Below are 71,389 nucleotides of genomic sequence, written 5' to 3'. Positions count from 1 at the left end.
ATTAGGGGAAAAAGAAAAGAATGGGGGAGGTAATTAAACTAGTGTGGAGGGGCCTCAGTGTTACTGGGGATTATTTTAGTTAATTTATTGTGCTTTTTAATATAAATAATTTTATGGCTAAATTATAGATAATTTTTTTTATAAATATTTGCTTTTCACTTTCCTTCTCTAATTGTAAAAAATTCACATTTTACTTTCGAAAGATTTCAAGTTGTTGCATTTAGCTTCTTCCGTCAGGGTTTCATCACTGTTCTGTTTATTTTTTATAATTTATATCGAAATACCCTTCAAAATAATAAAAATATATTAAAATTTTTTATAAAAAAATAAGGGCAATTTGGTAACTTTGTCTTCTCCATTAATGTCATATTCTTCTGAAAATATTTTTGAAATTTTAGGATGGCAAAATATAGATTTTTGAAAGCCAGAAAGTAAAAATAAAAAAAATATATATTTACAAGAAAATTTTTGATAATTTAGTCTAATTTTATTTCTAAAGCAATTTTGGCCTTCTTGTCTCAATGCAGCTCCCACACTATATTTGTTTTGCTATAGCAATGCATGCAATAGTAATTTTATAATTTTTTAATATTATTTGTCTAATATTCAAGTGATTTTCAAATTGATAATTTTCAACGGCTAATAAATAGTAAATTTGAGTGCACTTGGTGACTGGATAAATAATATTATAAAATTTAATTTTCATGAAGTTCACATAGCATAAGTCATATTTAATCTAATTATTGATTTGAATGTTTCACCGCAGGGGTGATACTTGAGTACACAACCGGGTTTTTAGTTCAATAGTTCTCTTCTAAAATTTTATTTTAAAAATAAACCTGTTAAAATTTTATTTGTAGATATAATTTTATAAAAGTGGTGAACCATTCACTGCTTTTTTTCTTTTTCTTCCTTTTTATTATAATTCTACGATGGTAAAAGCGGTGAATAGTTCACCGCTTTTATTATTTTTCTGCTGCTAAATAGAAGTTATGAATGCGGTGAATCATTCACCGCATTTAAAGGTCTATTTTTATAATTTTTTTTTAAGACAATTATTTTTATAATTATAAAAATTGATAGGATTAGTTATAAAAAATATTCGTACACAACTCTATTTAGTAATAGAAGTATTTTAACTTATTTTTGCAGGAAAAAAAAAACAAAAGTAATTGAAAGGAAAACCATGCCTAACATTAATAGATCACCATTAAAATTTTAAAATCTAAAATTTATTACGAATTTTTTGTAATTACTTTAGTTACCACTTAATTTTGAATTTTACAACTAATATAAATAATAGTGCTAATATAAACAATAGTGTCATTAAATTTTAGGGCTTGGTTTATTAACTCAACGGAAAAAAGGAGGTTAAAGAGGGGATCTCAAGTTAAAAAAGAAAAAAGTTGAGTGGTCTATTTCAAAATGCTCAATAGTTGATGGGTTTTGATACATTTTTATCTTAAAAAAAAAGAAAAAATAAAAATGTACTGAGACTTGAACTATAGATAATTTTGAGTTAATTATTTAATATTTTAAAATTTTAATCTTACTATCTATTTTTTTTTTTATTTTGTTAATCTGAATGTGTCAGCGACATTTTGACTTTAAAATTTAAATGTATTGTTTATCCTTACAAATTTAATTAGCATATTTTATGTAATTTTTAAAATTATAGATTTGCTAAAATAAATAATTATTTTAAATTTTATAGTCAAAGTATCGTTGACTCAGTAAAAAATTTGAATGATTCGTAGCTGATTCAAATAATTCAAAGTTGAGATAAATTCTAGAAAAAACTTCAAATACCCCCATGTGGTTTCGCACTTTCTCACTTTAGTACCATGTGGTTTAAAGTGTATCAAGTTAGTACCCTGTGGTTTCGCACTTTCTTACTTTAGTACCCTGTGGTTTAAAGTGTATCAAGTTAGTATCATGTGGTTTCGCACTTTCTTACTTTAGTATCCTGTGGTTTAATATTTCGTTAAATTATATATAAAAAATTCAGATGCCCTATTTAGGTTTATTGAATATTCATTTTAGTACCCTTTAGTTTTAACTTTGTCACCGATTTAACGAAAAAAAATATCCCGAAATAGATAATTAAAAAATAAAAAATAAAAACACATGGTACTAACTTGATACACTTTAAACCACAGGGTACTAAAGTGAGAAACTACGAAACCATAGGAAGATATTTGAAGTTTATGAGCGGAATACATAATTAACTAAACAATTACGCTTAGAATGAAAGGTTGTTTGTTTGTTTTCTAATTTTACAGTGGCATTACATATATAGCATGCAAAAATGAGCTAGCAAGGGGTTGAGGAACTCGTAAACCTTATATTGCTGATATAGTTTGGAAATTGAAACGACGTTACTTTGAGGGATTGGTGAGAAAANCCTCTCTCTCTCTCTCTCTCTCTCTCTCTCTCTCTCTCTCTCTCTCCCTGCGCCATTGGCATCTTCTCCGTCGCCTCCACCTCTCCAAGGTTCCCTCTCTCTCTCTCTCCTCTGTGTATGTGTGCGTGTGTGGTCGAATTTAGGGTTTGTTGTGTGTGGATTGGGAGTGAGTTGACCCAAAACGCATATATAGGTAAACCCAGTTAGAGAGAGGGAAAGGGGTGGTAGGGGGGAGATAAGGAAGATGAACAAGGACAAGATCTTTAAGTTGGCGAAGGGATTCAGAGGTAGGGCGAAGAACTGCATACGAATCGCGAGGGAGAGGGTGGAGAAGGCGCTGCAGTACGCGTACAGGGACCGGCGGAACAAGAAGCGCGACATGCGGTCGCTCTGGATCGAGCGCATCAACGCCGGCGCGCGGCTTCACGGGGTAATCAAAGTTGCAATTTTTGTCATTTCAATTCTTGAATTGGTAAGACTTAGTTTGGGAATGCATTGGTGGAAAAAAAAAAAAAACGAAAACGGAAAAAAAAAAGTATATTAACGGGAATTTTGCGCACAAGGTATGTATCTTCACGCAGGGTAACTCGTATTGTCATTGTAGTTCTTGAATTACTATTGTTTGGCTTGGGAATGCATTGAGCAGCACTGGTTTAACGGCACGTTGGAAAAAGCAAGAAAAGAAATAATTGCCTTAGGGTGATAAATATGTGAATGAGAGTTTAGGGCGCAAGGTGTGTGCCTTCCCTTTAGTTCATAAAAGAAATCGTATTGTGTCAAGAAAAAGCAATTTCTCATCATATAACTTTTGTAGGGCTAGTTTAGGAATGCGTTGTCCAGACGCACCTACTTTGATGCTTTAGAAGGTCCAAAAGATTTAAAAGTGCTTTAGAGCTTCCCTTGTCTGATGCTTTATAATGGTGGTAGAAGAAACTGCCATTGGAGAGTCCTACCACTATTTTTCAGCATTAGAGGATAAAAGTGTTAGAGTGCTTTCAATCTTTTCGGGCTTTGTAAAGTATCAAAGCAAGTGCGTTTGGACAACACATTTCCAAATTAGGCCTAGAAATAGATATAAAATGATAGATTGCATTTGCTCCCTACAACGTATTTTTTTGGGGGTAAAGAGTGTGTACATACCTTGCGAGAGAAACTTCCTTTCATGTATCTATCCATAGTGTAGCCGAGCATTGTTTGATTAAGAGCTTTTTTGCTGGAAAGGTAGTCATAGCCTTGGTTTAATGCTGTTCTATTTTTGCAATATGTAGATCAGGTCGAAAAAGACACTTGTTAAAATTAGCTTAATTAGTGAACAACTGTAATCTTAGAATTTAGTTGGCAGCACATCTTTGCACAAGGCAGCACATCTTTGTTCTTTGTGCATGGCATACATACTGTCGATGTCGAATAATTCAGAGAAAATTTGGCATTTATGAGCTATTTTATGGTGTGGTTGTCCCTATCGTGTATATCAAATGTGAACTTAATGGTTTCCCCCCCCTTCAAGATCAAATAGATACAGGCCCTGAAGTTTTAGATTTTAGAGCTGAAAAGACAATCAGCCCCTAAATTAGGGGTTAGGCACTTGAAACTAGTTATTCCATAAGATACAGTCATTTGAGCATCCTGGTCAAGACAAATGTACATCTATGTCATTTTGTTTCCATGTTTGGGGGGTCAATAATTCTATGGTCTTGTAGCATAAATGAAGGAAAACTTGATCTGTTGTTAAAGAGTTTGTCCGTAAAGGAACCCTCTCTTGGTTATGAATAAAAAGGATTGAAGGGTCTAATTTGGATTCTGAACTACAGATGTCAATATAGCATTCTACGTATTGGCGAAAATCGGACATATCATGGCTTGATACTTTCCTAATGAAATATTATGTATATCGTTTTTTAAACTAAAGAAACTATTGTAATCTCTAAGGCTTTGTTCAGGATTGCTGGGAAGTTGTGTTATATATGGCGAGGATGTCCAATGAAAATTACCCTATTTGTTTCCGTACGTAGTTTCACGTTGTGTATATTGTAATGAGTCAGTTACGTTATATTTTCTGTGGTCCTGCTGGTAAGTGGAGAAGCATATTCCTATATGTTTCCACCCCAACTCCGGATTCCCTATATATTTCAATTACCAAAAGGGTCCTAAATAGAACAAAGATTAGTGTTCTTGGATTGCCTAAACAACTTAAGTATTCAAATAGGAAAGACACAACCGCACAAAATCAGGAAAAGTCACACGCAATATTACCTAAAGAGAAGACATGGTGTCCTTTCGCCAAGGTGTGGAAAGGTTCCCCAGCACTCCAATTACCAGTGGGATATCCAAAGGTCAACCCATCATTACAGATAACACTTGCGCTAAAGAATTCAAGAAACATCTAATGTAAGAAGATGGATTGTTTTCTTCCTACAGTGAGTTGTTTTTGCTGCATGAAAGGTGTATATTTTGTGAGGGAAACTCGTTTCATGTACTTATGTGTAGTATGATCAAGCATTGGTTGATAAATGCTTGATTTGACCATTGGGAAGACATTTGTTGTCTTGGATTAATGTTTTGCTCTTACGTAAGATTGAGCTCCAGTAGGAAAAGGCACATGTTTAGATTAGCCTACTTAGTGGAATAACTATATCAAGTTCAGAATTCAGTTAGCAATGCATGATTATGCCAAATAAACGCGATATAAGCAAAACAACAGATGGTTTATAGATCAAACCATGTGAATGGTTCAGAAAGTCTAGCCATTTTTGGAACAGTTAAGTTCATCTACCTCTCTCCTATTTACTGATACATCAATCGTCTCCAGCCTTTTCTTAATAATAGTTTTTCTCTAGTGTGCAAAGTCCTTTGTTTAGGGCTTATGACTAGCCGGACGCTAGATTGAAGGTATTAGATGGTGGACTGGCTTTCATCTAACCTGTACCTTTACCCGGACTTAAGAAGGGGTTTTCTCTAGTGTGCAACTCAAAGTTGGCAAAGCTCTATATGAGTATTGAACTTGGTGGACATGTAGTTAGCCAGTGTAATTTGTTCCACAATTTGTGGTCGGATTAACCTGCAGCAAGAGGGCTATGTCTTGACACCTAAAGGCTGCTAGAGGAATCACTGCAGAGGATGCTGTTTGTAATTTAGGTTCATGTGTATTGTAATCTTTTCAAATAATTCTTTCTTCTCATGCTAGTTTATTGAGGCTTTTTTTTTTTGTTCATAAAAAATAAATGTTTCAGAGATAATTTGAGATGGCCGGAAAATTTCATTTTGTATTAGGGTTTTAGATGCCTAATTGACTGTTTGCAAGCAGCTTTTTGTTTTGCTCTTCTTTTCTTTTTGGTTTATATTATTATGAGTAGAATATGCATCATTTTGCTTCTTCAAGTCTTTGTTCCAGAACACTCTTAGAATTGTGGCTGGAGCTTTGATTAAACTACGGGGAGTTATATGTTTGAATTTAGGGTACTACCGCTTCAAAAGGTGTTTGATTAATGAAATTTGAATATTACTTCACAACTGTAACTCGCTTGAGAAGCTCAAAGATTTCTTCGCCTATTCTTTGTTCCTCATTTGCTGTAGCAATTGCGCGCTATATTGATAGCTCCAGTTGGCATAACTTGCCTTTTTTCTTTGTATATTTATATTTATATATATATGATTATTCGTTCTTCGTTTTTTCTTTCCAGGTGAATTACAGCAACTTTATGCATGGTTTGATGAAGGAAAACATTCAGCTGAACCGGAAGGTGCTGTCGGAGCTATCAATGCATGAGCCATATAGTTTCAAGGCACTTGTGGATGTTTCTCGTAATGCGTTTCCCGGGAATAGGGCCCCCAAGAAGGAGGGTTTATCAATCGCCGCCCCCAAGAAGGAGGGTTTATCGATCGTCGCGTGAATCATTTGTTTTCCGTGTACTGTTGTGTGATGATTTCATTATGTACGATCACGACGCTCTTCTCCTAAGCATCAGATATATTACTAGACTCGGAGAGTTTGGTTTTCTGTTAAGAACTTCTAGTTGCCTACATATATATATCTTTTTGTTGCATCTGGAGGTAACCCTAGTAGTCATTTCCTGTTGACAAAGATGTACCAAGAACAATTCTTGGGTAAACTTCAATTTAGCCTCCGTGTGGTTTAGCGTGGTGGCTTAAATGAGTCAGCATCCTGTCTTGTGACGGGAGTTCAGGTTAGGCCGAGCCACGTTTGAAATGACGTGAGGTTGGGTTAGGTTGAGTCAATATTTGAAGTGGCGTGAGGTTGGTTGGATCGAGTCACAATCGAGTCACAATCGAGATCCTGGGCCCTGCGTCTGTATATTTTAAGTCAATTGATTGCGTATTTTAGAGTGTATATTTTAAGTGAATTAATTGCGTATTTTTAAAGTTCGAACTTTTAGGATTAATGGTTAGCATTAACTATCCGACATACCGCATTTTCACTTTGTCACTTTGTGATTGGAAACAAATTTTATTTTACCGGCAAATGAGTGTCTTTGTTTCACCCTACTGATCTGTTGTTAAGTAGAATAGTAAAGTGATTTATTTAGCAAATCATAGTATAGCCAATTACAAGATTGTGATTTGTGAGCTAGTAAAATGTTACATTGGGTTTAAATTTAAATTATTATTTTGTGTTTCATGAGTTGGAGCATTTTGGTGTTAAGCTTAAGTGTCTTCATTTTACAAATTTTTTATACGAAAATTGAAACTTTGCAAAATAATATTTTCATGAATTTTTTTCTTTGAAAAATAGTTTTCCAGGGTTGCTTAAATAACCAAACACCCCTAAACTTAAGGGTGAAAATGGTCGAATATTTGACAAATCATATTCACTCGTTTTTTTGGATGCGAATTTGGATGTGAAAATGTGTCATTGTCGTATCCGCTAAAAACGGATTTGGATTCAGATATGAATCGGATTTGTATTCAATATTGAATAAAATTTAATGTTTTCATGTTTAAACTTTGTATAATTATATTTTATTTGATAAAATTTAGTATTTAACAAATATAAATGCCACTGTAACATGAAACTCATAATAAAGTAAATGAAGAAGAGATAGAAAATTATTTTATCCATCAGGTAAAAAACTGTTGGTTTTTTTTTGAGAAACTATATTCACATCCATATCTTTTTTTAGATTTTTTTTTCAGATGCGAATATGTGTCGAATACTAAATTTTGACATTCATATTCGCATTTTGTCGAATTTGGTCTCGGATTTAATCGGAGTTTATCGTAACCACTTTCACCCCTACCTAAACCACATCATGTAGTAAATTGAAGTTTCTCCTTATCTGATCATTCAAATAAAAATATATTTATGAAATACATATTTGACCTGTATACCACTTATCCATTTAGTATTATTCATTTATGCAGTAAATATTCATTTATTAACAAAATTTTGATTTGCTTATTATGATTATATGAAAATTTTAAAGCTCAGATCAAACATTTGAACTTCTATTTTTGATAGATGCAATTCATTTGATGAAATCTGATATAAGCTAAATTGCACTCCCAATTCACTTGACTAAAATGAAAAACAAAATTTTTGGTGTCCATTACAAAAATGGCTTATACTTGAGGGGTAAAAGAGGAACAAGTGAATTATGTTACTTATGAAGGGGGTCAGGGACCAAATTGCAATTATGAGACACTGCAAGGACTGCCTAATCATTTTTGCCCTAAAATTTAGTTAAGATGGCTCATGACTCTTTTCTTTTTTTCTTTTTTTCTTTTTTTTTTGAGAAAGAGAGAGATAGTATGCTAAACAGCTTTGTTTGTAGTTTTAGATATAAACTTAATTAGAATTATAAAACAACTAAATTTCAAACTTAAAACTTCATATACTAATAAATTATTGGAAACTGAATAGACCGTTCGTCATGTTCCTAATAAGTAGTATCAGAGTATAAGATTTACGTTACAGCAGCGATGTCAAAGATTTCATCTTCAAAGTTAGAGGTTGTAACCAAATTAATTAGCATAAAGGGTGGCACTAATTAATTTGCAAACATCGTCGAGTGGCTGAACGACGGCAGGAGAGAGGCGGCCTCGCATGTTACATCGAGATCAGAGCCGGCAACAGAGTGGAGGTTCTCGACCAGTTGCCTGAGTAGTTCGGATTCTTCGAAGCAGGCGACATAAATGATTTGGTCAGAGGGTTTTTTGTACTTCTTTAATTTACTCATCTCAATTACTCTTTTCGGTTATCAGCGTTTGGTTAGGGAATAGGAATAGGGATAGGCCCTTATCCCCCCTTTTATACCCAAACGCTAATTTTTTACCCGTAAATAGTTGTTCTCGGTTATCCCCACCAACACCTCCATTTTCTATATAAAACTACCTAATATTTTTCTTATCCCCGGGAACAACCCAATTTTCATCCAAACGCTATTTTTCTTATCCCTATACTTGTACCTATCCCTGTAATAGTTAGTTCTTGCTTATACCCGAACCAAACGGTATAAATTAAAGTCTTTGTTAACATAAAAGAAATATAAGGTTCACCGTAAAGCTCTTGATTTTTTATCTGGAGAAGCTATAAGGCTTAACTGCTTAAGCTTATACTTTTATTTCTTCATATAGTGGAATACATGTAATTGTCGAACTACGTAAATCTGGATCTCTTCTTTCTACTTTTTTTTTTTTAATTTTTACCGATTGGTTTCTCTGGTTTTGTGCATATGTTTTTGCAGCGCATGACGGACGGTCTAGTCAATTCCAAACACAATCAAGCTCTTAGCCGACTACGCTAGGTACGGCCGATGACATAAAATTGTTGATCACCTAATTATTATGATGTTAGGATGAGATCTATTGAGAGGATCCAACTTTTATACAATTCTTGGGGATGCTTTGATTGGAATCCAGGAGAATATAATGGAAGTGCCTCAACCTAAAAAGCTTTACACCAAAGAAAAGCTTCTCCCTGCAGCAGTCCAAGTTATTGTAATGCCCACATTTGAAAAAAGAGTTGGTGGGGGAAAGCCCTCATCATTTGGATGTTGACCCTTCAGCATCCTGCTTGCAAGTTGTGTCTGGGCTAGGGATAAGGATGTCAATGGGAACGAATACCTAAAATTTTATCCGAATTCAAATTCGAACGGAGCGAATTTATTCGATGCTAAACGAATATGGTTTCAGATATGGATATCAAAAACAAAAACCCGACGGATATGGATTCGGATATAGATTTTGACCGTACTCGACCTGAATCTGAACCCAACCCGAACTTGAATTTATTTTACATTATATGTAATGTGTATATAAAAAATGGATGTTATATTTGAATTTGAATTTTAAAAATCTAGATTTAATATAAAACATTTTGAAATATTGAAAAATTAAATAATTGTTTTGGGTTTGGGTTTTGGATTTTTGGTCGGGTTCGGATTTGGATATGGATTTTTAAAATCCGTCGGGTTCGGAATCGGGTTCAGGTTTTGGGTTTGGAATCGGGATTGGGTTTGGATTTTTTAAAATCCGGCTAGAATCCGACCCGTTGACATCTCAACTAGGGATGTCACTGGGTATGAAAATTTTATCTGAATCCAAACCCGGATTCAAATTCGTTGGGTTCGGATTCGGGTTGGGATACAATCAAAATCCATACCCGGATTCAAATTCGTCGGGTTTTCGTTTTTAATATCCATATTCAAAACAATTTTTGTTTAGCATCAGATAAATTTACTTCATTCGGGTTTTGATGTACTTATGGCACCATTTAAATTCTTAAATTAATTTTTATAACTTATTTTCAAAATTAAATTTTAAAATAACTACTCGCAGCATCGTCCAGGTCTCTTAACTAGTTTTTATTTTTATGTCTTATATAGTCATATTATTTTTATATCATGTCCACTATGTAGTCAAATCAAATTTTCTATTAAATATAGCCAATTTTATATCATATATGATATATAGTTATATCACTTTTATTTTTATATAATATATAATCATATTTTATTTAGAATGTGTAGTTCTAACGGATGTTTAATAACTTCAATTACGTAGTCAAATTAAGTACTAGTAATAATAGGAGTAATAATAATCGTGATAATAAAAATTTATAATTAATAATAATACTATTTATTATTATAATAAATATTAATTGTTATTAAATATTGAAGAGAGAGAGAGTCGGGGGGTGGGGAGGGAGGAGAGAGAAAGAGTGAGAGAGAGGTTTTGAGAGATCGGAGAGGAGAGAGAAAAAAATAATCTCTCTCAATTAGACCCCCCGTTTGGATACCTCTAAAAACATAGCATAATTAAACTATGCTACGCCGGTAGGAAAATAATTCTATAAAGTGTTTGGAAGAAAAAAAAATGACGTAATTTGTTTAGTATAGTTATACTATACTCCAAAAAATGGAGTAAACTTACAATCCACTTTAACCAAAGAACAAATTGCCAGCCATTTTGGGCTCCCAAGATGTATCAATTTCTAATTTTTAAATTTCAATATAAAATTTAAATTTTAAATTTTAAAATTTCAAATTCATTTTTAATTTTGATTTTAAATTTTAAATTTCAAATTTAAAATTTCAAATTCAAAAAGTTCAAATATCAAATTTCAAATTTCAAATTTCAAATTTCAAATTTCAATTTCAAAAGTTCAAATATCAAAATTTCAAACTTCAAATTTCAAATTTCAAAATTCAAAGTTCACACTTTCAATTTCAAATTTCAAATTTCAACTTTCAAATTTCAAATTCAAAAAAGTTCAAATTCAACTTTCAAATTTCAAACTTTCAAATTTCAAATTTCAAAAAGTTCAAATTTCAAATTTCAAATTTCAAATTTTCAAAAATTTATTTATTTTAATTTAATTTTTAATTTAAATTTTCAATTTAAATTTAAACTTAAATTTGTAACATTTTAAATTTATAAATATGTAAATTTATAAATTATTAAATTTAAAATTTAAAATTTTAATTATAGATTTTTTAAATTTCAAATTTTAAAGTTTAAATGGTATACTTTAAATTTTAAAATTTAAAGTTTCAAATTTCAAATTTTAAATTTCAAATTCCAAATTTCAAATTTCAAATTTAAAACATAAAATCTAATTTAATTTCTTAATTTTTAATTTTAAATTTAAAATTTATATTTTGAATTTTGAATTTTAATTTTTAAATTTTTATTTTTAAAGTTTGAATTTTGAATTTTGAATTTTGAATTTTGAATTTTGAATTTTAATTGTTATAAATATTTTGGAATTGTATGATCTGTATCCAAACAACTTAAAAATGAAGCTGTGGAATTTTTTTGTAGTTACATGATTCCATATTTCATTTAGACCAAAACCATAGAATAAAAATTTCATGGAGTTTTTTAACTATGCATCCAAATAGGGCCTTAATATATAAACTTATATAAAAGTTATTAACTTCTCTATTTTTTTCTATTCCATAAAAATAAGGCTAAATTAAAAATATTTTTGAAAATAAGGCTAGATTGAAAATTATTTTTTCCAATGAGGTATTACCTCAAGTTGAGAGGTCTCAATCAAAAAATAAAATTTGCGCGGGCTGTTTCAAAATTCCCTATAGGTTAGGGGGTCTCCTTGCACTCCTCCAATGCTAAAAAAAAAAACTTATAATGCATTGGGCTGAGTAATTGATGATAACTTATTTAAAATATTTTGGAAGCAAAAAAAAAATTGCTTTCAAATTTTTATTTTTTTAAATAGTTGCAATCAATTCACTATTCACTCCTACACTTTTTAATATACGAAATTTTATTTAAAAAATAAAAAATAAATATGATACTTAAAAGTTCTATTTTTGTCGTCTAATCTTTTAATTTATTTAATATGAGCCATTTAATAACTTTTCAATTCAAAATTTGAATATACTATTTATCTTAAATACTTACATATTTCATATGATTAATGTGACTATAAATCTATTGGAGTAATCAATAAAACTAAGTTGTACCCAAATGATTATAAAGTAGTTTAAATCAAACAAATTGAAAGAGTAAGCACCAGAATTAAAACTTTTAAGACCTATTTGCAAAGAATTAAATTTTTCGCAATTATTATTGTCAAATTAAATTCTAATATTGTAGGAGTATTTTTGTTTGATTCATACTTTCAATAACTTTGCTATAATTTATTTTTATTTATTTTACATTGAATAAACATAAACAATAAATATTAAATTTGAAAGAGGTAGTATAAACAGCCCATGAAAATCAAATCCTTATGAGAAAAAAGAAAAATTAAGAGGGGAGGTGGGGTTTGAATTTTCACATTTTGTGTGATTAGGAGATGCCACAAAAATTATAAATTTCAACCACGTAAAATTTTTGCGACAATTCAAATATAAAAATTCTAAATTTCTAATCTATATTTTGGAGAATTCTAAATATTTTTCCAAGTATTTCAGAAAATAGTATTTTTGGCTAGAAGATACTTTTTCATCTATTTAGTTTTGAGAAAAAAGTACTTTTTCTAAATTTTTTTCCAAGTTTTATGAAAAACTAATATTTTTATTTTTTAAATATTTTATTCGAAAAATAAAAACTCTGACAAATAATATTTTCATAAAAGATTTTCTAAAAAAATAATTCTTTGTTTTCGAGAAATAAAATACGTCATTTTAAAGGTTGGATAGTTAGGTCGAAAGCTACAATGGTTCTCGTCTCTCCTCCCCCAAAAGAAATAAAAAATAAAGTTGTACAAAATTTATGTAACTATGAATTATTTTCATCTGACTATCTAATATTTTAAAATTTTAATCTTCCAATATGAAATTTCATTTTATTTGATTTGAATCAGTCAACAATTGTACTTTGACTTTAAAATTTAAGTTAATTATTACTTTAATAAATTTATGGGTAAATTACACGCTTGATCCTCAACTATGACATTTTGGTCCTCAAACTTAATTTATTACAATTAATTCTGCAATGCAATTTAGTTGATTAATTATTGACGCATCGTTGATGTAAAAGAAATATAATATCTTAATTATTGACCCATCATCTACATCATTTCTATATTTGTGATACATCAATATTTAGTCAACTAAATTGAATTATAGGACTTAATTGTAATAATTCTAAAAATTTGATCGAAAAATTATAATAAATTAAAGTTTGAGAACCAAAATATCACTTGACTCATAGTTTGGGGACCAAACATGCGATTTACCCTAAATTTATAGTTGGGAGAACAGTATAAATGTGAAAGTCAAAATATCATCAACTGAATTAAATCAAACAAATTGATATATTGGATGGTAAAATTATAATTTTGAAAAAATTAGGTAGTAAATTCAAAATGATCCATATTACAAAATAAGTTTGGTACATTTTTAAAAGTGAAAACAAAAGGACTAAATTAGGGAAAACCTTTAAATACCTCGCTTTTCTTACTTTCCTCCCTAACTTTCAAAAATCTATATTTTGCCCTCTTAAAATTTTAGGAGTATTTTTAGATGGTACGACGTTAATAAAGAGAACAAAATGACCAAAAAATAAAATTTTAATATATTTTCATCATTTTGACTAGTATTTTTAGTATAAATTATGAAAAAATAGACGGAATAGTGATAGAAGCCTAACGGAGGGAGTCTAAGGCTCCGTTTGGGATTGCGGGGATATTGTGTTAAGTGCGGTGAGAAAGTACGATGGGATAATACCTTGTTTGTTTTCGTACGTAATATTGCGTTTTACATATCCCTATATACTTTTTCGTTAACTCCATTTTATCTAATAGAGTCAGATAGATCTCAATACCAAACTAAGACTAAATACAATAACTTGAAATATTAAGAGGATAAAATATAGATTTTAAAAAGTTAAGATAAAAAAAATAAAAAAATTGAATTTTATAAGGTTGTTTTTGTATAATTTAGCCCAAAGAAAGAAAAAAAGAAAAAAAGGGAAAACTTCAAATACTACCCAATGGTTTTGCATTTTTTTTTTTATTTTAGTACCCTATAGTTTTAAGTGTATCAATTTAGTACCCTGTGGTTTGATTTTTCTGTTTTTATTATCCTCTTTTTTTTCGTTAAATCAGTAACAAAGTTCAAACTAAAATGTACTAAAGTAAATATTTGATAAATCTAGGTGAGATATCTGAAATTCTTTCTATATAATTTAACGAAACATTAACGGAAGAACCGACGAAAAGAAAAAAAATCACAGAATATTAAATTAATACACTTTAAATTATTCCTTCACTATTTTTTTTTCGTTAAATCATTGACAAAGTTAAAACTAAAAGGTACTAAAATAAATATTCGATAAATCTAGGTGGGATATCTGAAGTTTTTTGTATATAATTTAACGAAACATTAACGGAGGAACCGACGAAAAGAAAAGAAAAGAAACCACAGGATATTAAATTAATACACTTTAAATTATCCCTTCACTATTTTTTTTTCGTTAAATCATTTACAAAGTTAAAACTAAAAGGTACTAAAATAAATATTCGATAAATCTAGGTGGAATATCTGAATTTTTTTTTGTATATAATTTAACGAAACATTAATGAAAGAACCGACGAAAAGAAAAAAAAAACCACGGAATATTAAATTAATACACTTTAAATTATTATTATAGAGTATTAAAGTGAGAAAGTGGAAAACTACGTACTAGTATTTGAAGTTTACCGAAAAAAAAGGAAAAACTTCAAATACCCTCATGTGATTTTACACTTTCTTACTTTAGTACCCTGTGGTTTAAACTGTATCAAATTCTTGGTGATCATTTTGCCCTCACCGGCCATGCCCGACCAAGTCGAGTCGTCAGTTTTTCGCTTGTAGTCCAACTTTTTGTTATCAATAAAATACTCGTTGTTTGTGCCAATTTGCAGGATTCCTTTACGTGCTTGCTCTCAATTCTCGGTCGTTGCCAATTTGCGAAGTTGTGTCTCGAGACGGTTTGGCTGGCTCGTTTGTGCAGGTGACAGACGAGCGTCGCGTGGGCTTTTTGACAAAAAGTCATTAGACCCGTGACAAAGGAAAAACTTCAAATACCCCTCATGTGATTTTACACTTTCTTACTTTAGTACCCTGTGGTTTAAACTGTATCAAATTAGTACCCTATGGTTTCGCACTTTCTCACTTTAGTACCCTGTGGTTTAAAGTGTATCAAGTTAGTACTTTGTGGTTTCATTTTTGTATCAAGTTAGTACCCTGTGGTTTTATTTTTCTCTTTTTATTATCCATTTTCGGGTATTTTTTTCGTTAAATCAATGACAAAGTTAAAATTAAAGGGTACTAAAATGAATATTTAATAAACCTAGGTAGGGTATCTGAAGTTTTTTTGTATATAATTTAACAAAATATTAAAACCACAGGGTACTAAAGTGAGAAAGTGCAAAACCGCATGGTTCTAATTTGATATATTTTAAATCACAGAATACTAAAGTGAGAAAGTGCAAAACCACATGGTGCTAACTTGATACACTTTAAATCACAGGGTACTAAAATAAGAAAGTGCGAAACCACGAGATACTAACTTGATACACTTTAAATTACAGAGTACTAAAGTGAGGAACTGCGAAACTACAATAGAGTATTTGAAGGGTTCCCAAAAAAAAAAAAAAAAAAAAAAAAAAAACTCTTCTCCCGCTGCAAACGAAAAGAGGTCCTCATCATTCATACATCTCTCTATCTATTCCTCTCTCTCTCTCTCTCTCTCTCTCTCACTCCGTTTCGTACCGTCGCATTTTTCATTTTTGGGGCTGACCCTTTCCTCCTCCTCTTCCTCTTCCTCTTCCTCACCGTCGCAGGGGCGCGCGATGCGACCTCCACCACCACCTCTTCCCCCAAATTAGGGTTTCCGATCGCCAAACCAATCGCTCGATCTACCACGAACCCCCTCCTCCCCCAATCGCCCATCGGATCGAGAGCCGGAATCCGGCCTCGTCTCAGATCTCGATCCCGTGCCCTCGGAACGCCCGCGATCGCACCGATCCCCGAATGCGTCGGTAGATCCGGGAACTTGTCCGAGGTCGCAGCGCGCGCGTAGATCTCGGATTCGGTTTAGCTCCGCCGGCGGCGGCGGCGGCGGCGGCGGCGGAGGAGGAGGAGGGTTTTTTAGGGTTGGGAAAGTTGGCGCCCCAACGCCGGTCGCAGCGCCACATGGGTGGGCAGGTGCAGCAGAGCAATGCCGCGGCGGCCGCGGCGGCTCTGTACGACCACCACCACCCGGCGCCGGCGGCGGGGGCGGGGGGCCCGGGAACGGCGGGGGACGTCGGGGACGCCGTCATGGCCCGGTGGCTCCAGTCCGCGGGGCTGCAGCACCTCGCCTCCCCGCTCACCTCGTCCGCAGACAACCGCGCCCTCCCCAACCTCCTCATGCAGGTTATAATCCATTAGTAGATTGCAGCAGGAACGAGCGATCTAATCCTTTTAGATTGTTATTGTGATGGGTGTTCCGGTGCGTTAGTCTGTTTCCGGAATTGTTGGTATTGGTTTCTGTGCAGGTGATCCTTTTCTGGAATTGGAGTAGTTAGAGCTCTTTCTATAATGCTGGAAAGAATTGCTTTCTAAGTCTTCTGTATTATATGTTAATATGCTATTTGAGTAGAGTTGTTCAAGATAATGTAGCAACTTTTGTGTTCAAAGTCTCCGAACAGCTTTCTTCTGGCAAAAACTTCAAATTAGAGCTTCTACTTTGGGAACCGGAAGCAAAATCGCCAGTTTTTTGTTTCCTAATTGACTAACTTATGCTTTTTACAGTAGAGAAGCTATTCTAATAGCCAGGGCAAACAAGAACGATGACGAGCTGCCAGCTTGTTATTAAATTCTGCACCTCGGGGGTTAACCTCGCTCATATTTTGATTTTCGACAATTCTTTGCGACTTGAAGTGCCATTGTTGTATAATAGATGTGCCATTGCATTGTGCTGCCAATGGCAGCGAATTTAGTGGAGAATGTAAGGTTTTTGATGCATTAAGTTGTTGGTTTGTTATTTCGTAGGGGTATGGTCCTCAGACAGTTGAGGAGAAGCAGAAGCTGTATAAGCTCTTGAGGAGCCTGAATTTCAATGGCGAGTCGGTCTCTGAACCATATACACCAACAGCCCAAAGTTTTGGAGCAGCTGGTGCATTGGATGGCTTCTATTCGCCCGAGTTGAGAGGTGAATTTGGAGCTGGGCTTCTGGACCTTCATGCAATGGATGATACAGAGCTTCTTTCTGAGGTATAATGTTACATTATATTGACAAGGCTGTACTATAGACCACTTTTGGCATAACGGGGATTGTTCGTATATTATGGATGCTGCCAGTTAAAGTTGTTCTAGACATGTTGAAACACCTTAATTGACATTTGTATGTTTTCCCTTGCAATGATGTAAAAGGTTACGAAAATTGGGAGGCTCGAAATATTTCCTTATTGGTTCTTTTGTTATATGCCTTCATGAAAGCAATTATTTCCAAATAACAGTTCTTTGAGGTGATTTGCATTTGACCTTTGTTGTGTACCGAATACACACCGGAGTTTTCACTTTCTCCATTTTTGTGTTGTCTGTTTTCATTTACGTCATACAAATTTTTGAGTTTCCTTCTAGTAGTGCAGGAATCCTTCTTGTATTACAACATGTCCATGTGTCACATTGTTAGTTTGCTTCCCGCCAGATAACTATCTTGCATTGGCGTTCTTTCTATTTTGCCATGGTTGGTTATGTGCATTGCTTTGATGTCTTGCCAATGTGTGGTCACAAACTCTGTGCCAGGTTTTGATCAACATTGTCTGGGATGGAATGCGGTGTGGTATGCTAAATGGTAAAGTAATGTGATACGACAATTTCTCAGGAACATGGGAAGGGGGTTTGGTGGGGGTGGGAGTGGGATTTGTGGCCGGGGGTTAGGATTAGTCTGATTGGTAATCTGGATCATGGATCATGTTGGTACGTCAATGTGAATCGATTTATCTATTAAATCATTAATTTCCTTTTTGTTACTGTAGATATATTTTTCCTTTTTGTTAAGGTCTGATTTGGTATACTTTCTCTCAGGCTATTTCTCTTTGTAGGCTATGGTTCTTTTTTGTTATTTTATCTTGTAAATCAAATTTCATTTTAGATAACCTAAGAAATCAGATCTAAGAAATCTATATTCAATTTTGTTTCAATTACTTTCTGTTTGTCACTGTTTGTGATTTGGATGGTGAACAAATCGTAAATCTTAACTCACAATCTGGATCTAGATTCGGAAATGGGGGAGGGGTTTTTTTGTGATCCAGGTGCACAATCTGATGTTCATCATTTGATTGAAAATATTGCATGTTAAGTAGTACTTACCAATATGACACCATGAAAGGTGATATATTGCTATATTGACAAGCATATTTACTATATTAAAAATGTTTGCCCATATTTTTTTGCCCTGGTAAGTTGAGAGAGTAATTAGTATATAGAATTTATTACCTCACTGTTACTATTTGTTTAGATCTTATTTTGTTAATGGTTATTATGATGATAACAATCAAATTCAACTTTTCTTTGTCTAGCAGCATGTAACATCAGAACCATTTGAGCCATCACCATTCATGCCCAAGGAGATTGATGATGACTACGACATCGTACCCGGTGGGCAGCAAGGGCCAGCAGATATCAATATCAGATCATCAACCAGTGAAAAAGAGATCAGCACAAAGGAAAATAATGTAGCAAAAATTAAAGTTGTGGTATGTAGATAGAAATCCTGCTAGTAGATTTACTATGTGAAGGTTACTTTCCTACTTGATACCACTTATTCACCTTAGGCTTTATAAGTGATGCTAAGTTGAGCATCAATCAGTGTTTTTTTTTTTTTTTTTTCCAATGAACCATATGTTTGTATTTTTGTCATGCATACTCAACTCTTTATGCTAGAGTACCCATACATATATACTTGGCAACTTCATTTTTGAATTGACTAATTTGTATTGCAAAATGCAACCTCAGAATCTTGATTTTAGAACCTGAAATCCAGTGTTATCTAGATGCATAATGTTTAAAATTATTTTTTGTACCCTCATGCCACTCCTTGTGCTCAATTCTTCTGTTTTTATTTGATTTTTTTGAACTTTTGAGATCCTTCTTCAAAAATAACAATCTGCTAACTTCTGAAACAACTGGAACTAAGCCCCACGCCAATAATTTTCATTTTGCTATATAACTTTTGGTTGGAGAAGCTGGAATATTTCTATAGAATATATCACATTACCTTGGTATGTATAACGTTCTAAATGGTATACAGTTTTGATCTCAGAAACTCCACGTCCAGAAACTCCACGTCATCTTACTTCAATTCACTTTCTTAATCAAGATTTTCCTGGAATTACTCATTCATTGCAGTAGCATATCCATGAGTATCCTTTGCACTCTCTCCCTCCCTAGATGACTAGAAGCCATTTTCAAATGTAAGCAATACGTATGTTTTTCTTAAGAATCAAAAGCACTGTAGAACATCCTGCTAAGTTTTTCAAGATACATTATCTTATAGTCAAATGATATTATCATCTGAAAATAGATGCCTTTACTCATTGAAAATAATGTTTCTTATTTCAAACATTTCATTCAATTCCGTGCTTTAAAGTCTAGATATGACCTTTTGATATAGGAGCTTTCGTTGTTTCATATCATTTATCAACTAGCTCATCTAGTCTTTTTTCTTTATTGCACAAGCAATGCAAATTCTTTAATTTCTTTTTTTTTTTTTGCTTTTTTAATTTTCTCATCATGACGATTAGGTCCGTAAAAGACCCCTGAACAAGAAGGAGATATCTCGAAAAGAGGATGATATTGTGACAGTGCATAATAGTTCCTATTTGACTGTCCATGAGCCAAAGTTAAAGGTTTGTCTTCTCTCATGAATGGATATTTCTGATCATATTTTAGTGCTTCGTTTAACCTGTCTCTAGCATTTGGTTCTTTTTCAATTTTGTTCCTGGTTGTACATATTTCAAATGGGTAAAAGTATAGGCATGTATGACTTGCAATCAGAGGAGCCTTCTTTGCTGCTCTATTGTCTCATTTGACAACTGCTTTAGTTGCATACTTGCATGCTATTTTAGTCTTGTACTATTACATATTTTGCAACTCTAAGTTAGTTGCTGTGATAAATTATCAAATTTTATCTACAAACAATCTAGTTTTCATCATTAAAATGATATCTCATACTTGATGAAAACTCTGAAAGGAAAACTTATTTGTATTGGAACATAACATACCTATCTGAAATTATATGCTTGTAAAACTCAGTATAAAAACTTTCCTAATTCTTCTTTTCTCGATGCCTGTAAGTCTCAGGTTTTCTATCTCTTTGTTAGTAAGATGAAAATCCCTAGGATTACCTTTTGTTTTCTCTTGGGTCTGCCCGACATAAGAACAATTATTGCGGCTCATAAAATCTCCAAGCAGATATCAGAAGCTGCTTTGAACAGACATTGGAAGCTGCACTGTCTTATTTATTTTCTTCTCCTTTTGATAGAACCATCTGTCACCAAGCTTGAAAACAGTGCTTCTATTACACTTATTTAGGCTTTTGGCAAGGACCATTATCAAGATTTTCTGTGACTAGAGTAAATTGGTTGCCCTGATTCATTTCTTTGCTCTCGGAAACAATTTTACTTGTGGTATCCTTAATACTGCTGGTCGGAGAGCTTTCAAGCTCAGGGGCCTTGGAGTTTAGGCGTCATTAAATATCTGGTTGTGCTCTCGTTTGTCTGGACCTGGAGAGATTCATATTTGTTTCTTCCATGTTTTTTTATAGATTTGCATCCGAAAGTGCATGCTCAATTATGTCATATATTTAAGAGATTCTTTGGTATTAAAGATCCTTTGAATGCTTCCTTTGGTTCATAATATGATGTTGCATTTATGTCTTAATATGCAATCAGTTGATAAGATAAAAATCGAGCAAAGATGCTTTTACTTCTTTGCTTGACATGCGTTGTGGCATAACTAACTTGAAGCCTTAACGTAAAGGTTGACTTGACTGCCTATGTGGAGAAGCACGAGTTTTGGTTTGATGCTGTTCTTGATGAGCATGTCAGTAATGATGAGGTAATTCAGCTTTTTACTATCGTTTCTCGAAGTCTTTTTTGCCAGCCAGCCTTATCTTTTACCATTGCTACTTCTTTACTTTTGTAAATTGTCTATCCTACAATTCTTGTCAATATCAATTCTTCCTTTATCTAACAATAAATAAATTGTATGAACAGGTGTATCGTGTGACTGTCGAGCCCATTATTCCTACCATTTTTGAGCGAACAAAAGCCACATGTTTTGCTTACGGTCAAACAGGTTTGTTCAAACATGAAAATCGGGTTGTTGTTTGTTCAGCAATCAAAGCAGGCCATTAGTATGTATGGTTTAGTAGACTCTATTCACCTTTATGCACAAAAGTGTTTTTGGTTATAGAGGCTTGCTGGTTGTCAAGTTTCATGGGGCTTCACATTTATTTGCAGGGAGTGGCAAGACTTTTACGATGCAACCTTTACCTCTTAGAGCTGCAGAAGATATCGTTCGGTATTTACATCAACCGGCATATCGAAATCAGAAATTTAAATTGTGGCTTAGCTACTTTGAGATATATGGTGGGAAACTCTTTGATCTTCTTTGCGACAGGAGGTTGGTTTCTTCATAATATCATTCTTAAAATTCTTTGATTTTCTTTGGCTTCCAAGACATAGCTAATTATTATCTTTGTTCTCCCTAATTTTTATATACTCATTATCTGTTTTATTACTTTAAAAATCTCTCTATATGCGATGAATTTAAGTCTCTCATAACATGCTAGATTTGGATTTAAATCTTAGAGATTACATCTCACAAATATCTGTTCTTTTAGATGTTAAATGTACTTCTTGCTACTCGTGCATATAGAAGAGGGGGGGTGGGGGGTGGGGTGGGGTTGTGGGGAAGAAGAAACCATCGAAATACTTCATATGTTAATTGACTTATGGCTGCAACAATCTGAGCCAAGCCAACTTGATTATTGTAGATCTTGTGCTTACCTGGGTATGTACAATAGCTTAACAAACTTGGCTGAGGTCGGCTTTGACTTGTTTGCTCATTTTAACTGAGCAGCTTCTTGAACAACAGATCATCACAGATGCTCAAAGTTTGATTTCATTGTGATCTGACCCTAAAATAAGCTTTGTGCTTGCTTAGTTCAGTACCATATTGAGCCTTGTGCCTAGACGCAACCCAATTTAGACTGTTCATTGCTGGCATAACCATGACCTCAAGATCTCTCTCGAACAGCTTAGACTAATTTGTTTCTGAGCTCTGTTTCTGTCAACATTATAACTTCATAGCCAGATCACAGTGCACTACTCAAGTTACCACATAATAATTACAATTCTCTAGAGGAATCTTGACATTATGATCCTAATCTGGATTGTTGGAGATTCACAACATCATCTCTTAGGATGCAGTCTATCTTTTTTGGCTTTCTTCGGAGAGGGGAAATTAGCTAACAAAAAGCTTATTTTCTCTACTTTTGTCTATCGTTTTCCTTAACCTTTCACTTTAATTTATCAAAATCATAATTTCGTTGTCCATTTAGAAGCACTTTTTATATTGTATTGTTGTCCTTCTCCCTCTCTCTCTCTCTCTCTCTCTCTCTCTCTCTCTCTCTCTCTCTCTCTCTATATATATATATATATATATATATATATTTTCCTTTTATGGATTCATCTGGATAATTATGTTAGGTGGTGCTAAATTGCTTCCTATATCCTTTTCCATGCAATGTAGTCTTGTAAAAGTTTAAAATGATGATAAATACTGGAATCATGGCATGAGTTCTTTACTGCCATGTTTATCTAATACGGGTAATTCTGTAGTATTATATATTTCAGCTACGATTAGTTCAACACCTAAAAGATTTGGTGAGATATGTTTAACTGATGAAGAGCAGGCCCCATCTGATGGGAAAAGATTTTAGTAAATTTTCAACTTGAGACATACTGATTTTAGTGCCTTTTATTGTGAGACATGATGCAAAACCTATACTTTGTTTAATTTATTAGGTATACCTTTTTTTTTGGTGCTCACTTTTATAGGAATTGTTTTGTAATAATTCTTTATCAGGAAACTTTGCATGAGGGAGGATGGAAGGCAGCAAGTCTGCATTGTTGGACTACAGGAATTTGAAGTCTTAGATGTTCAGATTGTGAAGGAGTATATCGAGAAAGGAAATGCAGCACGGAGCACAGGTTCTACTGGAGCCAATGAAGAATCATCAAGATCTCACGCTATTCTGCAGCTTGCCATAAAGAAGCACAAAGAAATTACTGATCCCAGAAGGCAAAAGGATGTCAACGAGGCCAAAACTGGCAAGGTTGTTGGCAAGATATCCTTTATCGATCTTGCCGGAAGTGAGCGTGGTGCTGATACAACAGATAACGATCGTCAAACAAGGTTTGTGTCTAAGAGATGATTTAGAGATATACCCCTGCATGATTCTCTTTTTATACAGAACCATTTGAAACCTGATCTTTATCTAATGCCCTTAAGACAACTTATTTTCTTTTATGCGTGCGCGCGCGCACACACACACTCCATTGTACGTGCAGAAATGTACCTCTTTTGAAACCTTTTCTAATACAAATCCCAACCTTTCTGCATGAATGTCCTGATTGCACAGGGCTGTGTAAGTAAATAGATTGTTTTGCAGGGATACGTGTGGGAAAGTCTCATAATAATAGTAATAAGTTTGTGGTCAAGAGTACCTAGTCTTGTTTTTTTAATTAGATAGAACTATGAAGCTCTTTAACAGGCTATTATTTTAATTTTTGCATGTGTTCCACCATTTCCAGAATTGAAGGAGCAGAGATAAACAAGAGCCTTTTGGCTTTGAAGGAATGCATCCGTGCCCTGGACAATGATCAGATACATATCCCTTTTAGAGGGAGCAAGCTGACAGAGGTGCTTCGTGACTCTTTTGTCGGCAATTCAAGGACTATTATGATTTCATGCATCTCTCCAAATGCCGGTTCTTGTGAACATACCCTTAATACCTTGCGATATGCCGACAGGTATTATTGTTTAGACTGCGCGCACCTTTTTGATATAATTATATGGCTGATTTGCGTGTTGTTATTCAACACTTATTAAATTAAATAAACCTGATAACCTAACAGGGTCAAAAGTCTTTCTAAAAGTGGCAACCCGAAGAAGGATCAGGCTCAGGCTACTGGATTATCTGGATTTTCCAGCAAGGAATCAGCATCAGCATCATCATATCCTCTCTCCGTCGAAGCTGATGATACTAGCGAGCAAATCCAAGATTTCAAAGCACTTGATATTCCCAGGAGGAATGCGGAAAATTTTTCTTTTAATTCTACATCCGAGCCTGAGAGGAGCTCATTTAGCATGACCACGAATTACTCCCTTAGAGGAAGGGACGAAAGTGGGCCCCCATTTGAGCGGGAGCAGGAGAGGGAGAGGGAGAGGTTTGAGTCAAAGAGCAGTCAAGGGGGTTATAGCAATAAGCAGTCTGTTCAGAACTCTTTTGAGAACAGAGATGAAGAAAAAGTACCAAAAGTCTCCCCTCCTCGAAGAAAAGGTTACAGGGACGAAAAAATGGAAAAACAGGTTAACTGGTCGAGAAAAGATGCCGGACCTGAATCTGCTCCCACTGGCTACAAGCAGCGGCAGCAGCAGCAGCCAGTACCTGACTCTTCCTCCTTTAATGTATCAAGGCAATATGAAAAAGAAATTCCATGTAATGATGGGGAGATAAATGCATTACTTGAGGTAAGAGCATCATAAAGTACTAGAATTGTTTTTAAGATATGAGCATCCTGTTTACAAGTCAATCAGTTTGGAGCCTTGACTGCGGGATATTATTTGTTTTGATTTGTGTAGGAAGAAGAGGCTCTGATAGCAGCCCATAGAAAAGAGATTGAGAACACAATGGAGATAGTGCGTGAAGTAAGTTTATCAGAAATTTATATTTATAAATTGTGTTTGCTTTTTGAAAGCTTCAAAGTACAGGTTGATTATATTCAGCATAAGCCAGTTATTATCGCTTGCATTGTTGCTGATGTCATTATCAACTTTATGTTGTGTATTGTTTTATGCCCATGCATGATCTGCCAAGCGAACTGTACTGGAGAGCTGCTTGCAACTGTTTGTTGTCCACTGATTCATAAATTTGGCTCTTTGTTTAGTTTTGTCATTAATTTAATTGTGACTGCATCTGGATTCATGTGAGAATGTCATACATATAATTCATCAGTCAGGCACCTTTCAACATGCATTTTCTTTCTTTAATTAATTACTCACTAGCAATTATCAGCTACATGTGTGATTCATATCTCTCTCTCTTCATGGCTCAATCATAATTCTATTCGGATCGGTGAATTGGTCTACTCTCAGTCCCTAAAGTGAACTCTTTTCTTTTGGTATGTCGTCTTTTGGCTAGTCTATGTTTCAGCGACGATGTAGTGTACAATATTACGATAAGGCTAAATAGACAAACTTTCTGGACATGTGGCAATTTCAACTTCACCTTTATACAAAACACTGCGACTTTACCCCCTTCCTGGTAGCGGGTACATGCAGGAATTTTTTAACATGCTGTTGTACCTTTTGATTATCGATGGGTATAATAGAAATTGCGGCACATACTGCAGGTTTCTGCAATTGCATTCGTAATTAATTTTCTTTACTTTTTATTCGCTCTTGCTTATCTTTGATTTAATGCGCGGTTGCTACTTTGACCTACCACAAAGATGTTTCTTCCAGGAGATGAATTTGCTGGCGGAAGTGGACCAACCTGGTAGTCTCATCGACAACTATGTGACGCAACTAAGCTTCGTGCTCTCACGCAAGGCCGCGGGCTTGGTCAGCCTCCAGGCCCGACTGGCCCGATTCCAGCACCGCCTCAAGGAGCAGGAGATCCTCAGCCGCAAGAAATCTTCAAGATAAGCTGGCACCCCATTCCGTAGCGTTGTTGCCCTTTTTGCTCTCTCCCTCCCTCTCTAAAATCTCAACATATTCTCAATTACAACCGAAACTGATTGAAGATTGCGTGTTTGATGATGAGCTCCATAAGCGATCATGATGGCTTTTCGGGCTCTATCCCAGTTTCCGAGTTTAGTGATTCTCGGGCTTGTGTGCGAGGTGTGCTAATGTCCTTTGTCTTCGGAAAGGGACTGCGTTGGGCGTGTGTGTGGGCATTTTAATAACTCCGGTGCGACTGTTTGTCGAAGATCTTTGGGGTTGGTCGGTGAGAAGACATTTCGTTTGTTAGAAATTGTATGTAACAGTTAATATACATCACATTGTTGTATTCGTTTTCCGATGTTGTTTCAATTCTTAGGAAAAGGAAAAAAAAAAAAAACAATGGGCTTTATTGATCACTCCGGGGACTAAAGAACATGATATTATTCTGTATTTCCCTATGGAAATATATGTGCAGGTCAACCAAGTAGTACATTATTAAGTTGTTTGCTCTCCTAATTATAATGTGTTCACAGTAGCTTTTGTTCCCAGGGTTACTCGTTTATTAACAGTATATGTTTGATTCTATAACTTTTTTTTTACCCCAAAAACACACCTGCCTGAATGTATGAAAAAGTTAGGTCATGATCATTGTGCTCTGTGAGAACTTTGGGGCCCTATTCAGATGTCAGAATAAGTTGTCATCGAAATTAGAATAATTTTCCTGTGTAATTGAGAATATGGTGTTTATTTTTTATTTTTTAAAAAATTTTGATATTCATGATTTGGTAGAATAGTATAATTTACTTATGAGGTAATTTATCTTATTTTGCAAACTTATCTTCAAGGTCGAATATGGTAATTAGTTTAGACATTTCCTCATCTACTAAACATTGCATGCTTTTTAAACAAATTGAATAGATATCTCAAATAAGATGTTCATGTATCCAAACGGGGACTATATTATGGCTTAGTTTGGTATTGAGGTTCATCCGACGCTATTAGATAAATTGGAGTTAGGATAAAAATATATAGGGATAAATTTCTGCATTCGCCGGTGGAGAGTAGAAAATATATCGTAACGCAATATTACGTACGGAAACAAACAGGATATTTTTCTATCCTATTTTGTCATCGCACGTAATGCAAATCTCCTCGTAATTTCAAACTAAATCTATATCATTCCCTTGAAAAGTGTCGATGGCCATAATTTGCTACAATAAACAGGATATTTTCCTATCTGTAAGTGAATGCTGTTTGGCTAATATTTATTTGTAAAATACTGTAAAATATAATAAATTAATTAAATACTATCAAAATTTTATTTTTAATATAATTTTTAGTAAAATTGAAACATCTAGTAGAAAACTCTTAAAATTTATGGTTTAGAGTTTAGATTGCCACTGAATTACCATCTTTAGAAAACAGTGAATTCCTTGCCATATTTAGCTCCAAGGTTTAAATTTCCAAATAAATTTCTTGCAGAATTCTTTTTGCCAAAAGAAAAAAGAGAGAGAGAGAAAGCCCAGTTGAGATGCTATTAGTTAACCTTAAAAGGAAATTTTGGATACAGGTGGATTTATTTTTTTCCTTTGTTTTGGAGCAATATTGAGTGAGAATTATTGAACATACGTGGTTTGGTGTTTTTTCTGTTTGATAAACAAACAGAAATTGTCTAATCAATTATCAATCACATACAGTACTCGAATCTTACAGCAGTATGAATAGTGCCAGTGGTTTGGCATTTTTCATTTGATAAACAAATAGAATCATCTAATCAGCCGTTCATCACATGCAATGCTCGAATCTTAAAGTACTATGAATGATATATTAAACTATCACGCAGCGGGACGAGTACCCATATATTTTTTTGCTCCAAATCTCACTGCAGAATCTGAAGTACTGCAGTGTTTAACTGCTGCAACAAGAGGTACAGTGGAAAAATATCTACCAAAAAAAAAAGAAAGAAAGAGAGGAAATGATGCTTTTTTGTAATGTGAGATTTTGAAATTTTCCTTGAAGGAAATTCCATCATGATCATCTGAAATTTCGATGCCAATTGAAGTGACTGCACTTGTCTACGATCGAGCGATCGCAACCGTCTGACGATTGCAGCAACTGCACATCCTAAGAAGCTGACACCATTTCCAGTTTCTAACCATCTTAATTAATCATCATTTTCGGCGCCAAAGGAATTTCCGCGTAAAAGGAGAGAGATCAAGTAACAAGAACAAAACAAGCACATTTTATCAAATTTGTACCAAAAAAATTGCTTGTTCCGTGAAACAACAAAACAACATCAGCATGGATAGATACATTAAAATGCATTTTTGAATAAATTCCATGGTAATTACTGTTGCAAGAAATATAAATCATAACACAAATTAAAAGATCTAGAAGCTTGGTTCAAATCCTGAGCATACAAAGCACTGAATCTTCTGCAGCTCACTGTTTTTACTGAATTTTAGCGGTACACAGTACAGTTTACAATACAACATAACTCTGATATGATCGAGTTCGATGAAGATATTGCTCAATTATGAGTAGAAATAGTAGAGGGGATTGGTTTAAAAGAAAAAAAAAAAAAATGGTCTACTCATGAAAAAGTGCATTAATAAACCGCCAATTCCATGTAGATTCATCTCACAAGGATCAAGATCTTCTTTTGGCTAGTCACTTTCCGAATTCCTTGTTGTTACCGAGCTCGTCGCATGATGCCCTAAATTCGCGCTATGGGTTCCGAGTCCCTTGTGTTTCTCTGTTAAGCAGGGAAACTAATACACGACCAAAAATTCAGCATTACTGAGTGGCTCTAGAGATCAGACGACCGGTTGGCGTACTCTTGAACCAACGCGGCAAAGAGCGAAGGCCGTTCTAGCAAGTTTGATGGTGTGTCGAACTCCTTTGCGCGTCCTGGTTCACGGAATTATGTTAATACTACATTTAAAAGCATCAATCAAGAAAAAAAAAAAAGGAAGTGATAACTAGATTCAGATATTCATCGATAAGGACTCGGATTAGTTCTTGATGTGCGAAAGTAGAGATGATAAATTTTGCTGCATAAAAACATATAAGAATTATGATTTTTCACTTGTCCTAAACCAATATTCGAACCTATCTACTGCCCCCTCGAACTAGAACATCTTGTTATTATGTCTCCTTAATGTTTTTCCTTCGATTATATCTATCACTTCGCTCACAATTCAATGCGAAAATCACAGATCATCGAAGAGTTTTTCCAGCATTTACCTGCATCTACAACCAAGACTCGGTCACAGTCCATGACTGTTGGTATTCTGTGCGCTATGCTGATGATCGTGCAAGCTGCGAAGTCCTCTCGGATGATCCTTTGGATTACCGCATCAGTTTGCGAGTCGACTGAAGCAGTCGCCTCATCCATGAACAGAATTTTGCTACGCTTCAACATAACACGGCCCAGACAAAGAAGCTGCCTCTGCCCCACACTCCAATTCTCTCCGTTATCAACCACTGAAAACAAAAAATTAGCAGTATCGACGGGTTCAGCTCGAGATGTCCACTCAATAGAAAAAGATGTAAAGATGATGCCTTCACCCTGATCAAACAATAACATCTATAGATGTTTCCCATATACATCCAGTGGGTTCTCTTCGCAGCAAAAACATAAAAATGCGGTAGAACCTTTCCAAAGATGACTTACAAGTGCTAAGGAACAATAACATAAAGAGAGAAGTTCATCTCAAGATGCATTCAACTTTCTGTCGCTTCTTTTGGCACATCATTCTATGATTGAAGTTAGTCGGTATTTCAGCTATTCAAAAAAAACCAAATAAAAACAAACAACATACCTAATGCATCAAGCTTTTCAGGTTTCGAAGCTACTGCCTCTTTTAGCTGGCAACGCTCGAGGGCCTTCAAGAAGTCAAAAAAAAAACACTACGGTAAGTTTAGACACCAAAAACCGCACGAATACGAGATATACGTGTATACCACTTATACCTGCCATATCTCGTCGTCTGAGTATTGTTCAATAGGGTCGATGTTGCTCCGAATTGTTCCTTCAAAGAGAACGGGCTCCTGAGGAATTATACCGAAACGAGACCTGAGATCGTGAAGGCCCAACGTGCATATGTCGACTTCGTCAATGATTATCTTCCCTCCAGAAGGCTCCACGAGTCGGAACAAAGCCTGTATCAATGTCGACTTGCCGCTACCGGTTCTACCAACAACTCCTACCTTCTCTCCTCCTCGAATGCTTATTGAAATTCCGTTCAAAACCAGAGGAGTATTCGGGCGATACCGAACCTGTGTAAATCAAATGTATTATTAAATCACCTCCTAAAGTATGATGAGAATGCAAATTAACACTTCTTTTGTTTATGTTGGCAAAAGCTGATATTATAGACGAGAATAGTCACAAAAAGAAATGCAGAAAAATAAGTAGGCAATCCTAGAACTTACGGAATGCCCTACAACAACTAGTTACAAAAGTGATCGTCTTTAAAAAACTTTCCCTAATATTCCAAAAAAAAAAACAACTTGGCCATATAGAATGGATTAATCGCAAACTCGAAATAAGGGCATATTTGCATAGGAAATCGAGTTCGGAAGATATGGTATGATTATTATGCTTGAAAAGAACCAGTAGTTTTAAAGATGTGGTATGATAAAATTCTAGTACATGAATAGTGAACCTTTAGATCAATGATATCAATATCTCCTTTGGTGGGCCAATTTGGCGAGGGGAGGCAATCTTTGATCCTCCATGGTGCCTCAGAAGGAATGTTGGTGAATTGTTTTATCCTCTCCACTGAAACCATCCTGTTCTCGATTGCGCAGCTAACCGTTATCGCAAAAAACACCACGGCATTGAGAGACAGACCGTAGGAAAGAGATAGACCAACGAATTCTGCATCGAATGAAGCCGTGTCAGTTCTTACATTTCTGAAGCTCTGAAAAATATCTACAAGTCTCGATTTCATTGCATCAAATCCTCTGTAATTAGACTTGAGTCATTACTAGTTGAGAAAAATCCAGTATAGTAACTTAAATTAGTGCTAAAATGGTTTAATAGAATTCATTGCAACCATAAAAAAGATGGTGATTGAATGCTGGAAATGTCCAATCAGACTTGTCTTATACACTTCAGATCATTACCTGGTTCGATAAAATTGCGAGGCAAGCTGACCAGGAGCAAAGCGGTGATAGAAAGAACGAAGCTTCCGATGAGTTCCAGTCGGAACCCGAGCCACTCATTAGCACCATTATTGTGAAAGTCCATACGTAAGCTCGAATTAACCCGGTTTAAGTTTTCATTGAAAAAGCTATCCTCCTTGTTGAAGCATCTGATGGTGGTAACGCCGAGAATGGTCTCCGAGAAATGATGGATAACTGGTGCTTTTGTGATCGAGTCAAGGCGAGTCAGTTCACGAGACGTCGCGATAAAATAACCCTAAAGAGAAACAACAGAGATATCAGTTAAGAATATAATGCATGCCTGAATTTGTTAGTGAGGTGCATTTTTCCACTAGTACAGTTATCAGTCCTCACCATTTCTCTGTATTCTCTCCAAACGTTGAAAATATCATAAATGCCCATAGATAGATCCAACATATGCAAAAATGGCCATGTTTTGCAAAGATATGATTCCGAATTTTCAATAAGTACTTTGCAGGGGCATCTGTGATGTTTTCGAACTTTTGGAGGGATATGATTAAAAGATCATTTTCAAAATAAATTCGTTGTTTGAAAAGAACAAGATAACTAAGAAGCGGAGAGCCGAGTAGACATGTATTGTGCATTTTAAACACGGTGAACTCACCCTGTACCAGAGGTTCAGCCACACCAGAGGAATTATGGTTATGACCGACGGCCACGCAACCTGACATGTAACTATGACGACGCTTATCACCGTGATGTACATCGACACAGTCAGTCCCAGGAAGAAGGGAAGGATTATATCGATATTTGTTTGGTCCGATGATGCCTGAAAAGAAGCATACTGGTTGGTGAGCAGCGCGCTACAAGAACTTCAATGACATATCATATGCAAAGAAGCAAAAAAATGAACCTCGAAACTTGTTCTGTTAATCACTGAAGTAACAGATAAGGAGCCTTGAATTGATTGAAGTTGATGAAGTGAAAAATTACCCGGCTTAGGATTCTTCCAGAAGGAGTGGTGTCGAAAAACGACATCGGAGCATGCAGGATGCTGGTTAAGATCCCCCTGAAAAATATCTGAGATGTTTGAAGCCCCAGCTGTGTCACAACAAAGGCCCTGATCATGACGACGACGACTGAAACCACGAATATAGCTACATAAACTTCGATAAAAATGGATGGACGGAACGAGTTAAGGACGTCATCCGACGTCTCGTACGCCAACCAATAGTCGCTCGACATCTGTGCGCCCTGCCACAGCACCGAGAGCACCAGGACGACGATCACTCCCCACCAGCCCCACGCCTCGGTGAGATACAGCTTGTATATGTGCCAGTTGACGTGGCCGGTTTCTCTCTCTTCTTCCTTTATAAGTCTAGAGGTAGCCACCTCAGCCTTCGGCGAGATCACGGGCCCCAGCGCGCTTTCCCCACTAGATATGCTGCGGATCAAAACTGGTTCAATGTTGGCTCCAGACAGGGGGTCACCAGTTTGTCCTGCAGAGCCACTGTGCTCTACAAGCTCCATGGAACTGTCATGAGCAGCAACAAGAGCTGCGAAATCCGTACTTGATTCGAGCAACTCATTGTATTTTCCGGACTTCACAACCATCCCGTCTCGCATGACCTATGATTCGTTTGTTACATGTTATAATAAGCATTAAATACACGCTCGACTTTGCGAGGGAAATGGATGACGGTTGACAGGTTAACTGTTTACTACAAGAAGATGGTACTCACGAATATGACGTCGGCGTTGTGCAAGAAATCCACTTGGTGAGTCACGAGCACGACAGTCTTCTCTTTAAGTGCTCCTCGTATGCATTCCTGTGAACATAACTAATGGTTATAATTCTGGAAAATAACTTGTTCTGACGCCGAAAGACGCGCTAACTTGCCTAGCACTTCTTCATTTCTACTCTCATTGCCTTAAAAATGACATTAGTTGTAACTTTTACATGTCCAAGACAAATATAGGACATAATTCACCTTGAAGATCTCTGAACCGGTGTGAGCATCGACAGCGCTGAAGACATCGTCGAGGAGGTATATATCGCAATCCTGATAGACGGCCCTCGCGAGCTGAATACGTTGTTTCTGTCCGCCGCTCAGATTGATCCCTCTCTCGCCTATTTCCGTTTGGTCCCCGAACTCCATCATCTCCAGATCCTTCTCCAAGCAACAGACCTGTATGACCTCCTTGTACTTCTCTCGATCCATCGGCTGTCCAAACAAGATGTTATCCTGAATGGTCCCGTTTTGGATCCACGCCGTTTGCGCAACATATGCTGTCGTCCCGCATACTCTAACCTGTTACAATAGCATTTGAAAAACATTTAAACCAAGCGCAAAGAACAAAGAACAAAGAACAAAGAAAAAGTTGGGCTTGCTACATTGTTCCTTACAGAAATTACACAAGAATTTGTAGATTTATGGAATCCCCATAATATCATGAACTTAGATGTCGACTTTAAAGGCATAGCGAACGCAGTAAATTAAAACACATTGAGTATACTAAAGCTGATAATTAGAGCAGATCTAGTTTTACAAAACTCGGGCATGGCTAGTCCATGTAGAGATCAAGATATCGACCGGCTTAAGAATCGGATAAGTAGTGAATATGAACAACACTGTATTCTCAATTATCAATCATTGCACATCAATAACAATGCCTGCAGCTGCACAGCGCACGAGGCTTCGCCGTGTCAGCAACAACACAACAGCATTGCAGTATCCCACCTGCAGTGTACCTGGTAATCTTCTTGGTGCAGACTTGTAAGTTCTTTTCTCTGTAATAGAAGAATACCTGGGTTGTTTTCATCAAATCAACTCCATAACATCATGGAATCGATTCCTAACACACATTTAAAGGATTAAATCTCCATATGAAAATCCAATTGAGTTATATCGAAATCTTATAACCAAGAATCAAGATCCTATCTCATCTTTTCATATCGGTCATGCACGTGCGTGGGGATGTTAAGACCATTTCTAAGCTGTTTTCTCTCAAATTGATTATTCAAATAACAGTCTTAAATTAGATAAAGGATGTACAAAGTTCGTCCTATTACATATGCAACTATCTGTCCTTTTCTCTGCTTTCGTTCCTAGCTTCATTACCTTATCATGCAAATCCAGATAAATAGACTACCTATATCTCATCAACCACAGCCTAAACTCCATTTAAAAACTCATGAAGTTAGAAAGATAGCAAAATGCTACATTGTATAAACTATTGGTTAGTAACAAGCAACACATTGCTATCATGTGTTTTGCATTTTACTATCCTTTATCTATAAAATGTAGCATTTGTTACCCTATATAATCACAAAGTCCTAATGTAAAACTGAAATTGAAACCATAAGGATATCGAAGTGTTACATTTTGAACCACAAGATGGTAAACTACAAATATGTAACGATTTTTTTTGATATAGTATGAACAAGGCTTGTCCTATATCATATGCACCTCTCTTAGCTTTTTTTTTTTCTTCTATTTTTGGCATGCTATTTCCTGAATTCATTACCTAAGAAACACAAGCTGTAGCTCAATCTACCTCAACCTAAACTCCCAAATCCTACACCTTCCTTTTAAGAAAGAAGCAAAAGCAAAACTAGAGGAAGATCAAAGGGCTTTACTCACTAGAAAATGAAATATATTAGTAAAAAAAATAAATAATCGTACCCTTAGGTGTAATGCAGCTGCATCTGAGTTTAGCTCAATGTTTCTATATAAAAGATTCCTTTTGCGAATTTATTCAAACATTAATTATTCAGATTTGGACTTTTCTACCTAACACACTCACCCTATGTTATGGATCTAATGATTTCTACAATATACCACATGTACCTTGAAAGACACTCAGAATATTATTGATGAGTCAGTATTATACATATGATAATTAGTGATTGGTTTAACTTTTTAAAATTAAAGTGTAGCAATGTGCCACCAATATTAATGCTAAAAAGTTAAACCAATCACTAGCTATCACGCGTTTACTGACTCATCAATAATATTCTGAAAATCTCATGAAGTACAAGAAGCATTACCCGAGATAAAAAAAAAAAGAAAAAAATCTCTACATAAATTATTTAAAAACATGGACATACATAAAGTATGTACAAGTCCTGTCCTATTCTAGACCTTGTATTGGAGTTTTTGTGCTTCAATTCATGAAAATAGAATCTCACACTAATATTCTAGAGCAAAAGAAACCACACATGGAATTTGGCATGTGCTATGGACCACATGTAGTGGGTGCCAAAAAATGCACATACAGGTGTGGGCTCCAAATGTTTGTGCAGTACAGCACATATAAACACTAAGACTAGTGCCTAGATTGAGATTGTGGTGTCTAAATAAATCCATTTTTATGCTTTTAAGAAGATGGAAAAACTTGAAAATTCTTTGGAATATGCTTCTTTAGTAGCAGTTCCCACCACTATTTTATTGTGTTGGAGGAAGGGAATTTTAAAGCACTACTAAATTTTTGTAACATTTCAAAGTATCAAAGTAGGTACATTTGACAATGCAATTCCAAATTATATCAAAACTCCAAGTAAATTAAAAACAAAGAAAGCTACCTAAACTACAAGCCAATGCTAATAAGTACTTTGTAAGTTAACATTCGGTAAAAATGTACAAAACTTACCTGAACTGCTACCCAACCTGTTCAAAGTTTTGCTTTTTGATTTGAGTTAGTCAACGACACATTTGTCTTCAAAATTTAAAATAATTACTCATTTTAATGAATTTATAATTGTGAGAATTGCATGAAGTATACTAACTAAACTTGTAAAGATAAACGACATATTCAAATTTTGAAGTCAAAGTGCCGTTGACCGGCTCAAATCAAATAAATTAAAAAGTTGGGCAGTAAAGTCAAAATTTTGAAAGGTTGGATAGCGAAATCAAAATGACCTATAGTGGTAGTAAAATTTTTCACCTTAACATTTTTGTGTCTAATATTTCTAATATTCTAATTTTAATATCTTACAGTAGTTCGAATGAGTGCTGCAATAGGTCTCTCACAATGCTGCTTTTACATATCGTTGCTATGTTGACAGATCAATGTGGCACTTTGCATTGCGTGCATAAGCAGGCATCTACGTTGCAAATGTCAATATATTAACAATATATAGAAACAACATCGCTAGCGACCGAAAGCATTTCTCTATTGTAGCATCGCTATGGGTACCCCATTTGGGTCCCCCACAATGTTGTAGACGGCATAGTATCATCATTATTATATTCTAAACATCATTACTAAACACTAAGGCCCCGTTTGGTTCAAAGGATTAGGAAAGAATGAGAGGTTTATTCCTTTTATTCCTCCAAACGGTATTAAAAATTGCTAAGAACTACTATTCTCCTCTTAACGGGTTATTCCGAAATAACCCGTTAAGAGGGGAGAATAGTAGTTCCACTCATTGGGTGAAATAAGCTATTCTTTACCTTATTCCTCTACTAATTAAGTTATAAATAATTATAAATTATAATTAATTAATGCAATTAATTTTTTTAATAATTGACTAATTAATTATTTAACTTATTAAATTAATAAATATTTAAATAAGAATTTATTTATCTATATGATATGCTTATTCAAACATTAACTAATATTTATATTATTTAAACAATTATTAGTATTTTAATTTATATAATTAATATATTAACTAAAAACATGAATGATTAAATAATTAATTAATATTAACATATTGACTTATTTTTTTATAGTTATTTATTTACTAGTTAATGACATCTTTGTCATCTCATATAGTAATTTTAATTAATTTATAAAGTAATTTAGATTAATTTATTCATTAACTTATTAAAATATTATTTACTAATAGTTAGATACTTATTATTTACTATTCCAACCCAATCAACCAAACGTAATTTTTCTTATTCCTCTAAATATCTTGATTCTTGTTCAAACACAAAATTGAATTAATTCCTATCTATCCCAAAAATTATACCTATTCCAAGAATAAACAAAAATAGCTTGTTCTTGAACCAAACGGAATCTATAAAGAATCTTTAGCATGCCCACATATGCATTCCAACATATCAATAGTACTGCAGGGTGCAGATTTTGAATAACTTTTTAAAATCTGAACTTGCAGACCAGCACATGGAAACAGAATCTCGTAGCCTTCTCTCGCAAAGAAAAAAATAATAATAATAAAATTATATATATATATTATCTTAATTGACGTCTCTATACTTTTAAAGTACCAAGTTATTGGGCTTGTAAGTTTTCGGCCCTTGGATTAAGAGATATTGTGGTTAGGATGATGTGAACCCCTTAGGGTTGAGTGGCGGTGGTTGGTGAATAAGTATAATTTAATGGGTGAAAATGATCAAAGGTGTAAATTTAAGGTTAAAAATTCACAAGCACCCAAGTGCTTGGTGCTTTTACATACCGGACACTCTCTCTCTCTCTCTCACTCACGTGCGAGGTTTGGTGTGTGTATATGATATAATTAATATATAATATATATAATTTTAATATTATTATATTATATATATATATATACACACACCAAACCTCGCACGTGATACCCATCGCGTTAGCACGGTGCTCGTCCCAGAACGTATTTATGTGGTATTTATTCACGGCGCATTTTACCCACTTGCACTTCTCGTGACCTTGCATAAATGAACACTAATTTCACACAGCTATTAGTTATTTATTTTACTCTTTTTACGGAATTTAGTTATTAAGTTTAACTTAAATCTTGTAGTACAATTTTAATTACATATAATTTTAGTCAAATGCACGGACCCACTATATTTAATATGCATATAATTAAAAAAATGTAATACAGAAATAACTACTAGGTGCAACCAACCGGCTACTAAACTCCTTCCGTGCCAGAGGTTTTATGCTAATTTGAATTTCGTCCAAATTGCATGTTTTCACTGTAACAATAATTTAATAAGAAATAGCTAATTATGTGATATATTTCGATAATGATCTATGGGGATGTTTGGTTCAAGTGCTATAATATTTTTGGTAGGAAAAAAATTTTATGCTTTTTAGTTTGTACAAAACCAATATTTTTCATTAATATTTATTTGGTTTGTCCCAAAAAAAAAAATAAGGGATACTTCAAAACCCCCCATATGGTTTCGTAGTTTCTCAATTTGCCTCACTGTGATTTAAAATGTATCAATTTCGCCCCCTGTGGTTTCGTTTTTATCTTTCGGTAATATTTCGTTAAATTATATATTAAAAAACTTCAGACACCCATCTGATTTACCAAAATATTCACTTTTATACTCTTTAATTTAATCTTTCATTTACTGATTTTAAGAAAAAAAAAATAATAAAATTGATAAAAAAAAAATGAGAAACAAAACCACAGGGAACAAATTGATACATTTTAAACCACAGGGAAGCAAAGTGAGAAACTATGAAACCACAAGCGGGAGTTTTTAAGGTTTCCCAAAAAAAAAAAAACTATCAATATTTATTTAGTTGAAAGATCTACATTTGTTCGGTGTGGTATAAAAAAAAAAAAAAAAAAAAAAAAAAAAAAAAAAAAAAAAAAAAAAAACGTGAAAGATTTTAGGCACCTTGGCTTCGTTTTCTTCGGAAAAACAACGAAAAAGGAAAACTTTGATTTTTTTTTTTTCTAAATTCGTAAAATATTTTACCTAACCAAACAAGAAGAAATAATTTTTTTTTACTTGTTTATGTAACTTTTGAATTGAATGGTAACGATGAGAACAAGGAGTGAGGATGTGGTAGAGAAGGAAGGTATGTTGTTGGATTACCTTTCCGGCGATCTTGTGCATCTCGCCGAGGAGGCAGGAGAGCAGCGAGGACTTGCCGGAGCCGACGGTGCCGACCACGGCGGCGAGCGCGCCCCGGCGGATCTCCATGTCGACGCCTCTCAGCTCCGCGGCGTCGGCCGCGGCCTCGTCGTCCCACGCGAACGCGCCGCCGCGCACCTCGACGGCGGCGGCGGCGGCGGGGACCCGCTCCACCGCGCCCCGGTCGAGCTCGCGGCTGCCGAGGAACTTGTCGAGGCGCTCCAGCGAGATCATGGCCTGCGACACGGATATCAGCGCCTGCGGGAAGCTGCGCACCGGCTCCTGCAGGATCTTGAAGAAGGACGTGGCCGTGAACACGAGCCCGGCGTCGAGGCGCACCCCCACGGCGACGCACGTCCCGAACACGAGCGCCGACACGAGCAGCGGCGCGCTCTGGAGCGCGATCATGTTCCCGGAGATGGAGTACATGAACCTGGCGATCCAGCCGTACTCGCCGTCGCGGAGCAGCTGGATGCGCCGCAGGAAATGCTCCTCCCAGGCCTGGAGCTTGATGACGCGCATGTTCGCCAGCATCTCGTTGGTGGCCTTCATGCGGCGGTCGCGCATGGTCATCAGCAGGAACTGGTACACGTTGTTGCGGCGCGTCAGCAGCATCACGAGCGCCATCACCGCGAAGATGCCGACCACCGCGGAGGTCACGGAGGGCCCCAGGTACGCGTAGAGCAGCGCGAGCGCGACGCCGACCTGCAGCGGCATCAGCCAGAGGTAGTGCACCTGGTTCATCATGTCGGCGATCATCTGCGCGTCCACGGCCATGTAGTTCACGATCATGCCGACCCCGTGCGCCTGCCGCGCCGCGCACGAGAGCCGCAGCCCCTTGCCGTACAGTGCGGTGATCAGCGCCGACCGGATCCGCATCCCCAGCTTCTGCGAGTGGAAGTTGTACTGGTGCGAGCACGCCACCTCGACCAGCTTCGCCGCCAGCAGCGTGCCCACCAGGTACGCCGCCTCGCCCGCCGACCCGCTTCGCCGCCGGTCGCTCGAGGTGAAGTCGATGAACTGCTGGATCAGCGTCGGCCCGACGTACATCACCAGCAGCCGGACCACCGCCAGCCCCGCGTTCAGCAGCAAGCGCGGCCAGAAGCAGCGGAGGAGCGTCGTCAGCACGGGCCGCCGGGCCGGCTGCGCGTCCGCCGCCGCCGGCCAATTGGACCGGAAGAGGGCGTTCATGCGGCCGGCGGAGTCGTCCGGGGGCAGCCACGGGATGTCGGAGATCCCGAGCGCCGAGCGGTGGCCCTTCGAGATCAGCGGGTTCATCCACGAGAAGGTCGCGCGGGAGAGCAGCGACGCCGCGGCGTAGGGGGTCACGTCGCCGGCGCCGGCGGCGGATTCGGCGTCGCCGGAGACGGCGAAGAAGAGGAGGGGGGCGGCGGCGGCGAGGAAGGCGAGGGAGGCGGCGTCGTCGGGGAGGATGGCGGCGGCGTTGCAGAAGCGGAGCGCCGCGGCGGCGGCGAAGAGCGCGGCGACGCCGAAGGTGGCGATCCAGAAGACCCGGATCGTCGCGGATGTAAGGTTTCGCCTGTGTATAATAAGAGCGGCGGCGGCGGCGAGGTGGGCGAGGAAGTGGAGCGCGAGCAGCGCGCATTCGACGGCGGCCCAGTGATCGGAGCGGGGACGGAGACGGAGGAGGGCGAGGACGAGAAGGGCGGAGAGGAAGGCGGCGTCGACGGCGACGGCGAGGATGCGTTGGGGGCAGGGCGAGAGGAGGAGGAATCGGAGCCATTGGAGGANGCGATCCAGAAGACCCGGATCGTCGCGGATGTAAGGTTTCGCCTGTGTATAATAAGAGCGGCGGCGGCGGCGAGGTGGGCGAGGAAGTGGAGCGCGAGCAGCGCGCATTCGACGGCGGCCCAGTGATTGCGGCTTGAAGCGAGTTTAAGGAGGGCGATGACGAGAAGGGCGGAGAGGAAGGCGGCGTCGACGGCGACGGCGAGGATGCGTTGGGGGCAGGGCGAGAGGAGGAGGAATCGGAGCCATTGGAGGAAAGAATGGGGCGAGGAAGCGGAAGCTGAGCAAGTAAGAGACACCAACCAAGGAGAAGGAGAAGGAGAAGGAGGTGTGGAAGGAATAGAGGAAACCATGGCAGTGGTGGGTTTTTTTTGTTTCTTTTTTTCCTTTTTTTTCCTTCCCTTCCACCTTAATGGATCACATCACATGGCTAGATAAGGAAGCAAAGGGGATGCGTATGGCTTTTTCATTCATTAATTAATAAATAATTGAAGGGATTTTGGGATTCGTCCGTTTGAAAAGCCAAGCACAGTGACCTGCGATAAAAAGGAGGATCATTTTTTTTTGTCATGATTGAGAGAAGCTAATAAAATGAGATGAGAAGAATAAAAGGCTTTATTTTTACTTTGGTAATGATTAAAAGTAGAGAACATAAAAAAGTGTCTTAATGCCCTAATAAAAAGTGGCTTTTAGATTGTTGGCATCTTTATTAGTTGCTACTATTTAGGAGATTTTGAAAAAATAAAAAATAAAAAAGATAAAAGGCTGGGTCTTTTTATTTCTGAATGGCAAGTATAGTACAGTTATACTTATAAGAGTATAATAATTTTAACTATGTATGCAGTTACAAGTACAGTACAGTTATAATTATATACAACCAAACAGTTTCTAAATTTGTGTTGCGTGTCAGTAGCGTCGACAGCGTGTGAACGCGAGATGGCACTTATTAAGCTTTGATGGACTACAAACCCCTCCTTGCAAGTCTTAAACAAAGGAGTTGGATTAAGGAATTCCTTCTATTGGCCAACAAATAAGAGAGAGAGAGAGAGAGAGAGAGAGAGAGAGAGAGAGAGAGAGAGAGAGACTTAGGTGGATAACAACAACATGCAAAATAATGGTAGGGACATTTCCAAGATTGCTAGACTATATATGAAAAAGATCACAAGTACAAACTGTATGGAAAGTAGCTCAATTATGTGACATTCTAGAATAGCCCTCCTCAATTTTGCTTGTTTTTTATTTTTTTTAAGATTCCCTTCTCAAAAATTCTAAAATATTATTGATAGTTCTTCAAAATTATTATGAGTTTTAACTTATATGTTTCGAATCTCTGACAATAATTATTAATCCCAAAAGCTTAATGGGGTAGACTTACGTGATTAATTTACTTAGAATGTACAGATATAACGTTCACGAATTTTTATAGTGGTTCAGTTCAATTAGTCTCATGCTATTCTGAATATGATTTGATCAATCTGTCCTTCGGCCACAGGACAGAATGCCGGTCCTTTTAAACTAGCTATTATGTTAGACAAAATAAAAAATATATATTTATTTTTAGATGAATTGTTGTCAATATAGATACTTATAAAAATTTCTCTAAATTAAAGGAATATTTTTTATATTAATATTTTAGAGAAATTTCTGTGTAATTAAGAATTGGAGGAAGGGTATTAACCCTTTTTTAATTAACACCTTAGTAGTTTTTTTTTTTTCTTTTAAAGGAGAAAGATTGACAAAAAAAAAATAAAAGGGGGGTGAGTTTGCTATTTCAAAAGAAAAATCAATGCGGGGAGGTGATGATTTTTTAAGAGTGGTATTGGTTTTAGATGTATATGCACCTAACTTAGATATATGGGTGGGTAAAACATTGCCTTTTGATTAAAAATTTATTTATTTTGGGCTTTCTGCCAAAATCGGACCACCTTTTTCGTGTTTATAGATCCGCGTCCGACTTTTTCAGCAAACTGACCAAATCCCTTATATACTTTTTCACTCTTTCCTCTTTCTATCTCTCCTCTTCGTTCTTGTTCTTTTTTTTCCGCCGACGGACCCGCTCGCGCGTGTTCTTTTTTTTTTTTTCTCTGATTTCTTTTTCTTTCTTCTTCTTCTTCCTCCTTCTGTGGAGCCACTTTTTTTTTTCCTCTTCTTCTTACTTCTTCTTCTTCTTCTTCTGTAAAGAGCGACGGGGCGCGCCACGACGATTGTCCGCATCGCAGCGGCGTCCACCGGCGACGATTCTGCAGGGAGGTCGGCACGGCGACCGGCGAGCGCCGCAGGCGAGGTGGGGCGCCGGGAGGCGGGCGGGCGAGTGGGAGCAGGTCGTCGAGCCGGGGACGTCGCGCGGTCGAGGGCGCCTGTCACGCGCGCTGCCCGGCGCTCCGCGCTTCGGGCCGCAGGAACGTCGGCCCCGTCCGATCTCCGACGGCTGGTGTTCTTGTTTTTTCGTACTGGTGTAATGTTTATACGGGCGCAGCTGCACCACCGGCGGCAGGCTGGCACCGCGTGCCGCGCGCGGCTGCTTCTTCTTCGTCGTAATGAGTAATTGGTGCCACCATTACACATTAATACCATAATGGTGTAATGGTGTAATTTCACCATTAACGGTGCAACGCGGCCCGCGGAGCGGAACGCAGGCGAACTCCGCCGGGCGCAGCCGGCCGAGGGCCTCCTCGAAGGGGGAGCAGGACACCCGCGGAGAGGTTGAGGGAGGAGATGTCGAGGGACGCGACGGCGCGCTGGGACCCGGGCCGCGCGGGGGAGCAGGACACCCCGCGCCACGACGCGCAGGGCTCCGACGAGCTGGCGTTGGACCACGACGCGAGCGCGCCCGACGGGTCCGCGAGCGCCGACCTCACTGCCAGAAGCGCCGCCACCTCCGCCGCCGCCGGCGACCCCTCCTCCGCCGCGCCGCCACCGAGGACGACGATGAAGAAGAAGAAGATATAAATGAAATATATTTATTGACTTAATAAGTTTGATGCATGTGCTATTGGATTCGTTCATATTGGCGTATACTTACAAGTTACGAGGTATGAAGAATGCTGATGTTTTCATGTTTAAATTACCTATTGCATACTTTTTTTTTCTCTGCTTATCACGAAAACTTAATATTTTTTGTCCTACATATCTATTTGGAAAAGAACAATGTAGGTATATGAAAATCTATACCTGGTGTGGTGATTAATAACAGTAGCTGGATATCTCTAATATGTCCTAGAATATTGGTCGGACTACCTGACTAGAAGAAATTTTTTAACAAAATCTATAATTGCCAGCAAAAGTTGTTTCTTTTCTTTTAGCTGGGTCCGTCCTTAAACAATTAATTTTAACTTTTCAGAGAGATGATCCAGTACAGACCATATAATCAAAAGGTTGACGTGTACAGCTTCGGCATTGTGCTGTGGGAGCTCATCACCGGGATGCTCCCATTTGCAAACATGACAGCTGTCCAGGCTGCATTCGCTGTAGTGAACAAGGGCGCCTGCCCGATCATCCCGCATGATTGCCTCCCTGCCTTTGGCGAGATCAACTTCTTCTTCTTCTTCTTCTTCGTTGTCGTCCTCGGCGGCGGCGCGGCGGAGGAGGGGTCGCCGGCGGCGGCGGAGGTGGCGGCGCTTCTGGCAGTGAGGTCGGCGCTCGCGGACCCGTCGGGTGCGCTTGCATCGTGGTCCAACGCCAGCTCGTCGGAGCCCTGCGTGTCGTGGCGCGGGGTGTCCTGCTCCCCCGGGCGGCCCGGGTCCCAGTGCACCGTCGCGTCCCTCGACATCTCCTCCCTCAATCTCTCCGCGGGTGTCTTGCTCCCCCTTCGAGGAGGCCCTCAGCCGGCTGTGCCCGGCGGAGCTCCACCCGCGGCTCCGCTCAGCGGGCCGCGTGCAACGTTAATGGTGTAATTACACCATTACACCATTAATGGTGTAATTTCACCATTACACCATTAATGGTGTAATGGTGCACCATTACACCATTACGACGAAGAAGAAGCAGCCGCAGCGCGTCCGCGTCGTCGTCGTCTCCACCATCGTCGTCTCCACCATCTTCGTCTTCTCCATCTTCGTCTCCACCATCGTCGTCGTCGTCGTCGTCGACGATGTCTGTGGTGGGTGGGTTAGAGTGCGTGGTGTGAGTGGGGTGCTCGCGCTGGGCGTGGAAGCGCCTCAACTACGTCGGCGCCTACGACAGCGAGTCGTGGCCCCTGTCCTCGCCCGCGCGCCGCATGCGCCATGCGCGCCCGCGCAAAGCGTGCCCCCGCGCCGCGTGCGCCGAGCGCGCCCGCGAGAAGCGTGCCCCCGCGCCGCGTGCGCCCGCGCGCCGCCTCCGCTGGCTCTCCCGCGGCCCCGCGCGCCCGCGGCCCCGCTCTCCGCAGCGTGCGTCGGCGCCCCTGCGCGCCGAAGCGTGCCCGCGCGCCGCAGCGTGCGCCCGCGTGCCCCCGCGCGCAGCTCCCCGCCGCCGCGCGCTCTCCGCCCACCGCCCTCCTCTTCGCCGCCACGACCGACGGCGAGCCCTCTATCTCCACCTCGACGAGCTCCACCAGAGGAGGCGAGAGAGAGAGAGAGAGAGTCCTCTGTTTAGTCCTCTGTTTGTTTAGTCCTCTGTTTGTTCTAGCCCGCAAGGTGTTCGACAAAATGCCCGTGAGGGNACATTAAAAACTGAGTTTAAAATATTAAAAATATTAGGTTAAATCAATTAATTTATAACTGCTCAATGACAAATTATTAATAACGTAATAGTTAGTGTTCTAACGACGTAATAAAAGTGTAATTGCTATATAATTATAAATCTATTAATTTTATTTAATTAACACTCTGGACTAACATCGTTTAAGCTCATTTATTAATATTATTTAATTTTAAACTCCTGGTTTCACGTTACATGGAATGCTAAAAATCCTGGTTTTCATATTAAATAGGAGAAAATTTTCAATTAAACTTTTATATAATAAAATTTATAAAAAATTTTTTCAAAAATCCGGAAAAACGTATTTTTTAAGTGAATAAAACCCGAAAACGTTTTAGCCCGGTGTAAAAAGCAAAAACGTCTAAGCCAGGCGAAAAAGTCGTTTGACTGGTTTTATGGAAATAATGAAAAAGAGAAAAGAGAAAGAGAGAGGAGAAGCAAGGTAAACTAAAGTGTAAGAATTAAAGTGTTTGCCACATAATTTGAGGACAAAAATTATAATTTATATTTTTAAAAAATTATTAAAGTATTATTGCAAATCTAACTTCATATGTGATGTCCCTCACAAGGTGTCAAATTTTTAAAATTCTTAAAAACAATAAATATTTAAAATATAATTAGTGGTGAGTGAGTTTAGAAGCGGATTCTCAGGCGCAAATATCTAATATTTGACCGTTAGGAAAAAACCAAAAAAAAAAAAAAACCCACGTGGCAATTAAACAGGGTTTAACTAATTATGTAATTAGTTATTAGTACACACTTGTACGAAGAGCATGTAGTGGTGCACCCATTATGGCGTTTTGTTTAATACATTTAAACTTAGAGATATTTGCCTATATACCTAGGGGTGGAATCGAGCCGAGCTCGAGCGAGCTTACCTTGGCTCAAATTCGGCTTGAAATTAATTTCGAGTCTAAATTTAAGCTCAAGTTTGGATTGAAATTAATTCGAGCCGAGCTCGAGCGAGCCTAATTTCAAGTCGAGCGAGCTCGAGCCCTAAACGAGCCGCTTGAAATTCTCAACATTATACGATCAATAGTTTAATTTGTATAGAACATTATCTATAATTTGATACAAAAATATGTCTAATAGTTTAAAGTACAAAATAATTATATGAAATATAGTATTATAATATAAAAAAATAATTTATGAGTTGAATATCTAATTTTTTTCAGTCTCATATGTCTTTTCTTTCGCCTTCAATCTCTATTTATTCATTTTCATTTATGCAGTCAAAATTAAATAAATTATATAGATAAATATTAGATTAAACTATCCAATCATATATAACTAAAATTAAAATTTTATACGAATAATAATTTTTTACTTTAAAAATATTCTGTATATTTTCTCAAGCATACAATTAATAGCAAGGTAGGCAACGGTAGGCATATGATGTTACTTGGTAACTTAAAGGGCTTCCGGCTCGGCCACTTAGGGTGAGAGACAGAAAAAGAGAAAGAGAGAAACATATTGAAAATTTAGAGCTATGTGAAAGAAAGAAAGAAAGAAAAAATATATAAATTTAGTAAAATTTTGCTCTTTTATTTGTCTATTGGGTTTGTTTTTATGGGCCAACAACATTGGCCCAATTTTAACTAAACTCAAATTATTCACTCAGCCTATATATAATTAAAATATATTATATTTATATATTTTTTAATATATATATATAGTGTAGAACTACTATGCTATTAAAAATATAGAAAATTTGATATTTTTGAATTTTTGACCATTTGATTAAAAATTGTATGGTTTGGATGATTGCGGTCTCCTCTAAGATTAAATATTACTCTTAGGATTGAGTGGTCCCTACAAGGTAATAATAATATTAATCCAAAGATAAAAAACGATTAAAGGGATTGATGTAAGAATCAAAAAATCGAAAGCACCAGATCTCTATACTTTCGATAGTATAGTAGCTCTACTATATATATATATTCGAGCTTTTCGAGCTTTTCGAGCCTAATTCGAACGAGCTGAGTAATACTTAAGCTCGGCTTGAAATGAATTTCGAGCCTTTTTTTTTTTCAAGCTCGGCTCATTTAATTTCGAGTCGAGCTCGAGTGAGCCAAATATCGAGTCGAACGCGAGTCGAACGCGAGCCGGCTCGCTCATTTGCCAGCCCTATATATACCGCTCCAAACTTTAAAAATGTCTCATTTTATTCCTACTTTTTTTTTTTTTTTCAATACACTCCTCATATGTTTCTCTATTATTTTAAAATATATCTGCAGTTACCATCCGTTAAATTAACTTGGGTTAAATGTGAGTTAGATATCTACTCAAGTTAAAAAATAAAAATAAAAATACCTCTTTTGTCCTTAACTCAAGAGCAAATAAGAAAAATTAGTGATAGTAGAAGGATATATTTGAAAGGGCAAAATAGTAATTTTATAGAGATAGCAGCTATTGCTAATAGTTCATTAATAGAATTTAACTCCAGGGACATATTGAAAATTGGTTGGAATGTAAAAAGAGTGTTTTCACTATTAACTTTCTAAGAGGGGTAAATTATAAAGACGTGAACTTTTTAGGAATATATAAGCAATTGTCTCTTAAGCTTATTATATGTTAGAGTTAAAATTAGAAGTACATCGAACTTGTCGCAATTTCAATTGTGGCGTGCTGTTTTTCAGAGGGATTACTCATCTTAGAACTATTCTAACTCTATTATGTTTAACCTTCTTAATCTCTTGAATCTAACTACTGCCGAAAATATTATCAATAGCACCAAACTATTCGTGCTATTAGGTTTTCGACTCTTGAATGAAAAAGATATACAGTTAGGATGATGTGGGTTCCTGAGGGTTGAGTGAGTTATTAGTTTAATAGTATAATCTAACAGGTGAAAATAGTCAAAGAATTAAATCTAACGGCGAAAAACTTGATAACATCAAACGCTTGGTGCTATCGATAGTATCCTAGCCGGACTCAAGATTTAGTACCATTATACCTAATATATAGGATTATTTCAAATTTCGGAGGTGGCACATTCCTCCTCCCTTAAATCCTGATGTTTTCGTCAGGCTTAAAGTTCAAGTATACTCGCAAGCATCAAACAATGTGAGACTCGTCTCGCTAGTTTTAACTGATCTTGTGGTGGTGAGCCGCGCGCCACTCAAAATAATTATCAGCTGAAAAGTCCTGCTCTATCAAGCTGAGACTCATCTCATATTTTTGACTGGTGATTGACTCTAATACCAACTGTACCGCCTCCCTTCTTCGAAGGTGCCATCTATTCTAGATCTTAAAACCTAAATCCTAAAAAAAACCCTAACATTTTACTCTATTCTAAAATTTTCAAATGAGAGGCTCAGATTGAGGGGACCAATAAAAAAAAATAAAAATAAAGCAAAGCACGTGGGTCACTCTCGCTACTTGAAATAAAAAGTCCAAGATAAATCCAAATAAATAAAATATCATTAAATATTATTATTAAAAAAAGTTAGATTTTTTTTTGGTTCGGCGTAAACATCGAGGATGATCAGAAATCGGTGATTTAATTATTATTATTAATAATTAATACTCAACATTAAATATTATAGCTTACGTGCACTCATCCGAGTATCCGTACATTTTTTAAAAAAATCTAAAGATTAAATTTGTCAAAATTTTAATTTGTACAAATAAATTTTTATAAAAATATATTTAAAAATCATTTACTATACGACATCTGCTATAAACATATAAAAAAGGGTGAACTTCAAATACTAGCTCTGTAGTTTCGTACTTTCTCACTTTAGTATCATAAAATTTAAAATGTATCATGATTTTATTTTTTTCTTTTTGTCAGTTCCACTATTAACATTTCGTTAAATCGTATACAAAAAACTTCAGATATCCCACCTATTTTTATCAAATATTTATTTTAGTATTCTTTAGTTTTAATTTTATTACTGATTTAATGAAAAAAAAATTAGCGAAAAGAATAATAATGAGAGAAAAATAAAATCACAGGGTGCGAAAGTGAAAAAGTGCGAAATCACAGGAGTGGTATTTTAAGTTTTTTCTATAAAAGTTGACAAATTGTTTATCGTATTCATTTTATTTTTCACATCCTAAATAAAATTTTACTTACAAGTGTACACGCATGTAATAATTTTTTCATGAGAAAATAAAAAGGTAAAAAAAAAAAAGAGGATCTGACCCTTTTCGTATACTGTATTGAGTTGGGTTTGAATTCAAATCGCGGTCGAATCAATCTCTGTCTGTCTCTCTAATCTCTTTTATCTGACTCTTTTCTGTTTCTTTTTTTCTTTCTTTTCTGTACCGTCGTCGACGCCGCCGTCGCTGTTCTTAGAACTTAGAACTAAGAAATAAGAAATGAAGAAGAGAAAGAGAGAATGATGTGCAAATTAAGAGAGCAGGTTTTATATAAAAGGGGTTTTTGGATGTACATGTTGGGAATGGTTTGTAATAATAGATAAAAAAGGAAAAACTTGGAATAAGAATCATTTGGTTTCGTACTTTTTCACTTTAGTACCATGTCGTTTAAAGTATATCAATTTAGTACCCAGTAATTTTATTTTTCTTTTTTTATTATTTATTTCACTAATTTTTTTTCGTTAAATTAGTGACAAAGTTAAAACTAAAAAGTACTAAAGTGAATATTCGATAAAGTTATGTGGAGTATCTGAAGTTTTTTGTATAAAATTTAACGAAATATTGACGGAGAAACTATCGAAAAGTTAAAAAATAAAACCAAAAACCAGTAATTTGATACACTTTAAAGTACATAAATTAAAGTGAGAAAATGCGAAACCACAAGAATGGTATTTGAAGTTTATCCTTTTTTTTAAAAATAGCTTTGTTGTTTTTTAGATTTCGTGAAAAATTATTTCTTTTGGTTTCTAATTCTCTTTTCAAAAAATAAAAATATTAACTCTTTATGAAATCTAAAAAATGAAAAAAATTAATTATTTTTAAAGCTAAGCAGGTAGAAAACAGAAAACAGGGTGCAACCAAAAGTGGGAATCTGAAAATAAAAAAGCAAATTTTTTTATAGAATTTTTTTTCCTAAAGGTTTTAAAAAGCTATTATTTTTATTTTTTTCTTTTTTTTTTTTTTGAAAATACAAACACGGTGAAACCCAAAAAAAAAGAAAAAAAATTCCATGAATCTTTTACGAGGAGTCAAACAGGGGAATCGGGTGTGCGGTGTAGCACGTGCGTATCCCGAGTGGGTTACACGTGTGCGGGGCCCACGTATAAAGCTTTCAACGGTATTATTATTAATTAATACGAAAACAATAAAATAAACGGGTCGAACATAAACTGAGATCAACAAATTTATAGACTAGGACTATTATATTCTTATAAGTATAGAGCTCTTTATATTCATAAATTGTTTTCGATGATGGAGCTTCCTAATCGACGATCCACTCTGTTAATATGATATAGAGTATTTGAAACTTTTAGAAAATAAATTTCGTAATTTTTCGAAATTATAATAAAGTTCATCAAGCGGGTATAAAATAAACGGTCAAAATCAAACGACGTCTTAAAAATGAATGATCAGATCCTCAATTTAAGATCGGAGTTATTGATCTTTATATATGTAGTAAATAGAATTTTCTATCAAAAATTCAATCGATTTCGATTTTTTTATACCGTTAAACTAGCAAATATTTCATACCGGCCGTTAAAAATTATTAATTTTGTGACCTTTTGATCGTAAGGTAAATAATGTCAAAAAATTATAAAATTTGATTTCTAGACGTTTTAAATGCTATAGATAGCGTTTAACGGTGTTGATCGTTGATTCGGAAGCTCTATCATCCAAAGCAATTTATGAGTACGAGAGCGATCGTACCCATAAGAGTATATTTGATAGACTCCTAATTCATATTCGACTCTATATAACTTATATATAAACTATTGCCTTCCCTGGCCTCTTTAGAAAAAAAAAAAAAAAAAAACTATCTAGCCTTTTTTTCAAAAAATATTTCTAATTTAGTGTCATTTTTATAGGTTAGAAAAAAAAAAAAAGTTAATAACTTTTATATAGATTAATTTGTTAAGTGGGGGAGATTGTCTTTTTCTCTCTGCTCTCACATTTCCCAAGACATCTTCTCACTCTCTTCCTCTCTCTCTCCTCCCCAACCACACCTCTATCTCTCTCTCTCTTCAATATTAATAATAATTAATTTTTATTATAATATTAATAAAATATTTATTTATTAATAATAATAATAGTATTGTTACTAAATTATAAATTTTTTATTATTACTTACTACTGGTACTTTTGGAACCCTTTAGATTATATAAATAAGATATGTAGTGAAAATTAGAGAAGTGGAAGAGAGATGAGTAATGGCTGCATTTGGTTCATGTATAAGTAAGAATTGCTAGTTCCAGGGATAGGTACAAGTTCAGGTATAAGCAGGAACTAGACCAATTTTGCGTTTGGATGAAAATTGAGTTGTTCCTAGGAATATGGTAAATAGTGTTTGGATGGTTAGATTGGAACGAGAGGAATAATAGTTATAATTTGAAATTAAAATTATATTATGTAATTAGTTAACATCAAAATATTACTTAAAAATAAATAAAAAATTAATTATTAATAATTAATTATAAATAATAATATTATATTATTTAATAATAATTAAAATATAAAATAAAATATTGATTATCTAATTAATAATAATAGTTATCATTAATAATAATTTTAATAAATAAAAGGAATTATTATTATCATATAATTAATTATAAATAATAAAATAATAATAATATTGATTATCTAATTATTTATAATAATTATATTAATATTATTAATAAATAATAATAATTATTAAATAATTATTTTAAATAATAAATTAATAATAATATCGATTATCTAATTATTAAGAATAATAATTATTAATAATTATTAACAAATAATAATAATTATTATTAATTATTAATAATTAATTATAAATAATAAATTAATAATAATATCGATTATCATTAAGAATAATAATTATTAATAATTATTAATAAATAATCATGAATATTAATTATTAATAATTAGTTATAAATAATAAATTAATAATAATAATTATCTAATTATTAATCATTAATTATAAATAATAAATTATTTAATTATTTAATTATTAAAGCAATAAATACTGATTTAAATATATTAATTAGATTAATTAATAATTTACTGTCATTAAAATTAAATTTAGATTTTATTTAATCTTATTCTCATTAAGGAACAAGCTTGTTCCAGGAAACAGATGGAACAGGAGTTCCAGCCGTATACCAGCTTGTTTCAGATTTCCGGAAACTACTGTTCCCGGGAACCAAACATACCGTTTGGGAACAAAAGGGGGAACAAGAGCTTATTCCCCCCTTTGTTCCCGAACCAAACGCTACCTTGTATAGTGTATAAAGAAGAGAAGGATGATAGTGGGGTTGGAATTAACAAAGTTTAACTATTTATAGTGAAGTTTGATTTTTTAAATATTAAAATAAAAATTTGTAGGTTATAGTCGTAGCATCTCTAGAGTTTTACGCAATGTATTGTCATATCAACTCTATAATTATGTCAATTATATAGTTAAATAAAAATTTATATCAAGTATAGTCAACTTTAATGTCAATATAGTCATGTCAATTTTATGATTAAATTAATTGTGTAGTCAAGTCAAATTTTATATCAAGTATAGTCAACTTTATATCATATCTAATTTGTAGTTATATCCATTTTATTTTTGCATAATGAATAGTCGTATTATTTTTATTTCATATCAAATATGTAGTCAAGTCAAATGTTAATATAAAATAATCAACTTTATGTTAAATATGGTCATGTCAGTTTTATAATTAAATTCAGTGTATAGTCAAGCCAAATTTTATATCAGTGTAGTCAACTTTATATCATATTTAATGTACAGTTATATTATTTTTATTTTTATATAATATATAATCGTATTATTTTTATATCATGTCAAATGTGTAGTCAAATCAAATATTATGTCAAACATAATCAACTTTATATCATATCTAATATATAGTTATATCACTTTTATTTTTATGTAATATAATGTATAATCATAACATATTTTGAGTGTGTATTTTTATCGAATGTTTAATAATATTATATATATATATATATATATATATATATATATATATATATGAGTCCGGCTACTATACTCTTATGAGTATAGAGCCTCTTGTACTTATAAGTTTTTGACCATTAGATCTATCCTTTAACCATTTTCACTCGTTAGATTATACTATTCAACCAACCAACAACTCAAACGCCTAGGATCCCTTATCAACCATAACGTAACCCTTTCATCCCACACATATTTTATTCATACTAACGGATGAAAACTTATGGATACCCGAAAGGGGCTCTATATTCATTAAAAATACTACGTAACCCTACCTTATATATATTATAATAATATATAAATAATATATAATATATAGAGCAAATAAATATTAGTACATTTGATTAATATAGTAATAAAACAAAAAAAAATTTTTTAATAAATAGTACAATCTATTTATCTATTAAATAATAAATTTTTATTATATATTATAATAAAATTATTATTATATATTGAAGAAGAGAGAGAGGAGAGAGTGTTAGGTGGGAGAGAGAAAGTGCATGTGTTGGTGGTGAGGAGAGAAAAGGTGCCTGAGACTGAGAATGAAAAGAAAGAGATACATGTGTTGGAGGAGATGAAGGAGAGAGAGAGAGAAAAGAGGAGAATATTTGGAAATAGGAGGAGAGAAAAAAGATAAACTCTCCCACATTAATATATTCTATCTATATAAAATATTACTTATTTTTTTCTAATTATAAAAATAGAGTTAGATAGAAATATTTTTTAAGAAGATAGTTAAGGAATTTTTTTTTTTTTTTTACTAAAAATGCTAGAGAAGGCAATAGTACCTTACAAATATATTATACACTCTCTACAAAGCTTATTTTTTAAATTATTCTTATAAAATTTCCTTTCATTATTTAACTCATTAAAAACTTCGAGTTATTAAAAATATGTCTCTCGAGCTGTTTGCGTTAGATTTTTATTAGAATAATATACTAATATTCCTAAAAAATTAAAAAATATTTTAATTAACTTTTTTTCTTTTCAATATATCCTCATATGTTCTTCCGTTATTTCAAAATACCCATTCAGTTGCCACCCGTTAAATTAACTTAAATTAAACGTGAGTTAAATATTTACCAGAGTTAAAAAAAATTAAAGTACTTCTTTTGCCCTTAACTTAGAGCAAATAAGAGATGTCGGTGATGGTAGAATGATATATTTGAAAAAAATAAAAAATAAAAATACTTTGTGTGCCCCTAACTTAAAGATAAATAAGAAAAATCGATGATGGTAGAAAGGTATATTTGAAAGGGTAAAATAGTAATTTCATAGAGATAACAGTTATAGCTAACAGTTCATTAACAGAATTTAACTCTAGTGGTATATTTGAAATAGATTGGAACGTAAAAATGGTATTTTCAATATTAGCCTTCTAAGAGGACTAAATTGGAAATTCGAAAATTTTTTAGGAGTATATAAGCAATTGTCTTTATTTTTATAGAGAGATTGTAAAATAATTTTTTATCCCTATAGTAAAATAATTTTTTTCACATCATGATCTCTAAAAAAATAATTAACAATGGTGGAACCAAACCTACCTCCCACCATCTTCGTACCCTCCTCTCTCCATTGCCCTTGTCATCTTCCTATGCAATAATGAGGTGGTGGGGTTTGTAATGAAAATTCTATATATAAGGGGTAAAATAGTAATTTTATGTCTCAGTTAACTGTGGTAGATATTTAACGCATGGGTAATTATAAATTTCTAACGGATGTTGACGGTAGAGATAATTTTTTAAGGGTTAATTGCATACAGATCCCCGCCAACGTAGTGAATTGCAAATATATCCCTGTAAAGTTTACCTTTCATAAGTTATTCCTGCAAAAGTCCTAATAATTTTAAATATGTCCCTCTGGTTTGTTATCGTTAGAAAACTGTTTATATTTTCAATTTTGCTATCACTAATATGCCCTTCCAAAAATTATAACAGTATAGTATAAGAGGGGTAAAAATATTAAAAATTAACTAGGGTAAAGTATTTAACCTATAGTTAACTAAAATTTTCTAACGAATTCTAACGACATGGACATATCTGAAAATATTAGAACTTTTGTGGAAATAACTTATAAAAGTTGAACTTTATAAGAATATATTTGTAATTCACTATATTTGCGGGGACATGTATACAATTAATCCATTTTTTAAACAACAGAATTTTTGGAGGAATAAATATGAAAATAAACACTTTATGGGGACAAATCTAGGAAAAACGATCTTTTGCAGGGAGTTATATGTAATTATCCCTTACAGATATTACACTTGTATACATACTATATATAAAAGCAGATATAAAATTTTAAGTTGACAAATGAAATTCTAGAGGGAATAAAAAAATATTTCATACACAAGATTTCAAAAAAATAAAATAATTAAAAAATATAATGATTTAAAAATAAACCTATCAAATCAATAAAAAAATTTAACTTAAATTTTGAGTTTGATTCATAAAATTTAATTATTCAATCTTTCGAAATTAATTTTACTATTCAAAATGTGATATCCCACTTCCCAAAAAGTCACCCATCCTAAAATAACCTCTACACGCTTAAATCTCTTATTAAGCTCTTATAAACTCTTATTCTGATACTCAATCATACTCCACTTTTGGCCTAAACATACTCAAACTCAAGCATACTCATAAGTACCAGACAATGTGAAACTCATCTTGTTAGCCGTAATCGACCTTGTGGGATGTCGTACTCCACCCGCAACAGTCGTCAGCCAGAGAGTCACGCTCCACCCACTGTATGACCATGGCTGAGCAGAGATTCATATTACATTTTTGGTTGGTGATTAGCTCTGATACTGACTATAATGCACTACTCTTTAGAAGGTCACACATTCTAAATCTACTCTAATCCTAGCATGTTTAACTTTCTTAAGCTTTTGGACCTATCCATCGCCCAACATGCTATAATCGAGTTAAGAGATTTAACTCTATTATATCTTATATATAGGATTATTCCAAATTCTAGAGTGCTATACAATTTTTAAATTTGTTTGATTTAAGTTAGTCAACGATATTTTAACTTCAAAATTTGAATGTATTGTTTATCTTTACAAGTTTAGTTGATATACTTCATTCAATTCTCGCAACTATAAACTTATTAAAAATAAATAATTAGCTCTACTTTTGAAATTAAAATATCATTTACCGGCTTAAATCAAACAAATTGAGAGCTTAAGTAGTAAAATTAAAATTTTATAAAAGATTAGATAATCAAATAAAAAATGATCCATAGTTCAGATAGTTCTGTATGTTTTAGCCATTATAAAGAAGTGAAAAACGTAGAGAACTTACCTAAATTATGAATTATTTTAAACCGATTATCCAACTTTTCAAAATTTTAACTTTACTATCCAATCTTTTAATTTATCATCTAATAAAGCAAATGAAAATATTTATATATCACACTTTCATACCAAACTTAATGCATGTTGCCCACAACAGAGCCTACTAAAATTGGGAATGTAGGACACTGGAACACCCATAACCAAAAATTTAATCTGAAGTGAGTTGATTTGATTTGAATTTGAATGCTCAAAATGAGGGGTTCATACATTTTTTCTAGCTTTAAATCCAGTTCTAAATTTCAACATAAAACTGCAGTTTATTTTATCTGAAATCTATACCTATATATTAATTCCCAATATCTAACGTGACGCAACCTTATTTTTTATATTAATTCCTAATATTTATGTCGGACGTGGCACAACCTTTTTTTTTTATATTAATTCCCAATATCTATGTCTGACATGACACAATCTTATTTTTTTGGAACCTTTTCTTTTTTTTTTTTTTTTTTTTTTTTTCTTAAGAGTTACATTTACTCTCTTTTTAGGAGCATCAACAGTATAGTTTGTTTCTTTACTTCTTTTTTTTATTTTCTTTACCATATTAGTTAGTAAAATTTTGTATTATATTTGCTGTGTTCTGTATTATATTTACTGTGTTAGGTTGTATATCTCCCCGTCTCTTAAACAACTATTGTGTAACTTCTCATATGGTTATTTTTTTCTATTTTTATGACAATTTTTATTATTTGATACAAGAATGTTAACAAACTTAAATCTATATAATGATCTAAAAATATCTTCATTTTCTTGAGGGATATGTATATAGCTTAAATGAAAAAAAAAAAAAAAACCTTTGATTGCTTTGATTTGTGAAATATTGTTTTATGTTGGATTTTTTTGTCTAAACTATTTTTTTCCTTCCAAATAGTATAAATTTTGTTACTATTCGACTCAGTAGATTGGCATATTTATTCTTTTGCTATAAACAATTTGTTACTAATTGATTTCAATGGATTGTTACACTTAAATTTTTACTGAAATCAAATTCATTTGGACTATTTTGGGTTTCAAAATAATAGCAAATTTGTGATACAATAGATAGACATTAAATTTACTTCAACAGTATCTACCCGCTGCGACGCGCGGTTACTACACTGGTTTGATATAACTTCTAGTGACATTTACTTATCTCAGCAGCGCTTTTAGTCGAAGTGATAAAATTTATAAATACAATTACTAACTACATACAAACAAACAAATATTGTGTAGGTGCATCGATCTCTTGTAGATCCAACAAAACAAAATGCATGTAATTGTAACTACTGTAATGCAACTGAATTAATCATTAATTTCGTCGCATTTACAACTTTGTTCAACCAAACAAGTTCGACGGACAACAGTCTCATCACACCTCGAGTTTAGGGGTGTCCATAAGTACGAATACCCAAAATTTTGCCCGAATTCGAACCTGAACAGGGCCGATTTAACCGATACTAAACGAGTATGGTTTCAGTTACAGGCGTAAAAAATTTAAAATCTAATGGATTCAGATTTGATTATGATTTTCGTCTGTGCCCTGCCCAGCGTGGTATACCGTGCCGACAAATTGCTAACACGATTCGACCCCTGTGTCGGTGGCACGGCTCAACATAAATAGTAAGTAGTTGTGTCAGTGAAATGCAACAGATTTTATAAAGGGATAAGCAGCAATTAGAATATATTGATGCTAAACAAAATAAATATTAATGTCATAGTGCGTCGGGCATTTAGGTATTTTTTGTGACCGGCACATATCAGCACAGTATGATACGTTCTATCGTACTGTGCCAACAAATTCTTGGGACAACCCTGTGCTTTAGCACTTAAATCCTTAAACTCGATAGCTTCTTTTCAACACAAAGAAACCAATGTAGAAGTACAGGAATTTTAACTATCTTAAAATGCTTGAGAGAAAATTACTTTCGAGTTTCCACTGCAGGTCAGTAGTTGTGGTGCTCATAGATGATGCTCCAATTGGGAACAGTCCACAGTGTGGACCTTCGACCGATGATTGAATATGAATCTCATGACAATGAGTTTTCGGAAGAGGATGAATCAAACACACTTACCTGATATGAGGACGATCCGCGTATCCAAGAACACGTCGAGGACGTACACGTTTCCAGCCTCATGATCAAACCTTCCTCCAAGTGCTCCAGCGACGAGCACACGCAACTAAAACATTCAGCGTGCGAAAATGTGTTATGCATGGTAAACCAACTAAGGAAACTAATAAGAAGATAAGTGGGGGCGAGAAGCCGGCGAAATTCATGTGTCCCAGGAAAACATGTGAGAAAGAGCTAAAAAATACCACCTCTTTAATTTTCACATACCAAATCTTTTCTAATCCTTATTTTCACTATGTACATAGTTGCAATTGACTCTTGAGATGTAAAATTATCTTTTATTGATATATCGACAAAACTGATTTCCATATATGCCTTTCGAAAGCTTAATTAATACCGCTTTTACAAGATGTTTTTCTTTTAGAAGCACATTTTTGTAGAAATGAAACATATTCAAGGGGTAGTTATGAAAAATCATACTGTATGGGGTATAGAGGTAAGTTGTTGATTTACCTGGGATATACACATATTATACCTGCAACTTCCGTTTCGACCTCATCCACGAGATTCTTGCACCTCACAAAAGAACAGTATATGCTTTCTGATCTCCAAAGTCTGTGATGACACCGCTGTTAACCATAAAAATATTTAAATACCGTTCTCTATCAGCTTTAAGCTTTTCGAGTACGATGGTTTTTCATATAAGTTAACAGCCGCCAATCATTTTGACCTCAAAGAGCCCGAGATTATCGGACTTGCTCAGGCCTAATGACATTCACCAGCCCACAAGCCCTAGCGATCCCGTTATGATCAGTCTTCCTCAATCCCCAAGTAGTACCAAGGGCCTATTGACAAGGCTGTAGGGTGCTGTGCGACAGAAGAAGTGTTGTAGGGTGTTACCACACAAATACTGTACAGTAAAAGTTGTAGAGCGTTTTGTTGATCCTATTACATTCGCATTGCATAACCTAGAAAACTGTTTGGTTATGAAGTGTCGCCAATTGCTGAGAAGGGTTAAAATTAGTAACATATCCCTATTTCTTCCTTATCCGGAGATTTAACCTTTTGAAAATATATAATGGCAAAACATTAGTAGTTATGTGTGCGTGTGTATATATATATATACTTAGTGCTTCTACTGAAAAATATTAGAAAGGAACAAAACATAAAAAATAAAAACCTCGCCCTGATACGCAAACAAAATAAATTGAACTTGCCTGCTCATGTGCATATCTAATCTTTTGCGCCCAGAAGACGAGCCTGCGCAGCTAAAGGTTTTTCAGTTATCGCCAAACTTCTCTCCTGACAAATGACAAATATAATGAAAATGTCAACAGTTATAACAAGCAAAGCAGATTAGGGGTTGAATTCTTTTGTCTGGAATGAAATGGAATTGGATTGAATGCATTACTCAATTGCATGGTAATTAGAACAATTATGTTTTGCCAAGAACTTCTTGCATGAGAAACCTAAATCCCGGCAAAAGAGAGCCCAAAAAGTCTTAATTTACGCATTGGAATCCATCTAAACCAGTGACACAAATAAGTTTCCAAACACGAGAATTAAGAAAAAATGACTTTGAATTCCATCCAATCTAGTGATTTGGGACTTTGCCAAAAAATACTGTTATCGAAATCCACCTGAATTATTGAAACTCAACTAAATCATCAGCTAATTTGATTCTGAAACAGGGAATTACATAAAACTGAGTTGGAATTCCATCAATACAATGACTTGGGCATTGCCGAACAGGGTACATGCATGTAATTTACCTAAAAAAGAAAACGAAGAAGAAAAAATGAATAAGAAAGTAACCATATGTTCATTTTTCATGCGATGCATTAAAAAAATGAAAAATGAAAAATCAAAATCAACAGAGATAATTGACGAGTGCATATGAATTACAAACCATAAATGCATTAGTTTGTAAATAATTTCAAAGAAAAAGCAGGCAAATCTAACATATGTAACTTCTTTCCCTACATCAGAATTCTGCACCGAGCCAATGACTGATGCAACACTAAATTCAAGATTTCACGTAATGAAAAGGAGCAAAATAAAAATAATATAAATAAACAATTTTTTCTCCCACGAAATAACCTTCAAGTGATTTCCTGATGATCCATCAATTATATTGCAGTTGCTTCCAAATCAACATCTGGAGCTAGTCTCCTTTTGCCAATACCACTCTAAGAATCTTCTCTCGGTTTGATGCAACCGGGAGTTAGCCGTTAATCTGTAGAAGAAAAAGGAAATTAACAACTACAAAAATATTCTAAAACATTGCAAACATTCAAAGACTAGTTGCCGATAACCCTAAAATCCCTCCATTTACCTCCGCTGAAGTAACTCATTCCACATTCTACAAGGATCTAGAAGCATGTTGGGATTTAGCCATCTCCCTCAAGACAGCACCGACAATTGCCGCTTGCTCAAGGCATTCAGCCTTATGCAATGCGTCCAGAAGGACAATACAAGTCTTCGCATTAACTTTACACCCCCTTGAGCGGGTCTCCTCAAATACACGATAAGCATCCAGTGCCCTATTCGCATTGCTCATGCCTTCTATAAGAGCATTAAAACTAATTGAATCCGGAACTCCGCCATTAGCCTTAAACCTCTCGAACAGATTATGCGCCTCTGATATATTTCCCACCTTCGCTAAGCCTGATATCATGGTTGTATACGTGACTACGTTCGGAGCAAAACCTAGCTTCTGCATTTCTTGCCAAAACACGAAAGCTTTGTTGAACTTCTGAACTCGACAAAGACCGTTAATGAGAATGCTGTAAGTGTAGGTATTGGGCGCGGATTTCATCTCCTTCATCGTTTGAAAACACACTAGAGCTTCACTAATCTCTTCCGCTTTCACTAGAGCATCAATCAAGCTATTCCATGTGTACACATTGGGAGTTAAGCCCTTCCGCATCATCTCCTCCATAACTAAATAAGCTTCATCTATCCTCCCTACTTTCCCGAACCCATCAATTAGGCTACTATATATGATGACATTCAATTCAATACCTTTCGATTTTGCTTCTTCGAATAGCATATAAGCCTCATCAAGCCGGTCAATCTTCGCAAGGCCATCAATAACGGATCCATAGGTAGCCACGGTAGGGGGAAGGCCCTTTAACTTCATCTCCTCCAAAAGTTGATAAGCTTTATCCACCTTCCCCGACTTGCAAAACCCATCAATAACTGCGTTATAAGCACGGATATCAAGTACAAAGCCCTGATCTTTCATGTCGTAAAACAATTTGTAGGTCTCCCTAGCATGCCCAGCTTTCGTTAGGCCATGAATAAGAATAGAATAGCTTCGCACATCAGGCGAGAGCCCGCGAGCTTTGATTTCGTCAAATACTTCACGACCCCTTTCGATCTCCCCTGCCTTGAGAACACAATCCATATACGTATTGAAAAGGGTAACATCAGGGTTACACCCTCGACGATTCATCTCTTTGAATATCTTATGCCCATCCTCTTTCCTTCCGTATTTGAAGAAGTTTCGTATTAGAGAAGTATACACAACCGCATTAGGGTTGTGACCGGCATCCAACATTTTTTCGAACAACCTATAGGCCTCCTCAACCTTGCCCTTCTTGCCTAGTCCATCAATAAGCGAACAATAAGTCACGGAATTCGGACCGCATCCCTTCTTGTTAGTGATTCCTTCGAATATTTTAAAGGCTTCGTCAATCTTATCTATCTTACACAACCGATCTACCATTATGTTCACCGTCAAGACATTAGGAAACAAGCCAGCTTTTTCCATGGCATCTCTTACTTCATAGGCCGCTTCGATTTTTCCCGCTAAACAAAGCATATCAATAATAATGTTGTAAGTCGAGAGATTGGGCTCCGCGTCCTTCTTCATCTCCTCGAATACATTAAGAGCCTCGTCGACCTTCCCTTTCTTCCCGAGGCAAGTGAGAATCGAATTATACGCCACGACAGAAGGAATGCATCCCTTCTCCCTTAGCCTCTCCAATAGCTTGTAAGCGTCGTCGAACCGGCCCGCCAACCCATAACCCATAATCATCGTGTTGTAAGCATAAGCACACGGAACACTCCGTTCGCTCTCCATCTGCTCAAAAAGCTCCTCGGCTTCGCTTAATCGCAGGGCTCTACAAAGAACCCAAATCATGCTAGTATACGACACGTCGTCGGGACGCAATCCCTGCGCTTTCAATTCGTGGAAGAACTTCCACGCCATATCGACCTTTCCCACCTTACCGAAAGAGTCTATGCAGACGTTGTAAAGCACGAGATCGGCAGTGAGAGAATTGCTCTTCATCTCCTCCAACAAGGACAAGGCCGAATCAAGCCTCCCCTCTCTCGCAAACAACCGGATCAAAGTCGTGAACAGATGAACATTCACTTCGTAACCCATCTCCTGCATTTGATGAAACATCGAGAGAGCCAAATCGGGCTCATGGGCATCGGCCAGGGCTCCGATCAAAGTAGTGTACGCCGAAAATGCCGGCCGGAACTTGAACCTCCGCATTGTTCGAATCAATTCCGCAGCCTCCTTTAATCTCCGAGCCTTCGCTAAGCCTCCGACAAGATCGACGCAAACATTGTTCGATAGCCCGTATCCGAGAATGCTCATCTCCTCGAAGAACTTCTCCAAAGAATCAAACTTTCCACAACTGGCCATCAAATGGAGCAGAGAATTGTAGCCGTCGGGGCCGTGCGGCTCGCCGATGATCGTTTCGGCCCATCGGAAGAAACCGACGGCCAAGATCGGATCTTTGAGCCGCTTCAACACGGGAACGACGATCTCCGGCGAGGGTTTCGGATGGATCGAAGCGAGGGCCTGCTCCAGCTTCGGGCCCCAGGCGCCGCCGCCGCCGCCGCCGCCGCCGCCCCCCCCGGCGCGATCGAGGACGCCGCAGAGCTCGTCGACAATCGCTCTCAAACCCTCCTTAGGGTTTCCGATCGGTTCCAGGGGTTTATCCGATGAGAAATTCCGATTAAAGGGGGCGAAAACGGGCCCTTTTCTCCGATCGGAGAACCGGAATCGATAGGCGGTGGAGAGGAGGGATCGGGGCCTCGCCATTGTTGGGAGGGATTTGGTGGATTGTTAGGGTTTGGGACGAGGAAGAAGATAAACCCTAATTTGTAAAACCCTAGTGAGGTGTAAACGAATCCATTTGTAAGGGCTCACAATCGATCTCGTTGTTCGCTGGTAAACTCACATTCCGCTCAAAATGAGTTCGAAATTTATAGCGCATTTAATAAATGAATCGAACTCGAACTGAATTTTTTATCTTAAAATTTTAACGATTCGAGCATGAGTTGGGATTGCTCATCTTCGGTTCTCGGTGAATTTTAGTTTAAGATGAAGTTCCATATAGGGTTGACGATTCGATTCGTTGTTCACAAGCTGGCTCGCGTTGAACTCAAAATACGCTCGCGATTGATCACTCAGTTTAATAAACGAGCAGAATAAGAGTTGGATTTTTCAGTTCAAAATCTTAACGAGTCGGACACGAGTTTGTGGGCAGCTCGCTCGTATCCGACTCAATATAACTTGACTTGAAATGGGCTTGAGATTGATCGCTTATTTAATAAATGAGCCGAATCCGAGCTGAATTTTTCAGCTCAAATCCTTCTCGTGTTCGTTCGGCTCAATATAGCTTGAATACATGCCAAACCAAATGCAAAAAACAACCTATATTTTGAGAATTTCAATTATTAGATTAATATTTTATTTTTGTAATTTTTTTTCAACTTTTGATCCAAGCTTAATTTTTCAATTCAATATTTTTAACAAGACAGCTAGTATTTGACTCATTTAATAAACGAACGACTACGAGTCGTCCCAGCTCGTGTCCGGCTCAGTGACAGCCCTACTTCTGAATAAATTAAAATTTAAATATTTTTTTTATAGTTATGTAACTAAAGTTTTTCTAATTCTATCGTTTATTTGGTGGCAAATGAGAATCACATAAAAGCTTACTTGAATGTTTTTTTAATGAGTCATAAAAATATTAACTTTTTATACCTATATTCTCAAACTATTAGATGGGATGTAAAACTCCTTATCTTTTTTCTTAAAAAAATTATATAACTCATCTTTCTTTAAATTGAATCAATATAACATGACGATAGAATTTGAGCAAATTCCTCGCTTAATAATGTGAGAAATAATTGCAACAAATTAAAATTTGAGAATTAAAAATACAACGCTCAGTAGTTTGAAAGATGCCTTAGACCTAGTTTAGAATCGCAATGTAAAACACATCCACTTTCGTTAGGGATGAAAACAGTAGAATACGGTCGAATTTTTGATAAAATCATACCTGCATTCATAGTTTTCTTTGGATTCGAATTCGGATGGGAATAAGCGTCGGATGCTAAAATTTTCGTTATAATTTTTGCTTAAAACCGATCGGAATTCAGATATGAACCAAATTTGTATTTGGACATTATTCAGATAATAATATATACGAATATGCACATATAAATATAAACTAAAATTTGTGCAAATATGAGACATAATACAATTCAGATATGAACACTTAGTATACCTATATTTTATTCAATAAAATTTATTTTTTTAACACATATAAATATAAGTTAACATAAAATTCATAGTAAATAAATGCAGTAAAAGATGGATAACCACTTTATTTTCCTACAATATATATTAACATCTATCTTATCTCCTAAAAAAAAAGACGGTGGAATATGATTGAATTTTTTAAGAAATCATATTTACATTCATCTTTTTGTTTATTTCTTTTCGAATACAAATTCGGACACAAATATGTGGTGAAAGAGCTAAACTTTTGTATTCATATTCGCATTCTGTCGAATCCGATATCGAATTCGATCGGAATTTATCCTAACCACTTTCACCCCTAACTAGACCTTACAAATAAAGGATGATGCTTTTGGAGTCGAACCTATTTTCACTTTTCACACAACAAAAAAATTCCAATATTTTATTTCTAATCACATAGACAAGCTGCTTCTCGAAATAGAAAAGTTACGATAGAAGCCCCCCTTTCAAACAAAAAGATAGAATCTCAAAGCATCATCAAAAGGGGAATTAAGAGTTTGCTCCACAATTTGGCACATAAGCTTCTTGCCATTAAAAATAAAAACATGATTAAAATTCCACTAAAACTAAGCAAGTGTCACATTAAAATACAACAATTAAAATTAAAAAAAAAAAAAAAACTACATTGTCTAACCCATTTTGCAATTTACTATCCGAAGTGTTAACACTTTTACAATGACAATTAAACTAGGGGCTTTTCCTTATTTACACTTTACTATTTGAAAATTTCAAATTTACACTAAAATTATCAAAATACTCATTCTAAAACCCGATCGGATTAGTAAACCCTAGAAAAATAGAAATATTTGAAGAAATTATTTAAATCAACAAGAGCATTTTATTCTTCAAGAATAAATAAAATATTTTAAAAGTTTGAAAGGCATGTTAAGTATTATCCCTACATTTATGTTTACAACAAGGTGGTAAACACAAAAAGAGAGATACTTTTTCAAGCTTTACCCTTGTGAAAGCTCTGGAAAAATTTTTCCAATGATAGACCATTCGAATTAACGATCGACGCCGCTAAAAATGATCTACTGCAGGTAAACTTCTTAGTAGCTACCACATCTTTTAAAAATAAATAATATTAAAAAATTATAAAATTTTAGTTTCTAAGAAGTACGTGCTGTAGATTATGCTCAACTGCATCGATCATCAATTCAAATGTCCCATCATCGAAAACAATGTGAACAACGTGGAAGTACCAAAGGTTTGGTATGTCCTCTTCATATTTTTGTTTCTACACAAAGGAAAAGTTAAACATAACAGCAAACTAAGCAAAGCATCTGAATTTGCTTTCCACAAGTTGACACACTATACTACAAGAACAAGAACAACAAGAACAACAACAAGAAGGAAAAGCACAAGCAAATGTTTTATGTACAAACCCCCCCTCCTCTTTTTTTTTTTTTTTTTTTTTTTTGCTCTTTCTGAAAAGCTGCAATATACACAGATAGAGAGGCCTCTAGCCATGCTAAAAGTGCCGGATTTACGAAAGAAAAAGGCAATTGTTGAAGCTCTAAATAAGATGGACAAAATACAACCGAAGGGCGATATAAACTATCGACTAAAGAACTACTAGATGGAAGAACAAAACAAATGAAACAATTCTTTGGGGGGGGAGATGGGGGGGTGGGGAGAGAGAGAGAGAGAGAGAGAGAGAGAGGGAAAGAGGGAGAGAGAGAAGTAAAAAATAGATGCATCCTACATAAAATAGCTGAGGGATTTCTTCTTCCTCGACCCGCCTTCGCCGTAGAGCTCGTTCCACTGGATAAGCTCACTCATATTTGCAGAATCAGACGATACGCTCGCGCACACCTACACGAGCACATGTTAGGTTGTCCTCTCAATTGAAGCTTCATGAGTGTAAGAGCTTTCAATTAAATTATTCTGAGTACTTTTCGAGCCGATACTTCCACTTTTTCTATGCATTAGTGGGTGTTTGGCCGAGATTCTAAAAAGTAATTTTAGGGCTGAAAGTGATTTTAATAGAGCGTTTGGTAACCACTTTTTCAAAATCTAATTCTAATTTTTAGAATTAGTTTAACCCAAAACCAGAAGCAGCTAAAACCTCCTTGAAATTTGATTCTGATTTTGGACTTCAGATATTAAATTTTAATTTTAATTTTGAACTCATATTTTAATTTTTCAAAATTTTAAATTCAAATTCATAATTGTAATTATTTTTAAATAAAATTAAGTAAAAAAATTATTGTTTGCAAACAACAAAAATATTTTGATTTTGTTAAATAACTTTTTAAAAAAATCACTTCAAAAAAATTGCTTTCTATTTAGATTAAGCCAAACGCTCTACAACTCTTAACCAAAATCAATTCTGCAAAAATCACTTCTCCAACAGTTAAGCTAAACAGGTCCTTGGATAAGCATTGTGATTCACACGTGATCGCGCGTGCCCCCGAATCATGCAGGCACGCATCACGAAGCGGATGCATGTGAATCTCAAAATGCTCAAGATAAAGATAAAGATAAAGATAAAGATAAAGATAAAGATAAAGATAAAGATAAAGATAAAAATAAATAATAAAAAAAAAAGTGGAAGCACCGTCACCAGGTGCTTTTGAAAGCATTCCAGTCCAACTTTTCGAGGGGCAAAAAAAAAGAAGAAAAAAGAAGTGTCTACTGTACATCATGTTCATCATTTGGCAACATAGCTTGAGATATAAATTGAAACGGCGAAAATATTTGACTCACTGATATACGTTAATGGGGCGGCAGATCCCAGAATGCATTAAAAGGAAAAGAAGGGCAGGAGAAATTAGATATAAACAGTTCGAAAAAGCTCACTGTTAATCATCGGTCGATGGAGAGGTCCAGGAGTGAAACACTCGCCATTAAAAGAAAAAAAAATTAAAAAAAAAGCGCATGAAAAAGGGAAATAAAGAAAGCTTATAATTTTAAAGAAGATATGTTTTGGATACAACTCAAACAACATTTCCGGAGGTTAAAAATACGGCATACAGAAAATAGGAAAGGGTGTTGGGTGTTGCATCTGAGATGAATGATGAGCACTGAAATGAATTATATCGGAAAGAAACAAAGAAACTTGCACCGTAAAAAATTAAAAGAGGTTAGAGACATGCAAGCATATAGAACAAGAAAAGATAAAACTTCGGACTAGTCATGCTGCTTACCGGTATACAGATATTAATTCAAACTACTTGTTCTATGCAAAGGCCGAAAAAGTAGCGATGCAAAATAAATTGAAATTACCTGTTCATGTGCATATTTGAAGTCTTCCATGTTTAAAGGACGAATATCCTCGCTTCCATGCAACGTAGGTAGAGGTCTACCTTCTGCTTCTGCTAAGCTTTTCTCCTGTCAATAAAAAAATTCAATGTCATAACAAGGAAATCAAACACTTGAACAGAGTTGAGAGAGAGAGAGAGAGAGAGAGAGAGAGAGAGAGCATCCAAGAGGAATCAAGTACAAAGTATTCTCAAATCCGATGTTAGGATATGAATTGAAAGTCCAAGGTGTTGAAATAAACCAAAATTTTCAGTTTTACAACGCTTTTCTGCTTAAGCGGTGTTAATTGAATAGGCTTCAATTTCAATAGAGTTCTTAATCTAAACATCTGAAAATATTTTCTAACAAATTTTCAAATTTTTTTGAATCATATTTAAGCATTAAAATACCAGACACCTTGTATCAACTGTTTTTCCAATTCTAAGCATGTTTAATGCACAGGTAGAAACCATCGGAGTTCGAAAATAATTTTGGTTTATAGTAACTTCAAATACTCTAAGATCAGTTCCAATGATTAATTCAGACGCTCTAACATAGATTTGAGAACGATTCGGACCCAACTTGTATTTATATTCGAAATTAGGGAATATAAATGTAGCCCTTTAGCACTTTTTAAGTTTTACCAAACTTTTCAAGACAACAGTTAGAAAATATTCATTACCAACCTTCTTTTCCTTCTCCAGAATTTCTCTGATAGGGCAATGAGCAGCAGTAACGCACAGGTTCTGAAAACAAATTAACAAAAATGTCAATGGAGGTATCTACAAAATGAAAAGGAAAAGTAAAATAAAAACTGAAAGTTGACCTTCAAGTCGCTTCCTGAATATCCATCTGTCATATTAGCGACCGCTTCCAAATTAACATCTGGAGCTAATTCTTCCTTGGACAATATTACTCGAAGAATTTTTGCTCTATTTGATGCATCCGGTAAGTTTACCATTAATCTGCAGAAAACAATTCAGTAGATAAAGAAAATAATACAACACATCCATCTATTCAAGGATAAAGAATCAACAAACCTAAGGGCCAGTTTGGATATTGAGATAGATTATACGGCGATCGCTTGTGCCGGATGAGTTTTTTTGGTGATACTGATACTGAATAAGAAATTGAATTTAGTCCATTGCAGGATCTTAATTATCGCAGTTTCTCAATATGTTGGATTGGGGTTCCTCTTTGCTACAAGGTCCTATTATTGATGGGGTTCCAATATAATGTACTCCACCTATGAGGTGACATACTATAATCCTTAAAATTCAGGATAACATACTCCTTTTTACTCGCTTTTAGACATTTCATTATAAATCCCAACAACCAATTAAGAAATGTTCTTTGAGAAAATAAGAAGAGATCTGTCAGATTAGGTTTTCTAGCACCCAAACAGCCCCTCAGACACCTTTTAATGCCCCTAAACAGCCGATTGGCATATAGATATACTTGATAAGTTATTCCGGGACCCAATTACGCCCTAAGATTTCAGTGTATACCTTCGAGGAAGCCTCCTTATGACCGCCTCGTCAAGATCAAAAGGCCTGTTTGTGGCAGCAAGAACCAATACTCGCTCTTTTTCTTTTGTACGCAGCCCGTCCCAGTTCATCATAAATTCATTCTTCATCTTGCGCATAGCTTCATGTTCCCCTGGATTCTCCCTCCTTCCTAACATACTGTCAACCTGTACATAAATGATCAAATCAACCAAGAACATCAGCACAATAAACAAACCACGAAGCATAATAATCATCACAAAGTTAAGGTCGTGTTAGGTCCGGTAACTCATATATGATAAAGAAAACGAAAGAACTAATTCACAAACCTCATCAACGAAAATGACGCTAGGAGCAATTTTACTTGCCAAAGAGAAAACAGCTTTTACAAATTTCTCTCCTTCTCCGAACCACTAAGACAAACAAAGCATGCGTAAGTTAGATTGACTGATGATAAAACAAAAGAAGAGAGTGATTACACAACCCATCTGCAACTCTTCGTGCATTAAATAGTACCTTTGAGGAAATGCTCGCCATTGATACGTTGATAAAGTTCGCACCTGCTTCTGTTGCAACAGCTTTAGCAAGCATGGTCTTTCCAGTACCCGGCGGACCAAATAGCAATATTCCCTTGCACGGCTGTGAAAATATGAAAATTTTTATGGTCAGGCAACGAAACAGAAGTTCTTCCATATATGGTAGTGCAAAAGACTAGATCATTTATGCCTAGGTTATAAATTACGCTTCACTAGTAAGTTCGGAAATGATAATTATAAATTGGCAACTACAAGGGAAAACTATAGCCTTTAATAACACTTGCAATTGTTCAGGTTCACTAGTGCTTGCTTATAAT

General features: G+C 35.6%; 5 protein-coding genes across 10 annotated transcripts in view; 2 read left to right on the top strand and 3 right to left on the bottom strand.

The window, feature by feature from the left end:
* LOC109719505 (50S ribosomal protein L20) lies at positions 2,411-6,804 on the top strand. 2 transcript variants are annotated; one of them, XM_020246239.1, is made up of 3 exons: positions 2,411-2,493; positions 2,598-2,834; positions 6,085-6,804. In XM_020246239.1, exons 2-3 carry the CDS (start codon positions 2,649-2,651, stop codon positions 6,292-6,294), a joined length of 396 nt encoding a protein of 131 aa, XP_020101828.1. In that variant the 5' UTR covers positions 2,411-2,493; positions 2,598-2,648; the 3' UTR covers positions 6,295-6,804. The 2 variants fall into 2 exon arrangements, with proteins under 2 accessions (XP_020101828.1, XP_020101827.1); XM_020246238.1 differs by lacking the exon at positions 2,411-2,493 and having other exon boundaries at positions 2,500-2,834.
* Positions 16,059-26,860, top strand: LOC109719367 (kinesin-like protein KIN-13A). Of its 2 annotated transcripts, none has more exons than XM_020245990.1 (12): positions 16,059-16,731; positions 17,350-17,571; positions 18,885-19,058; positions 20,106-20,210; positions 21,343-21,420; positions 21,579-21,660; positions 21,825-21,987; positions 23,455-23,784; positions 24,183-24,401; positions 24,507-25,122; positions 25,234-25,299; positions 26,116-26,860. In XM_020245990.1, the coding sequence occupies exons 1-12, from the start codon at positions 16,510-16,512 to the stop codon at positions 26,296-26,298; spliced, it is 2,460 nt and encodes an 819-aa protein (XP_020101579.1). In that variant the 5' UTR covers positions 16,059-16,509; the 3' UTR covers positions 26,299-26,860. The 2 variants fall into 2 exon arrangements, with proteins under 2 accessions (XP_020101579.1, XP_020101578.1); XM_020245989.1 differs by having other exon boundaries at positions 18,882-19,058.
* LOC109719444 (ABC transporter C family member 14-like) lies at positions 28,715-41,572 on the bottom strand. Of its 2 annotated transcripts, none has more exons than XM_020246136.1 (12): positions 41,278-41,572; positions 39,234-41,023; positions 33,441-33,761; positions 33,192-33,278; positions 32,443-33,078; positions 32,114-32,278; positions 31,450-31,744; positions 30,987-31,201; positions 30,292-30,597; positions 30,141-30,204; positions 29,563-29,802; positions 28,715-29,226 (listed from the first exon to the last, which is right to left on the bottom strand). In XM_020246136.1, exons 1-12 carry the CDS (start codon positions 41,372-41,374, stop codon positions 29,126-29,128), a joined length of 4,317 nt encoding a protein of 1,438 aa, XP_020101725.1. In that variant the 5' UTR covers positions 41,375-41,572; the 3' UTR covers positions 28,715-29,125. The 2 variants fall into 2 exon arrangements, with proteins under 2 accessions (XP_020101725.1, XP_020101726.1); XM_020246137.1 differs by lacking the exon at positions 41,278-41,572 and adding an exon at positions 41,039-41,145 and having other exon boundaries at positions 39,234-40,784.
* LOC109719377 (pentatricopeptide repeat-containing protein At3g06920) lies at positions 61,316-64,346 on the bottom strand. Its single transcript, XM_020246006.1, has 2 exons — positions 61,550-64,346; positions 61,316-61,450 (listed from the first exon to the last, which is right to left on the bottom strand). The coding sequence occupies exon 1, from the start codon at positions 64,274-64,276 to the stop codon at positions 61,577-61,579; it is 2,700 nt and encodes an 899-aa protein (XP_020101595.1). The 5' UTR covers positions 64,277-64,346; the 3' UTR covers positions 61,316-61,450; positions 61,550-61,576.
* LOC109719328 overlaps positions 67,185-71,389 on the bottom strand; it is a 23,768-nt gene continuing 19,563 nt past the window's right edge. For all 3 annotated transcript variants that reach the window (XM_020245920.1, XM_020245921.1, XM_020245922.1), the window contains 7 exons: positions 71,053-71,175; positions 70,866-70,949; positions 70,540-70,724; positions 69,858-69,996; positions 69,718-69,777; positions 69,017-69,121; positions 67,185-67,603 (listed from right to left, as the gene is read on the bottom strand). In XM_020245920.1, the coding sequence (XP_020101509.1) occupies positions 67,490-67,603; positions 69,017-69,121; positions 69,718-69,777; positions 69,858-69,996; positions 70,540-70,724; positions 70,866-70,949; positions 71,053-71,175 (810 nt within the window). In that variant the 3' untranslated portion in view covers positions 67,185-67,489. The remainder of the gene's footprint in view (positions 67,604-69,016; positions 69,122-69,717; positions 69,778-69,857; positions 69,997-70,539; positions 70,725-70,865; positions 70,950-71,052; positions 71,176-71,389) is intronic.

Source organism: Ananas comosus, linkage group 13, assembly GCF_001540865.1.
Source record: "Ananas comosus cultivar F153 linkage group 13, ASM154086v1, whole genome shotgun sequence".
In the NCBI taxonomy this organism is placed as follows: domain Eukaryota; kingdom Viridiplantae; phylum Streptophyta; class Magnoliopsida; order Poales; family Bromeliaceae; genus Ananas; species Ananas comosus.
The sequence above is the reverse complement of the archived record's forward strand: the minus strand, read 5'-3'. Positions and strand labels throughout refer to the sequence as shown.

Coding starts and splice junctions, on each gene's coding strand:
- LOC109719505 (XM_020246239.1), top strand. CDS start 2,649: ATGAACAAGGACAAGATCTTTAAGTTGGCGAAGGGATTCAGAGGTAGG. Junction 2,835..6,084: donor CCGGCGCGCGGCTTCACGGG/GTAATCAAAGTT, acceptor TTTTCTTTCCAG/GTGAATTACAGCAACTTTAT.
- LOC109719367 (XM_020245989.1), top strand. CDS start 16,510: ATGGGTGGGCAGGTGCAGCAGAGCAATGCCGCGGCGGCCGCGGCGGCT. Junction 16,732..17,349: donor TCCCCAACCTCCTCATGCAG/GTTATAATCCAT, acceptor GTTATTTCGTAG/GGGTATGGTCCTCAGACAGT. Junction 21,988..23,454: donor GATCTTCTTTGCGACAGGAG/GTTGGTTTCTTC, acceptor ATTCTTTATCAG/GAAACTTTGCATGAGGGAGG.
- LOC109719444 (XM_020246136.1), bottom strand. CDS start 41,374: ATGGTTTCCTCTATTCCTTCCACACCTCCTTCTCCTTCTCCTTCTCCT. Junction 33,762..39,233: donor TGCACAAGATCGCCGGAAAG/GTAATCCAACAA, acceptor CTATTGTAACAG/GTTAGAGTATGCGGGACGAC. Junction 29,803..30,140: donor TGAAAAGCTTGATGCATTAG/GTATGTTGTTTG, acceptor TTTTGTTTTCAG/TGGTTGATAACGGAGAGAAT.
- LOC109719377 (XM_020246006.1), bottom strand. CDS start 64,276: ATGGCGAGGCCCCGATCCCTCCTCTCCACCGCCTATCGATTCCGGTTC.